The sequence below is a fragment of the Salmo trutta genome, chromosome 8, assembly GCF_901001165.1.
Source record: "Salmo trutta chromosome 8, fSalTru1.1, whole genome shotgun sequence".
Taxonomy (NCBI): domain Eukaryota; kingdom Metazoa; phylum Chordata; class Actinopteri; order Salmoniformes; family Salmonidae; genus Salmo; species Salmo trutta.
Genome location: NC_042964.1, coordinates 21767670 through 21839758, shown reverse-complemented (window position 1 = coordinate 21839758; position 72089 = coordinate 21767670). Strand labels below are relative to the sequence as shown.

General features: G+C 41.5%; 1 protein-coding gene, 2 long non-coding RNA genes and 1 pseudogene across 3 annotated transcripts; all 4 read left to right on the top strand.

Moving 5' to 3' along the window:
* The first annotated feature begins 16453 nt into the window (after positions 1-16453).
* Positions 16454-20135, top strand: LOC115198474 (Fc receptor-like protein 5). The gene is made up of 7 exons (XM_029760440.1): positions 16454-16905; positions 17219-17503; positions 17720-18040; positions 18136-18414; positions 18574-18822; positions 18943-19053; positions 19344-20135. Exons 1-7 carry the CDS (start codon positions 16611-16613, stop codon positions 19421-19423), a joined length of 1620 nt encoding a protein of 539 aa, XP_029616300.1. The 5' UTR covers positions 16454-16610; the 3' UTR covers positions 19424-20135.
* A 23909-nt stretch (positions 20136-44044) lies between these two features.
* On the top strand, positions 44045-44950 carry LOC115198502 (uncharacterized). The gene is made up of 3 exons (XR_003879240.1): positions 44045-44130; positions 44685-44801; positions 44925-44950. It is a non-coding gene; the product is annotated as an uncharacterized LOC115198502 (long non-coding RNA).
* A 652-nt stretch (positions 44951-45602) lies between these two features.
* Positions 45603-46133, top strand: LOC115198496 (uncharacterized). Its single transcript, XR_003879235.1, has 3 exons — positions 45603-45815; positions 45911-45973; positions 46093-46133. It is a non-coding gene; the product is annotated as an uncharacterized LOC115198496 (long non-coding RNA).
* Positions 46134-50710: 4577 nt separating this feature from the next.
* Positions 50711-62903, top strand: LOC115199252 (sialoadhesin-like; annotated as a pseudogene).
* Positions 62904-72089: the final 9186 nt, after the last annotated feature.

The window sequence follows — 72089 nt, the reverse complement described above, 5'->3', positions numbered from 1 at the left end:
TGCACCCCCTTAAAGACATTAAAAACCATTTAAAAAATGTGCTCCTGGTAACCCGTTCAGATTACCAGGTACATGGCTGTCCATTTGCAATGTCTTACAATGGGCATTTACCACCACGAATTGGACATGCTCTAATATACTGCAGAAATGCCCAATTGACTCTCCCATTAAACTCGGGATGGTCAAGCAGTGATAGTTGTTCCTCTCCATCGCTCATTGATGTTGATTTCAGCATGTCCATTTGGTGATGGTAAATCCCTAATTAAACACATTGGAAATGTACACTGTCCATTTGCAATGTCTTACAATGGGCATTTAGCAACACGAATTGGACCTGCTCTAATATACTGCAGAAATGCTCAATTGACTGGCTCGTTGAACTCAGAATGGCCGAGCAGTGATAGTGGTTCCTCTCCATCGCTCGTTGATGTTGATGTCCATTTGGTGATGATATATCCCTAATTAAATACATTGGAAATGTACACTGTCCATTTGCAATATGAAATGTACAATGCCAATATATTATACTGCCATCAAGTCAGCCATCAGTCAATAAGATATCATTCTGACACCAAACTGATACAGACTGACACCAAACATACTTTGTCCAACACATTTAGAAGCCAACTATCACATATTTCAGAGCAGGCCCAAAATTCACAGCGCCTTCTGTTTAACCTGTCTGGGCTAGGGGGCAGTATTGAGAATTTTGGAAAAAATATGTTCCCATTTTTAACTGCCTCCTACACCAACTCAGAAGCTAGAATATGCATATTATTGTTCAGGTTTGGATAGAAAACACTCTGAATTTTCTAAAACTGTTTGAATGGTGTCTGTGAGTATAACAGAACTCCTATGGCAGGCAAAAACCTGACAAGGTTTCAAGCAGGAAGTACCCTGTCTGACAAGGAGTCGTGCGTCTTGCATCTTTTTATTGAAAAGTAAGGATCTTAGCTGTAACGTGACAATTCCCAGGGCTCCAATAGGCTCTCAGAGCCCGCGAAAAACCTGAAGGTTTACGAGGGAGCCTCAGGCTGAAACAGATTATCGCCTTTTGTAAGTGGATGCTCCGAGGACCTTTGAATGATGCGCGTGCATGAGTCGCTTCTGAGGAGAAATTTTATTCGGCTGTTTAGGCTCAATGCATACTCCCGGTCGGAATATTATCACTAATCTACGAGTTGAATGGCATAAAAATTGGTTTTAAACAGCGGTTGACATGCTTCGAAGTACGGTAATGGAATATTTAGACATTTTTGACACGCCAATGCGCCACGCGCGGGACCGTGAAGAAGCATTCTGATAGTGTCTAGAACTCACGAACAAAACGTCGCTGTTGGAATATAACGATGGATTATTTGGGACCAAACCAACATTTGTTATTGAAGTAGAAGTCCTGGCAGTGTATTCTGATGAAGAACAAGCAAGGTAAGAACATTTTTCTTATAGGAAATGTGATTTTGGTGGAGGCTGACCTGGGTGGGTATCTAAATAGCTAGCCCTGTAATGCCGGGCTATGTACTTAGATTATTGCAAAATGTGCTTCATCCGAAAAGCTATTTTAAAATCGGACATATCGAGTGCATAGAGGAGTAATGTATCTATAATTCTTAAAATAATTGTTATGCTTTTTGTGAACGTTTATCGTGAGTAATTTAGCAAACGGTTAGTAAATTCCACGGAAGTTTGCGGTGGTTATGCTTTTTCTGAACGTCACATGCTAATGTAAAAAGCTGGTTTTTGATATAAATATGAACTTGATTGAACAGACATGCATGTATTGTATAACACAATGTCCTAGGTGTGTCATCTGATGAAGATCATCAAAGGTTAGTGCTGCATTTAGCTGTGGTTTGGGTTTATGTGACATGATATGCTAGCTTGAAAAATGGGTGTCAGAATTTTTCTGGCTGTGCACTCTGCTGACATAATCTAATGTTTTGCTTTCGTTGTAAAGCCTTTTTGAAATCGGACAGTGGGGTTAGATTAACGAGATTATTGTCTTTAAATAGCTGTAAAGTAGTCATATGTTTGAGAAATTGAAGTTATAGTATTTCTAACGATTCAAAAATCGCGCCACTGGAATTTCAGTAGCTGTTACGTAGGTGGGACGAAATCGTCCCACATACCCCAGAGAGGTTAAACCATATGAAAAACTTAAAACACATAGTTACCTTCTAGCTGAGGGTCCAGTTCTGACATTATGTGTAGGCCTAGCTGAGGCGACTCCGAATCCCGAGTTTCGGCTCGATAGGTCATTCGGAACCCGAGTAGCGACCTTAATGTGCTGAAAATTAACTTTTCCGGGCGTTGTTACGGGGTCCCTGAAAAGGCTATCGGACAGAAACTTGTGTACTCAGAGCATGTGTGGACCAGCTGGCAAGTGTCTTCGCTGACATTTTAAACCTCTCCCTGACCGAGTCTGTAATACCTATAGACCACCCTTAGTCCCTGTGCCCAAGAACGTGAAGGTAACCTGCCTAAATGACTACTGCCCGTAGCACTCACGTTGGTAGCCATGAAGTGCTTTGAAAGGCTGGTCATGGCTCACATCAACATCTTCATCCCGGAAACCCTAGACCCACTCCAATTCGCATACCACCCCAGCAGATCCACAGATGACTTAATCTCAATTGCATTCCACACTGTCCTTTCCCACCTGGACAAAAGGATCACCTATGTGAGAATACTGTTCATTGACTACAGCTCAGCGTTCCACACCATAGTGCCCACAAAGCTCATTACTAAGTTAAGGACCCTGGGACTAAACACCTCCCTCTGCAACTGTATCCTGGACTAACTGAGCCTTCCCCGTAGCTCAGTTGGTAGAGCATGGTGTTTGCAGCACCAGGGCTGTGGGTTCGATTCCCACGGGGGGCCAAGTACGAAGAAAAAAAAAAAATGTATGAAATGTATGCATTCACTACTGTAAGTCGCTCTGGATAAGAGCGTCTGCTAAATGACTAAAATGTAATGTAAAATGTCTGACGGGCCGCACCCAGGTGGTAAGGGTAGGCAACAACACATCTGGAAGCTGATCCTCAACACGGGTGCCCCTCAGGGGTGCATGCTTAGTCCTGTCCTGTACTCACTGTTCACCCATGACTGCATGGCCAAGCACAGCTCCAACACCATCATTAAGTTTGCTGACGACCAAACAGTGGTTGGCCTAATCACTGACAATGATGAGACAGCCTATAGGGAAGAGGTCAGAGACCTGGCAGTGTGATGCCTGGACAACAACCTCTCCCTCAATGTAAGTAAGACAAAGGAGCTGATGGTGGACAACAGGAAAAGGAGGGCGGGTCGAGCGGGTCGAGAGCTTCTAGTTTCTTGGTGTCCACCTCACCAACAAACTATTATGGTCCAAACACAGCAAGAAAGTCTGGAAGAGGGCCCGACAATGCCTATTCCCCCTCAGGAGACTGAAAATATTTGGCATGGGTCCCCAGATCCTCAAAAGGTTTTACAGCTGCACCATCGAGAGCATCCTGACCAGTTGCATCAATGCCTGGTATGGCAACTGATCGGCATCCGACCTTAAGTCACTACAGAGGGTAGTGCGTATGGCCCAGTACATCATTGGGGCCAAGCTTCCTCAAATCCAGGACCTCTATACTAGGCGGTGTCAGAGGAAGGCCCTAAAAATTGTGAAAGACTCCAGTCACCCAAGTCATTGACTGTTCTCTCGACTACCGCACGGCAAGCGATACCAGAGCGCCAAGTCTAGGTCCAAAAGTACTCCTTATCAGATTCTACCCCCAAGCCATAAGACTGCTTAACAATTAGTAAAATGGCCACCCAGACTATTTGCATTAACCCAACCCCCCCTTTGTTTTTACATTGCTACTACTTGCTGTTTATTATCTATGCATAGTCACTTTACCTCTACCAACATGTGCAAATTACCTAAATTACCTCGACTAACCTGTACCCCCGCACATTGAATCCATACCGGTACCCTCTGTATATAGCCTCGTTATTGTGTAACTTTTTTTATGTTTGTTTATTTAGTAAAGATTATTTAGTAAAACTCTATTTTCTTAAAATTGCATTGTTGGTTAAGGGTTTGTAAGTAAGCATTTCAAGGTAATGTTGTGTTTGATGCGGTTGACAAATACCATTTGATTTGATTTGATTTTAACTCTGCGTTTAATACACTTTATGTTGGTGTTTCTTTTATTTTGGCAGATACAGTACATGTACTGTATGTGTTTTTGATAGTTATTTCTTTTAGAAACTATTGATCCTCTTTGGCTAAATTATGCTCTCTGTTGTATTTTAAACATTGAGAGCGGGCTCCTGTGGTTGGATTAAAAAATAATAATAATTGTAAAAAGTATTTATTTTGTATTTGTTTTGCCCCTTGGGCCCCCTACGGGCTTGGTCCCAGCTCCTGAATCACACAATTTACTAGTCACATTTATTTATTATGCAGTTTATATATTTGTATTAATCAATAACCCAACTGGCCCCCCTACCTCCTCTCCTCCCCATCTGACAAATTACAAAGTGGCCGCAGCAGCAGGCCTCTACACTCATTGAGAGTGGGCTCCTGAATCCCCCTGTGGTTGGCGGTTGCAGTAAAAAATAAATATATACTACATACTGTCATCTCGTTTCACTATATATATATATATATATATATATATTATTTCTCCGGGTCCCAGGGGCAATAGCCCCGGTAAGCCAGCCCTTCCTATGTCAGAAAATAGCCAAGGCCTATTGACCTTATTTCTATGTGTTTCTGGATCAATCAATACAATTTCTGAATCCTTAAAATGTACTTTTTGGTGTCTTGAGGTTTCCTATGACCTATAGGCCTAGGCGAAATGCATTCATTTTGCAATGTATTAGCCTATTTCTTAGGTCTATAGAATATTTACTACACAACTGAAATATCAACATCAGTTATGGCGATTTTATAGGATTCCAGCGCCTTGACAGATGCACACACACACCACTGTGGTGACACGTCCCCTATATGACTATCTCTGTCCCCACGTTGTAATTCTCCCTCTCCCACTGCACTTTACCGCGCAGAGCCGAAGAGGGAAAATCACTTTTCATCTTGAGAATGAAAGACCGCTGTTCCTAAAAAAAAAAGGTGAGCAATATAATATTTTCAAGAAATGAAATGATATGAAAAGTTATTTTCATGCTGTAGTACAATTCCACCACCATAAATCCTTGTATTGGTTTATGAACTATGTTAGCTTAGTTAGTAGTTAGCTTGTTTGTTGCTAGTGCTAATGTTAGCTCACTAGCTAATGGATTAGTGAGCCAATGTTGTTGACATTTGGGCGGGTAGCTTGGTTAGCTAACATAAGTGTTGATAAAGAGACTGATATTTTATGGCAAGCTATTTCAGTCAATTCTATCAGTGTGGTTATAAGTAACATGTATAGACAGCTAAATGGGACACGTGTCCACATAGATAAACTTGAGTAGGTCAAAGGTAACAGTTTGATAACATTAGATGGTGCATTGTTAGTTTAGCTAGCTAAAGTTGGCTAGCTGGCAACCAGGTGTTGTGCACCCCACCTTGCATCTCATGTGGAAGTGGAAGAGGGAAAGTCAGATATTTCATTTTTTACTGCTTCTAACGTGCTTGTTTTGTAGTCATCTAACAAACATACATTATGTCTCTTATAAATTGTGGTTTAAGCCATGAATGTTGATTGCCTGACAGCGTTGGTATATTTAAGCAGTAAGGCACAAGGAACGGCTGAGGACTGTTCTTATGCAAGAGGCAATGCGGAGTGCCATAAACCACAAACCCCCGAGGTGCCTTATTGCTTAAATATACCACAGTTTCAGCCAATCAACATCCAGGACCCAAACTACCCAGTTTATAATGTCTGCTTTATTCCACAGATTAAGGATAGATTTGAGTTGGCCTGATGGAGAGATCTTCCAGACGGCTCCGGCCCATGGAGGATGCAGAGCATCACATAAGGTCAAACATTATGAGACCAATTGTTTTTGGAGAAGCTTGGCAAGTTGAATGGGGTGATCATGTGAGCGGAGTGGACCTCCAGACAGTGATTATTCTCTGTAATAATTGACAAGCACAATGCAATATCTCCTAATGTTTGTATTTTGTGTCTGCTAAGGACAAGGAGTTTTAGCCACTAAATTTATATCCAAAGGAGACTTTGTTGTGGAGTACCGAGGTGAACTGCTTACAAAACAGGCTGGCGAGGTTCAAGCTGATCAGTACAATGATTCTGCAAAGGTGTTTCTTTTCGATTTTCAATGGAAAGGAAGAACATGGTGGTAAGTAGGATTGATGAGAACAAAATAAACATATTACTACCTTCTGAGATCTTAAAAAAGCAACAACATTCAAATGGAGACAGACATTTTAATGGTTGGTGGCACAATATGCACTGTAGGCCTATCTCAGGCCCAGATCCTAATTTGAACTTGTCCCTGACCTAAACAGTGAGGAAAAATATTAGTCTTCAGACCAACTGGTTCGCTATCAGAGCATCTGCACTCCTTTTTTAAACAACGCGTTAGGGACTTTTCTGCCCCTTTTCTGAAATAGAAACCCTGTGCTGCAATATCTTCATTAAACTGTGACATGTTATGTTTCTATGCAGCACGAGATGCATCTGAAGAGGACTCCTCCCTTGGGAGACTCGTTAATGATGATCACAAAAGACACAATCTCAAAATGAAGGCCATACAAGCAAACGATGAGCCACACTTGTGCCTCTTCGCGACTCGAGATATTGTAGCTGGCGAAGAGTTGACTTATAGTTACGGTGATTCAGACTGACCATGGAGAACACAGGTGAGGAACTTTTTTTTTAAAGATGCTAGATGAGATTACCACCCATCTTGGAAGAGCCGGGATGATGAGCAATTCACTACCCTGTCATGCAATATGTTGTAATGCAGACAGTGTATCTTAACTACCAAGATGTAATTGATGTCTAATTGTTGTCTTGGTTCACTTATTTCAGGTCATCAAAGCTGATGTGTCGTCCAGCCCAAAACCTATGGTAAGAACTTTACTAAAGTCATAGATCAATATGAGTTTCTTTTTTCTATTTTCACATTTACTATTTCACTGGAATGCAGTGCACTTGTTGCATACATCAAAAGTTAACTAAATATACAATACATTCAAATATATTAAATAAAAACATCAGCAATAAGAACTCAGTAGTTAGGCTCTTGTGGGCTCATTTAGTAGCCCAACTAATGAGGGTATTGCGCTTCTCCTGTAAAGTTCAGTCCTGCATCTGAGCAGAATAGGATGTTCAAAACTAAACGTTACACATATGGCATTTCCTGTGTGCTTTCTTATACAGTAGGTCCCCAGATGTATACAATGCATTAGATCACATTTTTGGCCAAAACCTGAGTTGATTTGAGGTGATTTTTCAGTGTTTTAAAAATGTTGATTATGAGTCAGCATCCAGGGGGTGTGTCAGTTTCTACAAAAACAGTCTCTTAGTGCATAGATGTCTGTGACTATTTTGCCTGTTGGTCACAGGCTGGGAGCAGCACGGGGCTGTGGCAGAGCAGAGCACCTGGAGCACTTAGGGGTGAAGTCCCTTGCTCAAAGGAAAAACAGCAGTAGGTAGTACACAGGGATATTGAAGCCGGTAACCCACCGGGCTTCAATATCCCCGTATACTACCTATTGCCGTTGTGCCCATCAGCAAGGCACTTTACAACACACACATCACAGGCTGATAGCAGGACAGGGGCTCCATAAAGTGATTGTTCTCTGTAATAATTGACTAGCACAATGCAATAACTCCTAATGTTTGTATTTTTGTGTCTGCTAAGGACGACAAGTTTTTGCCAATGAATTCCTGTATACAGTAGGCCTCCAGATGTATACAATGCATTAGATCAGGGGTCGGCAACTCGGTTTGGCCTTGGGCCAATTTTCTTCTGAGCTAATAGTCGGCAGGCATAATTAGTATAATAACAGTCCCAATTCATAGACTTATACAACACTACAAATTATACACAATTTTTAACACCTGCTGGTTAGTATATTAATCAATTCGATGTCAATAACATAATTTCAATCTGATTACACTGATAAAATCACCAGTCTATTAAATTTGTATTTTTTAATTCTCTGTGCATTCTTCTCATATTTCTTGTTTCAACAAAACTGTTGCTGTTAGTAAATTATTCGATCTTAGACGTGCTTATGAATCAAAGCATGTTACTTTCAAAAGTTACCTTTCCACTCAGAGGCCCGACTGACACAGGAAAATGTATGCGTCAACTGCTGGCTACTCGTCCGTTGCTTAACCCAACAACGGAATGTCACAAGTTCTTCCCCAAAAGCTGTCAGGGTTTAAACATCTTATCTTTTCAGAAAGTGAATAGCAAATTCCATTTTATGTCTCCTCGAATATAGAAGGCTGCAGCTAAGCCTCATAGTCATAGAGACGATCCTTATGGCGGCAGAACGGCAAAGACCGGCCTTGGCTATAGGTCAGGCAGTATTAGTCACTATTCGGATGAGATTTGATTTACTGGGGGAGGTCGGGTAATGTAATTATGTGCACGAGCACGAAACACCATATCTGTAATTTTTGTCCTGTCTAAATCTGCCATGTCAGTCATTTTTAATTCCAACCAGAATAACCTAATGTTTTTTTGGTCTCCTGAAAGTACTAGTCCCGTGCGAATCGACATCACTATGTATTTGTCACATGCGCCGAATAAAACAGGTGCTTACTTACAAGCCCTTAACCAACAATGCAGTTCAAGAAATAGAGTTAAGAAAATATTTACTAAATAAAATACGTCAGATTTCACAAACACATCTCCCCCCGCATCAGTATAGAAAGGGTTCCTAACAAACTGCATCAAATTGCATTGGGGCGGCAGGTAGCCTAGTGGTTAGAGCGTTGAACTAGTAACTGAAAGGTTGCAAGATCGAATCCCCGAGCTGACAAGCTAAAAATCTGTTGTTCTGCCCCTGAACAAGGCAGTTAATCCACTGTCCAGGGCCTGTCATTGAAAATAAGAATTTGTTTATAACTGACTTGCCTAGTTGAATAAAGGTAAAACAAATTTTAAAAAATCACCTTTGTGGGAGACTAAACTCATCAAATCTTGTTGCAAAGTTCACTTTCAGTTTAACTGAAAACTCTGACAGCTTAGCCAACGTTTGTTTGCCATTTTTCTGCCTTGAATTCAGGAATTCATTGACAAAAAATTATCTTTAAAAAATGTATAAAACAACATCTCATGTCACATTAGGGACTATTGTCCAGCCTAGCCTTCAACAGTTACCCACTGTAGGGAAAAGGTTTTGGGGAGCTCATATCAGAGGAGAAAAGAAAAGCAGTCAATCTTTCAATCATGTCAATAACTGTTTTATCCCTCCCCTGTAGTCCCAAATGAAGTCCAAGTGATTGATGCCACTCAAAAAACAAACCTCAGCTACAAACTCCTCATCAAGCATTTACACTAGTATGTGTTGGGTTTGTTGTGGCGGCAATTGCAGAGAAATGCAATTATCTCCTCCCTAAACTCTCATACTCTCTTGAGAGCTTTAGGCCTACCCTTACTTAGCTACCTAACATAATTTTGTAAAAGTAGATCATGATGCTCAGCAGACCAAGAAACAAGCCATGTTGAAGGATAAATGTTGATTGGATAAAGTTTGATAGTCATAGCTGAGTCCGTTGTTTTTTAAGTCACAGTTTAGCCAAAGCATGTTCAGGCAGTGTGGTCTTTCCGTGGCGAAAGAGCCAATAGGTGGGCAGACAGACCCTTGTACTCCTGTTAGCAGCTCTGATTGGCAGTAACTGATATGTTACTGATATTGATTGACAGCACTTAATGGGCAGGACTATAGGAAAAGAGATTCTCCCATTGGATAATATTGAGCAAGGGCTCATTTTGTTACTAAATATCAGATTTATTTCTGCTGGGATTTAATGTAAGCTAAATTATCTTTAAAAAATGTATAAAATGGCACATTAGGGACTGTGAAATGACACACGCACACAGACACAGCCTATCACACTAACACACACAATCTACACCCACATTATTCTTTAGTTGTATTGTTTGTATAAGTCATTGTATTCTAACCCTAATGCTGATTCTAACCCTAAGCCCCATAGAAAAAGCCTTATTCCTTGTCTGGCCTTGCAAAATGTCCCCAGTTGGTCAAATTTTTGTTAGTTTGCTATTCTTGTGGGGACCAGAGTATAGTTAATCATGTCCACTCTCACACTCGAACACACACAATCTACACACACATTATTCTTTAGGTGTACTGTTTGTATACTGTTGTATTTAATATTTGTGTGAATGTTTTTGGCTATTAGTGTGTCTGCTTGGTTACTTATCATGTTTTATGGTCCTTTCTGTTATATTGTACCTTAACGTTAAAGGAACTAGTAGTATTTAAGTATTTCTGTGCCGCTTATGTTCTGATTGTTTTTATAATTTCAGCTCAACAAACAAATTCTTGGATATGATTCTGATGACTCAATCAGCAGCATAGAAATAACAGAAGAAGAATATGTGCCAGAAGCGGAAAGTGAGAGCAGTTTAGAGGACTTTAATGCATTGATGGACAAATGCCCCACTAAGCCAGATCTGCAACAGACGACGGTTTTGCAGGTAAGACATATGAGTAGACGGTTTAATAGATCCTGTATATGCAAACATCATAGGATACAAGAGGTGATACGGGAGGCCATGACAGGAAAATCAGATAAGGGACCTGCCCAGGTAAATCTTATTGATGTGTTTGTTCCTATCTCCACTTGCCGCCTCTTTGGTCTCATTTTGTAAGGAAAATTCACTGAGAAGATTTGGCCATTTTAACAATTTAACTTAGTCAAATGTAAATGGCAATATTATTGTCTCTGCTCCTTTTGGAATACTCCCTAACACAAAAGCATCATAACAAAGTACACAATGAAACAAAACAATGGGTAGGGAATGTAATAATCTCCATTCCCCGTAGAGATAGAACAGACACAAAGCAGGTGGGGGCGGCAGAACAAAAAGACCGGCAAGTAGCCTAGCGATTATAGCGTTGGGCCAGTAACCAGAAGGTTGCTAGTTCAAATCCGAGCCAACAAGGTGAAAAAATAGTCTGTGCTGTCTGCCTGATTTAACCCTAAGTGCTCCTGTAAGTCGCACTGGATAACAGTGTCTGCTAAATTACTAAAATAATAATGAGCATTTAGTATCCAGTTTGCATGCAGCAGTATAACACATGTATAGAATTGAAACACAGCATGGTATGGTGAGGCAGTAGCAGCAGAAAGGAAGTGCATGGTCAAGCAGCAGCTATTAAATGCCTCAGGAATAATGTTTCATTGTGTCCCAAGGTTCTAAGAAGAGGAAGTGGAGTGAGGAGGAGAAAGGGGCAGCGGGGATTTTTTTTAAAGCAATTCATCCACTCCAGAGATACTCCAGGGAAAGCAGACTGTCTTGCATGCATCAAGGCAGCGCCACAAGCTCTCAGAGCGGGACTGGTGGGCAGTGAAGTATTATGTCAAGAATAGAATTACAGGACGTGAGAGGGACTACCAGAAAATGATGTATTCATGTAATTTGAACTCGTTGATAAACGGCTAATGGCCAACAACTGCATCAACCATAAACTAAAAGTACAGCTATCATGCTTGTAAACAAATTATAGAGTTCAAAAACAGATTTTTATAAATACTGTTTTGTTGCATTTAACTGCCAAAAATGCTGTTATAGAAACCATTTCCTTAGTAGGTGACATCAGAGGTCACCATGTGGTAGAAGTGGGAGCTCAGGATGATGAGTTTCCCACTAGTAATTACCAGTTGGAGGGCCATTCAAGAGGATTCTTCCCAGTGTTATGTACTTGGTAACAAACGCACCATGATACTGCCTCCTTCAGTGCCTGATGCGTACTACTCCTTCAGTGCCTGATGCGTACTTCAGTGCCTGATGTGTACTACTCTCACACTCCGGGGTAATGTGAAAGCCTTGCCCCCACTAAGCCATGCCGCCTAAATAATTTCCCAGTGTGTCTTGACTTTTCTAGTGAATTGTAACGTTACCACTGTATTTGTATCTGACACGTTGTTGAATTCATTCATTTTCAGTCCTGTGGCCTTAACCAGGTGTATATTATCATCATAAAGTCTTTGACATTACGTATCTCTGAAGGTACTTTGTGTTTTTTAAATATTTTTGTACTATAGGGAACTATACTCTACCCTTATTTCTAAGTGTGTATACCTGCTTCCTGTCTGTCCCCCTGCCGGCCCATCTGTCTGTCCCCCTGCCGGCCCGTCTGTCTCTGTCCCTCCACCTCCCTGTTTGTTTGTAAATAAAAAAATCTGCCTGCCAAAAATCTGTCCTGCTCCTTCCCTGACTTTTCCTGAATGTTTGTATTTTACACTTGTCAGAATTTTGAAATCACAAAAGTATTCAGAGCCTTTGTACCCATTTTATTTCACACCTATTTCCTACTTAACCCGCCAAGACAATGTGCTGTAGGACGTTGGTACCCAGCCAGGTGCTAATGCATCTCTCTCTCCACTGAATGAATGACGAATGTGCGATAATTGTCCACCTTCACAATTTAATTTAAATTAGGCCTAACTGAGTGATGAGGAGGGTGAAGAGGTTGATTTTTAATTTAGAAAGTGTAAGGATGAGTTTATTATGCATATTTATCAGCAGCAAATAATTTGACCGCATGACTTGTGGGTTGATACCATAACTTTTACATTTTACTTAGTAAAAATCAGTTGTTATGGGACTGTTTTATTTACTTTAACTCTTTAATAATTATCACATTTATTGTAAGGGAAATAAAACATTCTAAATGTTGCACCAGGCCTTCTGAATAATGCATATTGAGTGGGAAACAAACAATGCCAGACAACCTTATTAGCCGGTGCATCGAAACTACACATAATTGGCCAATGCAGGGAAAGGAGCATCGCTTTATCAAATGGCTGATTATAGTATTATTATTATCTTTATAGTTTCTGTAAGAAGCTGTAACTGGAGTTTATTTTTTACATTTTAGTCATTTAGCAGACACTCTTATCCAGAGCGACATACATTTCATTTTCATTTCATACATTTTTGTTTTTCTCCGTACTGGCCGCCCGTGGGAATCGAACCCACAACCCTGGCGTTACAAACACCATGCGTTGCAAACACTATGCTCTACCAACTGAGCTACAAGGAAGGTTAGTTACTATAACTCTATTACTAATCAAACCTATTAATAAAGTTGATCAAATGGATTACACTGTAATGTTTTATTGTAATGGAAACAAAAATAGGCTATAGGCCTATGTGTTTCTAGGACTGTAGAATTATACAAAACATATCCTTGACTCTAAACAAATAACTATTGTTTTTTTTATTAATATATTCCCATTATTTCTTCATGCTGTTGTCATGACGTTGTCCTCTTTGGGTACAGGAAGGACAGTTGACCCCCTCCCCTTTGTACCATCACCCAACCGACCTTCCCCCCAACCCAGGGTTGTAAAAATTCCAAGAGGAGAATCTACTACCACATGTTTCATAGAGAGACAAAGGAAATTCTTCCAACTCATAGAATTGGAGAACCGAGCGACATGTGTGTTCTGGAGAAGATATGGAAGATTGATGAAGACTCCAGCTACGAACTGGTCCGCTTGGTACAATTTTGTGATACTCAGAAGAGACAATATAGCCATATTACCATAAAACTGTTTATATAATAGCCTCAGCGATGAGACTGGCATCATAATGGTTGTATAAAATGTATTAATAAGGATAAAGCTATTTGTAATACATTGAGATGCTATGTACTGATGTTAATGTGATAGAATTGTATTTCTGTAACCAAGTCTAACTCAGTCATAGGCACGCCCCCAGGGACACAGACAGGACCAGGCGTCATTTGACAAGCCTGTTCTATGGACACTATAAAACACCCCCTGATTTACATTTCTTGAGACCAGGCCTGCACTCCATGGCCATTAGGTTTTATCATCCAAGTACTCTACTGAAAGTGAACCATACCACGTGGTTAACTTTTAGACTATCGATATCAACAGAATAAGAACAAGTCTTTGATATTAATTATTAGTCTGCAGCTAAGTAAATTATATCATCGAACGCGAAGACCAACGAAACATCCATTCTATGACAACATTAATGAATGTCGCTCTGAAAGATCCATTCTAACCGAGAGAGAGAGAACGCGGACAAAACTCTCCATCAGAACATAACTCTTCAAAAGGGATCCCGACGACACATGAGCATAAATATATATTGATTGCAATTGTTCCCGAATGAGTGAGCCTTCAATTGTCAATTGTTAATATTAATGAACTCAGTGTAACTTTTCAGCTGACCGTTTATGACCCATTGTCTAACAGACCAGCCATGCTTGTTAGCCATTAGGGCACATTACTATACCAATCCTTTGTGACGATAATTACTGTTTGTATGTTTTCTGTTAATTACTTAGTGTAGTAAATAAATGATTTTAAGACAATTGATGTATGGATGATTTTAGTAAAGACTGGGTTCGTGCAGATACAACAATTTACGACGTTTGGAATGAGACTGGACGCGAGGTAAAATACGCCATTGAAACCAGAAGATAATCGGCCTATATTATAATATAGGAAAGTTAGGAAAATTATAACTTTGTAATGTGAATATTTTTCTTGGTGCCCCGATCTCCTAGTTAATTACAATTAAGCGATTAATCAGTTTAATCGCGTGATAATAATTACAGGGAGTTAATTGATAAACCTATCTTCAGTTTAATGGTACCCAAAGACACGACACTGTTAATCATTTACAATAGTTTATGCACTATTTATGAAGCATTTATATATCAAGCATATTTGCACACCTTGTAGGTTGATATGCATCTGATGCATATGCTAAAGAGAACACCTGGCAACATTCTCTAGTTGGTAGTGATATGCTGAAATTGCTAGTAATTCAAATTTAGCTAGATTAGAATCCATCCTCCCCTTCTGCCCTAAACAATAGTCTACACTATTGTCCCCAGATGGTACTAGTTGGTCGCAACTTGGTCCCCAGATGGGACTTCCTGTTGATGCCAAATAAGGAGTTTCCTCTTGTGTCCCCACATTGTTCACCTTCCCAGTCCCCACAATGTAATCTACCCTTATTTCAATTAATCAATTACATTTGAAGGGGTGTATTTATTATGGAATTTTTTTTCATAGATTTTTTGATGTTTTCATCTTGTCTCTAGGTTGTCAGAAATGTGGTGCCCCAGAATGTGGTGTGAGAACAGGTGTCCCCAGTAGGTGATATAAACATGTGTGTGTGTGTGTGTGTGAGTGGTGGCTGGAGATGTCCATTTCCATTGTGCCCAAATGGAGGTTAGCTGAGCAAAAGTTTCAGGGAAGGCCTACTCTATCTATTTTTACATTTTTCTAGAATACGTCTCTCTGTTTTTCTGTGTACGGTGAAGGGGTGTGATCATAGCGTGAAGTGGTGTGATCTAAGCAGACTGTCATCATATAGGAAGTAGAGGGGATGTTAGAAGGACTGTAGTTGTAGAGAAAGTCACTTGTCTGTGGGGACAGAATGGAGCACACCTTGCTCTGTTTGCTACTATGTAAGTACTGAGTTAGTGTGTTTGTTTATGAACACTAATTACCTCATTTACTAAGAATTTAAGGGAAAAAGGGAATAAGACAGTAATCGAAATGAAGACAGTTTCATGCTTTAGCTTTGTTTTTTGTGTTTTAGCCCTTATTGAGAAAATATTAGTAAATGTCACTCAAAGGAAATTGCCACAGACCTGGTTAGTGTGGTGGTGGGCATTTAACCAAGTCATTACTCAGGAACTAAAGAGTGGTGCTAACTCAGTGGTTGCAAAATGTGCTGTCAATGACAATGAATATAAAATGCAATATTTGTTGGATGTGTTGTATAATCAATTTGTGATTATTGTAAATGGTTGAGGGTTCCTTCACTACAGTTATAGTAAACTGTGTTAAGAGATTAATGAGTGGTGTTTTGGTGTTTTTGGTCTCTCTGTGTGCAGAACATGGGAAGTTAGCTGCCATTTAAAGCTGCAGTCCGAAATTTAAACTACAACAAAATGGCCACCCTGACACTTTTTGTGGTGTATGGCTGAGGGATGGGGCTAAGGAAATTCATTAATCTACATTGTTTACAATAATTGTCATAACATAACCATACATTTTGGTTTATGATGGGGAAAGACAGGTTTGAGGGAATTAAAAGTTGTACTCTTCAAGAATAAATGCCTATGATTAATTTAAAGATCCAACATGTATGTAGAAATCGTAGATTGCACCTTTAAAATAAAGTACAGGATGGATTTGGTAATCAGTAACATGAATATGGCGTGGTGTTATTTAGTTCTATCTAATATTGGAGCAATGTGACTTTCTTTGTTGTAGTGCTGAGTACACACATATACACTGGACACTCTGAAGATGATGATGGTAGATATTTGTACGCTTGATCAAGCCTTCATCTCTTAATGCTTCATCAAATGTTTTATTTGTAATTTTTAAAGCTGCTTTTGGATAGACATATTTTGTGTTTTGAGTGTCTCAAAATAACATGTGTGAAGTAATTGTTTCATGCTGGTTTTATGTTGTGTAGGACAGGCAAAGGCTTTTCTGACCATACACCCCAAATCCTCCCAGATATTCAGTGGAGAGTCTGTCACTTTCAGATGTAACATACAGAGGGGAAAAGTCACTGACTGGAAATATACATGGCGCAAGGATGATGTAGACTCAATCAGTAGGAAGCATGAATATGAGATCAGTGAGGTTAATATTTCAAACAGTGGTGACTACAGGTGTCTGGGTGAACATATTGATAATGGGACATATTCTCAGTGGAGTGATGCAGTCAGACTGACAGTGACAGGTAAGTCATCTAATCTCTCATTCACATCAGTGTCTCCATGCACATAACCACTTGACATAGGGCCCCATCTCTCTACATTAGTGTCACTGGTGAGCTCGCTATTAACCTTCAATCACTATCTGAACTTTCTGAATTTTGAGCCAATGAGGGAAAATGTAAATATACTGTATAGACTTTAAATTCTAACTGAATGGAGTCAACATACTCCTATTTAAAATAAACTTTAATAAAAACTTAACAGCAACAGCTAAATTATTCTAAATGACCAAGCATGTATCGAGATGTTTTGATATTCTGCTCTCTGTTTTCTTAGCTCTTCCTGAAACTTCAGTGACCGTGAATCCAAACCCTGCAGACACTGGAGAGACAGTAACTCTGACGTGTTCAGTGGGGTCTGACAGTGGGTGGAGCTATACATGGTACAAAGACAACACTAAGAACGTAGTGACCTTGTCTGACAGACACACTACAACAGGAGCCACATTCACCATCAGTAGAGCTGCTGAGTCTGACCAGGGTCTCTACTGGTGTCAGGGAGAGATCCAGTCCAGATCCATATCATCAATCATCAGTGATCCTGTCACTTTCACTGTGAATGGTGAGTAAGTGTGACTGTGTTGACCGTGTTAGGTAAGTCTGTTTTTATGGGATTGAAAGACAAAGACAGAAGGGATGAGGTCAAATAGAAGACAGTGAGATCAATGATGGAACAAAACTATAGTTTGATTTTGGGGAAATGTACAATACCATAATAACAAAATGGTAAACATTTTAAAGATTGAACATATGATTTGTGTCATTTCCTTCATAACAGATAGACCCCAAGCTGTCCTGAGTGTCTCTCCTCAGTGGCTGAACCCTGGAGACTCAGTGACTCTGAGCTGTGGGGTTAAAGAGTCATCTACAGGCTGGAGGTTCTTCTGGTACCAAACTGTTCCCTACACAGCTGGGTTACTCTCCCTATCAGACAGGTCCTACTCTGTAGAGCCTCTATCTGGCAATGGGACTACTGAAGACTCCTTCACTCTGATCCCTGCTGGTCCAAGTCACACAGGAGGATATGTGTGTAGAGCTGGGAGAGGAGACCCAGTCTATGACACATTCTACAGTGAACCTCAGTTTCTCTGGTCAGGAGGTAACTAACTGCATTGAAACTGCATTTAATCATATTTAAGTCACCCTCATGTGTATATATAACTATACGTTTTACTCTGTCACTCTTTGTTTCAGATCCGCAACCATCACTGTCTCTAAAAATAAGACCTAAGAGAACTCAACACTTTACATCAAAGTCTCTCTCACTAAGCTGTGAGGAGAAGAGGAACTCTACTGGATGGAGACTGAAGAGATACAGAGAGAAAGCAGTGGAGTCAGAGTGTGGCTCTAACTGGGGATCAATAGCAGGGTCCACATGTACCATCAGGTCCACATACACAGGGGACAGTGGAGTTTACTGGTGTGAGTCTGGATCAGGAGAGTACAGTAATGCTGTCAACATCACAGTGGATGGTATGTCTGTTGTACAACATTCATGAACCTTTTTTTTACCGTTCACGGTATGATAATGATGTTCAAGTCTGTAATTGAATGGTTGCATCTAATAAAATACAAGCTCATGTGAGTGATAACTCCAGATTTACAGTTATATTTATATATTATGTTACACAGTTGGTCCTCTGATCCTGGACAGCCCTCCCTATCCCGTGACTGAGGGAGACTCTGTGACTCTGAGCTGTACAAATAGAAATCAGGAAACAAACCTGATCCCCAAGGTTGATTTCTACAAAGATGGAGTACTCATCAGGAATGAGACCACAGGAGAGATGACCATCCCTGTAGTATCCAAGTCAGATGAAGGCTTCTATAAGTGTAAATCTAATGAAGGAGAATCACCAGATAGCTGGGTGACAGTGAGAGGTGAGAAGTGTGTATGTGTGTGTGTGTGTGTGTGTGTGTGTGTGTGTGTGTGTGTGTGTGTGTGTGTGTGTGTGTGTGTGTGTGTTCATGGTTAAACATGTGTTTTGCTCGTCCCTCCAGGTTCTGTTGTCTCCATCTCTCTGCTGCCCAGACTGCTGTGTAGTCTGCTGGTGGTGTCTCCCTTTCTACTGGTGTCTATTGTGCTGATGGTGAAATGCTGCAGGGCTCGAGGTGACCTCTTTATTTCAGTGTGTATCGACAATCAACTTATCCAGCTTGATATTCTCCTTCTTTATGTCATGCTCTTATATCACTCAAATGGTTCATGTCAAATGTAAATAGAAAAGTGCCCATGGTCAGCTATTTTTGTTAAATGTGTTCTATGGAACTGTTCTCCCCTCAAAAAAGGCAAACTAACCCTTTATTACTTTTGATGGATTACATTTTAGTGCTGAGCAGTTGAAAGAGCAGTTGAATCAGTTTAACTCCAATGCTACTCTCTGTCCGTTATATTCCCATAGGCCTGTGTTCAACAGCCAAATCTCTTCAATACGAGTTACGATCTGATGATGTCATTGAACAGACTGAATCATCCGTGTGATCATTACAGTAAGAACTGTAAACTGAACAACCATTTTGGGATTTTTATGTTTTTGCCATTGCCTTTACATTGATTTATGACAGTGTTTACTGAGTCAAATATCACTGAATGGAATTTTACAAATACTAAATGTTATGATTTAGCAAGTTGCCGTTTTCAGCTTTTGGGGGCTTGTATGCTTGGCTTTGTTTTCGTTAATTGTTGTTCATTTTCTTGAAATATTGCAGTTACCCATCTTTGACTTCAGTTTGTTGATTAAACAATAGTGTAGTGCCTGTTTTGTTTAAAAGCTGAATTTGCTTTTTTTTTTATATTTTGTGTTTTACATAATGTCAAGCTTTTTATATACATTTTCATAATTAAGAAAAAACCTAAAGGTGGGTTTATACTTGGTTGGCTGACCTGCTAATACAACTTTAACAGTTAAGTTGGCACATTTATTATTTGTTTTAATTCAATTAACGCTTATTTTTTGTATATATTGTACATCATTTTCACTTCTATGTCTCTATGTTTTTTGTAAAATTGTATTTTTACAGTAATTATAGGAGCCAGATTAGTATTCCACTATGGAACTTGAATGAAGAGAGTGTTTGTTGTCTTACATCAGATAGCGCAATGATTCCGCACGACGATCGCATAAGAGACAATGGAGGGTGTGTTGTATTTTGGATTTTAAATGTTGTATTAAATCTCATATGTCAAACAAAAAGTGATGATTCCCTACATCATTGTATTCCTTTGACAATATTGCTGTCAGTCTTCTGTAAAGCACATCCAGATTTGTCTTCTACTGATTGGAACCCATTGTGAAATGGTCCATGTCTGTACTAATATGATAACTATACATTTACGTCATTTAGCAGACGCTGTTATCTAGAGCGACTTATAGTAGTGAATTCATACATTTCATACATTTTTTCTCTCTACTGGTCCCCCATTGGAATCGAACCTGCAGACCTGGCATTGCAAACACCATGCTAGACTAACTGAGCCACACGGGACCATAGAGAGAGGAAGGAATAAGAGGGCAGACACAGTAGACTGAGGGGTTATGTTGTCGCTATGGACCAATGACTATATTAGTTTCTATATTGTGATCCACAAGAACGTAGAGTAGTTGCAGGCCTGTCCTGAAGGGGGCGATAAGAAACCCCAGATGTTTACCTTGTTTCTTCACACGGTGTCTCACAGTCTACGACAAACCACTTAGATATGTTTAGAGGTAAGTAGTTTAAAAATTGATTAATGAAGCAAAATTACACTTTAACCTGGAAATCCAGTTCCCCAGTTACAACTTTCAAACTCCCCCCATCTCTGGTCAGTGGTAAAACATTCCACACAGCTGCCTCTGATGAAAACTAGCATTCAAAAGTGTTGGCGTTACTTAACTGAGGGAGACTGTGACTCTACACTGTACAAATAGATATCAGCAAACAAACCCGATCCCCAAGGTTGATTTCTACAAATATGGAGTACTCATCAGGAATGAGACCACAGGGGAGATGACCATCCCTGTAGTATCCAAGTCAGATGAAGGCTTCTATAAGTGTAAATCTAATGAAGGAGAATCACCAGAGAGCTGGGTGACAGTGAGAGGTGAGAAAATGGTCATGGTCACATGACCTTTTCATAATATCAAATCAAATCAAAGTTTATTTGTCACGTGCGCCCCGAATACAACAGGTGTAGTAGACCTTACAGTGAAATGCTTACTTACAGGCTCTAACCAATAGTGCGAAAAAAAGGTATGTGTGTGTGAAGGTAAGTAAAGAAATAAAACAACAGTAAAAAGACATTTGAAAATAAGAGTTGCAAGGCTATATACAGACACTGGTTAGTCAGGCTGATTGAGGTAGTATGTATATGTAGGTATGGTTAAAGTGACTATGCATATATGATGAAGAGAGAGTAGCAGTAGTGTAAAAAGAGGTGAGACACAATGCATGAGGGTAATATCTGTGGGTATCTGTCATTTGTAGTGTTAAAAAGCATACTGTAGGTTTGGAGTTGCAAGCTCAGGCTGGTCATCTGATCTCAAGTCAGTTGTCAAATATATATTCACTTTGTCCACTACTTTATTTATTTTCTACAACTACCTCAGAACCTGATAGTGATTTGCTGTTCTCTCTCCAGGTGTAACTCCTGGACCCTCTACATCAGTCCTAGTAGGAGTGGTTGTGGGCCTGGTTGTTGCTGGTGTTCTACTGGCCATTCTCCTGGTACTGCTGTGTCGATATAAAAAAGCCAAAGGTGAGGCTTTTATAAATTCTCATTTAACTTTTTGGTTCATGTTTAGGAGAAAGACGTCTAATTACAAAAGTTTAAAACAGTAACGACTTGATACAGTATAATAGTATACATTTCTCATATCAGATTCCTGTTGCAACAGAATATTTTGGTGAGTACACCTGTCATTCAACCATGTTCCTTTTCATACAGTAAAATGTAATCTGTGTGTTTCATGAGTATCTCTCTCCCTGCAGATCCCCCAGCCCCAGAGGATCAACCTGGACCCCTTACAAGACCAATAATCTACCCAGGGCCAGGCTCCTGATGCTGGGTATAATAATCTGCAGCATGGTCAGTCTCTCATCCCAGACCACTGTCACTTTCCTCTCTCTGTAACTTCACATACTGACTTTTCACTATTCACTTTACATACATGTTACCGTACTCTATGTCCCTAAGCAAGCTGAGGGAAAACCAACCTATTAATCTTTCTCTCTCTTCTTTGACCAACAGGTGGCGCTAACATCTATGATACAATCACTCCCTCAGACAATAATGACAGTGGTACTGTACACTGTGTTAAGTTTAGCATGAATACAGTATAGAGTTGTTGTTGCTGTTGTTCTTCATGTGTTTAATATTACTAACATACTAACAGTAAGTAGAGATATTAGTGTACTACCTGTATATTTCAGATGCTGGTGCTGCTACTGCTGGATCAAGTGATGTGATGTACGCCAAAATTCAACTCAAAAAGTTGGACAAGAAAAAGAAACGTAACTCTCAACTGTCACATAAACTAATACAAAATGTAGCAGTGTTTTTTACTCATCAAATTTGAATAAAACAAACAAATTCTCTCCTCCTCAGAAATGAAAGCTGATCTAAAGGAAAATCCAGTCTATTCTGAGGTCAAGACAGGGAAGACCACAGGTGAAACCCATTCTACAGGTTGGCAGTCTATGAAATCTAAATGTGTGTTTTTGGAGTTTCAAAAAAGATGCTGAATTATCTAACTCCTTTATTTGTGACTGGAAATTTCAATTTTCAGAAGCAACTGGACCTGTTGATGTGACCTATGCTGAGGTTGACCTTAAACAGAAGGCCAAAGCCAAGAAGAAGAAAGGTAAGACTGGACATCCCTCCTTCCATATTCCCCCTTCCATATTACCTGTATCATAACCTCACACCTCTGACCCCATATCGACTAGCTGCATAATATTCTGTATATAACTGTTATTGTCACGTCCTGGCCAGTATATAAGGTTAATTGTTTGTAGTTTGGTCAGGGCGTGACAGAGGGTATTTGTTTTATGTGGTTCAGGGTGGTGTGTTTGGTTTAAGGGTGTTTGTTTTAGTAATTCCGGGTGTTGGTTTGTTTAGGTATTTCTATGTGGAGTCTAGTATGTCTGTTTCTATGTCTGGTGAATTGGTGTTGGGACTCTCAGTTGAAGGCAGGTGTTTTCTATCTGCCTTTGATTGAGAGTCTCATAAATGAGGGTGGGGAATTGTATTTTGCACTGTGTTTCGTTTCTCCTGTGGAACTGTCACCTTTGCGTGTTTATTTTGTTTTGTCGTTTCCATCAATAATAAATATGATGTGGAACAGTCAACCTGCTGCGTATTGGTCTACCTTTTCTGATGACGATTTCGTTATATCGTCAGAAGACGAAGACGACAACCGTGACAGAATCACCCACCACCAAAGGACCAAGCAGCAGAGGAAGGAGCAGACGGCATTCGAGTTGGACTGGCGGGAGAAGTGGACTTGGGAGGAAGTTCCGGACGGGGCCGGACCTTGGCATCAGGCTGGGGATTATCAGCGCCCGCAGTGGGAAATGGAAGCAGCCAAGGCAGAGAGGCGGTGGTACGAGGCCAGAGACGCGCTGAGGGAGAAGCACGAGAGGCACCCCCAAGAAATTTTTTTGGGGGGGCACACGGGTAGTTTGGCTAGGCGAGGGAAGAGCCGGAAGCCAGCTACCCGTGGTTATATGGAGGAGCGTATGAGGTGGGGAGCGCCATGTTTCACTGAGAAGCGCAATATCTCACCCATACGCACGCACAGTCCGGTGCGAGTTATTCCAGCCCCTCGCAGGTGCCGTGCTAGAGCGGGCATCCAGCCTGGTAGGAGGATGCCTGCGCAGCGCATCTGGTCGCCGGTACGCCTCCGAGGACCAGGCTACCCAACTCCCGCTCTACGCACGGCTACCATCAAGCCCCTGCACAGCCCAGTCTGCCCTGTACGAGCACTCCGCTCGTGCAGGGCTACTAGTTCCATTGAGCCAAGGCGGGTTGTGCAGGAGGTAAGATCTAGACCGGCTGTGCGCCTCCATAGCCCTGGGTTTCCAGCTCCTGTCTCTCGTGCGGACCCGGAAGTGCGTCCACCCAGTCCGACTCGTCCTGTTCCCGCTCCCCGCACTAAACGGCAAGTGCGTAAACCCAGCCTCGCCAGTCAACAGTCGTCGGAGCTGCCCGCCAGTCAACAGTCGTCGGAGCTGCCCGCCAGTCAACAGTCGTCGGAGCTGCCCGCCAGTCAACAGTCGTCGGAGCTGCCCGCCAGTCAACAGTCGTCGGAGCTGCCCGTCAGTCAACAGTCGTCGGAGCTGCCCGTCAGTCAACAGTCGTCGGAGCTGCCCGTCAGTCAACAGTCGTCGGAGCTGCCCGTCAGTCAACAGTCGTCGGAGCTGCCCGTCAGTCAACAGTCGTCGGAGCTGCCCGTCAGTCAACAGTCGTCGGAGCTGCCCGTCAGTCAACAGTCGTCGGAGCTGCCCGTCAGTCAACAGTCGTCGGAGCTGCCCGTCAGTCAACAGTCGCCGGAGTGGTCAGACTGCGCTGAACTGCCGGAGTGGCCAGACTGCCCTGAACTGCCGGAGTGGCCAGACTGCCCTGAACTGCCGGAGTGGCCAGACTGCCCTGAACTGCCGGAGTGGCCAGTCTGCCCTGAACTGCCGGAGTGGCCAGTCTGCCCTGAACTGCCGGAGTGGCCAGTCTGCCCTGAACTGCCGGAGCTGACAGACTGCCCTGACCTGCCGGAGCTGACAGACTGCCCTGACCTGCCGGAGCTGACAGACTGCCCTGACCTGCCGGAGCTGACAGACTGCCCTGACCTGCCGGAGCTGACAGACTGCCCTGACCTGCCGGAGCTGACAGACTGCCCTGACCTGCCGGAGCTGACAGACTGCCCTGACCTGCCGGAGCTGACAGACTGCCCTGACCTGCCGAGCTGACAGACTGCCCTGACCGCCCCGAGCTGACAGACTGCCCAGACCGCCCAGAGCTGATAGACTGCCCAGACCGCCCCGAGCTGACAGACTGCCCAGACTGCCCCGAACCGCCAGACTGCCCAGACTGCCTGGAACGGCCAGAACCTGAGCCGCCTCCAAGATAGGTGGGTTGGGGAGGGGGGGGTGTAGCACAGTGCCGTCGTTGACGGCAGCCACCCTTCCTTCCCTCCCTTAGTAAGGGGGAATTTTTCTTTTAGGTATTGTTTGGGGGTATTTTTTTTTTTTTTAAGGTGCTTCTGGGGTAGCACCTTTAAGGGGGGGGTACTGTCACGTCCTGGCCAGTATATAAGGTTAATTGTTTGTAGTTTGGTCAGGGCGTGACAGAGGGTATTTGTTTTATGTGGTTCAGGGTGGTGTGTTTGGTTTAAGGGTGTTTGTTTTAGTAATTCCGGGTGTTGGTTTGTTTAGGTATTTCTATGTGGAGTCTAGTATGTCTGTTTCTATGTCTGGTGAATTGGTGTTGGGACTCTCAGTTGAAGGCAGGTGTTTTCTATCTGCCTTTGATTGAGAGTCTCATAAATGAGGGTGTGTTTGTGTTTGTGTTTTGTGGGTGATTGTTCTGTGTTCAGCCCTAGGCTTTGCCAGACTGTTTTGTTGTTCGTTTGTTAGTTCTAGTAGTTTTGTTATTTTGTATTCAGTAGTTTTTTTGGAAGTTAATAAATCTAAATATGAGCATACACGTACCTGCTGCATTTTGGTCCTCATTCCCCGACGACAACCGTGACAGTTATATTATTCTGATGTTTTATCCTCACCCCTTACAGAAACAGCAACCCCACCTGAGGCAGATTCAGTCTATTCTCAAGTGAAGCCAGGTACATCCCCAGGTAAGACTAATAGCCATATGCCATTGATACTTAATATGATACTAATATAGGACTAATGCTCTGATATCAAAGTATAATGTATCTATTTAAAGTATGTCTCTTTGTTTAATTCTTAAGAGTTTATTTGACTGCATGTCCACAACAACTTTGTGCGGTGATATGTTGCAGGTCCTTGAGGGGGTCAGATATGGAGGGATGTGTCACGTCCTGGCCAGTATAAGGGTTAATTAGTATTGTAGTTTGGTCAGGACGTGGCAGAGGGTATTTGTTTTATGTGGTTCTGGGTGTTGTATGAGTTAGGAGGGCATTTGATTTAGTATTCCGGGGTTTTGGGCACTGGGTGAGTTTCATGAATTCTATGTTGAGTCTAGTGTGTCTGTTTCTATGTTTGGATTCATTGGGGCTGGGACTCTCAATTGAAGGCAGGTGTTGTCTATTTGCCTTTGATTGAGAGTCCCATATATGTGGGTGTGTTTGTGTTTGTCTTTGGTGGGTGATTGTTCTGTGTTTCGCCTTGTGCCTTACCAGACTGTTTTTGTTGATCGTTCGTGTTTTGTTATTTTTGTACGTTCATTTTTGAAAGTAATTAAACATCAAGATGAGCCTGCACATACCTGCTGCGTTTTGGTCCTCCTTAACCAACGACAACCGTGACAGAATCTCCCACCAAACCAGGACCAAGCAGCAGAAGAAGGAGCAGTGGGATTTTGAGTTGGACTATGGTGAGAGATGGACTTGGGAGGAGATCTTGAAGGGAGAAGGCTCCTACACTTGGGAGGAGATCCAAGCCAGAAAAGATCGCCTTCCATGGGGACAGGTGGTAAGAGAGAGAGAGGAAAGGCAAAAGGCTGGTATGGACCGGGAACGTTTCCGAGGTACACGACTAGCGTTGAAGCGCGAGAGGCACCCCCAATACATTTTTTTGGGGGGGGCACACGGGTAGTTTGGCTAGGCGTAGGAAGAGCCGGAAGCCAGCTACCCGTGGTTATATGGAGGAGCGTATGGGGTGGAGAGCGCTATGTTTCGCTGAGGAGCGCACTCTCACCCATACGTACGCACAGTCCGGTGCGAGTTATTCCAGCCCCTCGCAGGTGCCGTGCTAGAGCGGGCATCCAACCTGGTAGGAGGATGCCTGCGCAGCGCATCTGGTCGCCGGTACGCCTCCGAGGACCAGGCTACCCAACTCCCGCTCTACGCACGGCTACCATCAGGCCCCTGCACAGCCCAGTCTGCCGTGTACGAGCACCCTGCTCGTGCAGGGCTACTAGTTCCATCCAGCCAAGGCGGGTTGTGCAGGAGGTAAGATCTAGACCGGCTGTGCGCCTCCATAGCCCTGGGTTTCCAGCTCCTGTCTCTCGTGCGGACCCGGAAGTGCGTCAACCCAGTCCGACTCGTCCTGTACCCGCTCCCCGCACTAGCCTTCAAGTGCGTAAACCCAGCCCCGACAGTCAACAGTCGTCGGAGCTGCCCGCCAGTCAACAGTCGTCGGAGCTGCCCGCCAGTCAACAGTCGTCGGAGCTGCCCGCCAGTCAACAGTCGTCGGAGCTGCCCGCCAGTCAACAGTCGTCGGAGCGGCCAGACTGCGCTGAACTGCCGGAGCGGCCAGACTGCGCTGAACTGCCGGAGCGGCCAGACTGCGCTGAACTGCCGGAGCGGCCAGACTGCGCTGAACTGCCGGAGCGGCCAGACTGCGCTGAACTGCCGGAGCGGCCAGACTGCCCTGAACTGCCGGAGCGGCCAGACTGCCCTGAACTGCCGGAGCGGCCAGACTGCCCTGAACTGCCGGAGCGGCCAGACTGCCCTGAACTGCCGGAGCGGCCAGACTGCCCTGAACTGCCGGAGCGGCCAGACTGCCCTGAACGTCCCGAGTGGCCAGACTGCCCTGAACGTCCCGAGTGGCCAGACTGCCCAGACTGTCCCGAGCTGCCAGACTGCCCAGACTGTCCCGAGCTGCCAGACTGCCCAGACTGTCCCGAGCTGCCAGACTGCCCAGACTGTCCCGAGCTGCCAGACTGTCCCAGACTGTCCCGAGCTGCCAGACTGTCCCAGAATGTCCCGAGCTGCCAGACTGTCCCAGACTGTCCCGAGCTGCCAGACTGTCCCAGACTGTCCCGAGCTGCCAGACTGTCCCAGACTGTCCCGAGCTGCCAGACTGTCCCAGACTGTCCCGAGCTGCCAGACTGCCCAGACTGCCCCGAGCTGCCAGACTACACCGAGCTGCCAGACTGCCCGAGCGGCCAGACTGGCCAGACTGCCCCGAACTGCCAGAGTGGCCCGACTGCCTGGAACGGCCAGAACCGGAGCCACCTCCTGATATAGGTGGGTTGGGGAGGGGGGGTGTAGCACAGTGCCGTCGTTGACGGCAGCCACCCTCCTTTCCCTCCCTTTAGTAAGGGGGAATTTTTTTGTTGTTGTTGTTTGGGGTTGTTGTTTTTTTTGTTTTTTGTTTTTAAGGTGCTTCCGGGGTTAGCACCTTTAAGGGGGGGTACTGTCACGTCCTGGCCAGTATAAGGGTTAATTAGTATTGTAGTTTGGTCAGGACGTGGCAGAGGGTATTTGTTTTATGTGGTTCTGGGTGTTGTATGAGTTAGGAGGGCATTTGATTTAGTTTTCCGGGGTTTTGGGCCCTGGGTGAGTTTCATGAATTCTATGTTGAGTCTAGTGTGTCTGTTTCTATGTTTGGATTCATTGGGGCTGGGACTCTCAATTGAAGGCAGGTGTTGTCTATTTGCCTTTGATTGAGAGTCCCATATATGTGGGTGTGTTTGTGTTTGTCTTTGGTGGGTGATTGTTCTGTGTTTCGCCTTGTGCCTTACCAGACTGTTTTTGTTGATGGTTCGTGTTTTGTTATTTTTGTACGTTCATTTTTGAAAGTAAATAAACATCAAGATGAGCCTGCACATACCTGCTGCGTTTTGGTCCTCCTTAACCGACGACAACCGTGACAGGATGGAAGGATGGGGGGATAGAAGGTTGGAGTGATGAAGGGACGGAGGAATGGAAGGACACACCATCAGAGGAGCAGAAGGAACCCGGAACATGGATTTTGTACGCTCAATACGCACAAACACACATGCCAAAACAACTTGTACATTAAGGAGTTCTTACTTATTTTATTTACTTATTTTATTGTATTTAAGCATGGTTTAATTGTTTCACTGTAACAGCTTTTTTCTTTTCCTTATGGTGAAATTATGGTGCATCTTATCTGTAGCTACAGCATTTGTATCTGCTTTGTATTGTGATTTGAGTTTTATTGTTGATTTATTCAGATGATAGAATAACATATTTGTATATTATTCACATTTTCTTCTAATGGCCTCTACTTTTACAATGTCTTTGCATTGTGCTTTTTAATAAACTATTTTTTATCCACCAGATTGCATGAGTGTTTCTTACTGTACATGGATATTGTCATCGTCAACTTTTCCATAAAACCTAATTTGGTTAAAATTATTTTCATCCTAGTATAGATCTCAGGCTCCACAATGTGTGAGTTAAAAGGCAATCTGCTATTTCGGCATCCATTTTTGGACTTAATTATATCTACCCATTGAATCTTGAAGAATATAACATAAATGCCCCAAGAGCAAAGTTCAAAAGCTGCACCCCATCAGCTGAAGACCCTTAGAGATTTTTAGAATTGCTTCTTGGGGAAGAGTGTGCCTGAAAATAACAGTTCTTCTCAGTTTGATGATGTCATATACTCTGCAGGAGTTCTGAGAATCTAGTAACCTACATATGACTGACTGCCAGTTCTCCCATATTGCCTCCTCATCCTACAGACAGGTGTTAGGTTCTTATTTTTCAGAGTAAATCACTCACGGATACTAGAGAAGCTTTAACCAAGTTTAATTCTTCCCAAAGGTTCTGTACAGCTGTAATCAGACAGCAAAACATTTCTCTCCATCACAGTCATATACATCCTACTTAAGACACTCCCTCTCTCCAATCCTTACAGTTTATGCCCAACAGGAAGAAGGTAACCAGATACTACACCCTGATTACTCCCTTAAGGTGAACTGACCTCAACCCCTCACCTCCTGACCTCAACCCCTCCTTCACCTAATCCACACATATCCATCTGTCTTCCCTATATCAACACGTCACTCTGCTCTCCTCCACCCAACACATTTCAAAGCCTTCTGGCTTCCTACAGAGAACCCTTAACTTCTGACATAAAACCCATTCTCTACCACTCTTTCTATTCAAGGCTTCTTCTCTGTCATTTATTTAATATCTCAATGTCCAAAGTTTAGCCGACTCCAACACAGGTAAAACGATTAATGACATTAGTGGTGTATGACTCTGACTGCTATCTTCAGTGTCCTTGCATGGTCTGGAAGGTCACTGTTCCACTTAGGGGGTTTTTGTGTTTATGTGTTTATGTCTATGTGGTCAGACAGACAGCCCGCAGCCAGCCAGGTCATTGTCACTGCTCCTGAGAAACAGTCACAGGAAGTGGCATCACCACAAAATGTTACCTGAAACGTAGAAGGGGGGCCTCTATTAGTAACATGGGACCCACTACCTTCTGAAAAAGTTGGCAGGTGTTTCCTGTACCTCAGCCACACTGACCTATGAGCAGGCAGATGAAGTCATGCAAACACTTCTACAGGTATATGAAGCCTAGAGGAAACTGCACCGACACTGTTATGACATTTTTGCTCTCGTTCTCTCTAACCTCCCCACACACACTCTCTCTCCCCCTTGCACTTTGTCTTTCTTTCTCTCTGTCTCTGTCTCACTCTCAATCTCGCTCTCTGTCTTTCTCTCTCATCTCCCAAGCCTTCTATCTCCCTCCTTTCTCTTTCTCTGCAACATTGAGTTGTCCGCTCACAAAGTAACAAAGCTACTGGTATCTTTGAAACATCAGTACCATTTTTTTATTTTATTTCACCTTTATTTAACCAGGTAGGAAAGTTGAGAACAAGTTCTCATTTACAATTGCGACCTGGCCAAGATAAGGCAAAGCAGTTCGACACATAAAACAACACAGAGTTACACATGGAGTAAAACAAACATACAGTCAATAATACAGTAGAAAAATAAGGCTATATACAATGTGAGTAAATGAGGTGAGATAAGGGAGGTAAAGGCAAAAAAGGCCATGGTGGCAAAGTAAATACAATATAGCAAGTAAAACACTGGAATGGTAGATTTGTAGTGGAAGAAAGTGCAAAATAGAAAGAGAAATAATGGGGTGCCAAGGAGCAAAATAAATAAATAAATAAATACAGAAGGGGAAGAGGTAGTTGTTTTGGCTAAATTATAGATTGGCTATGTTCAGGTGCAGTGATCTGTGTGCTGCTCTGACAGCTGGTGCTTAAAGCTAGTGAGGGAGATAAGAGTTTCCAGTTTCAGAGATTTTTGTAGTTCATTCCAGTCAGTGGCAGCAGAGAACTGGAAGGAGAGATGGCCAAAGGAGCAATTGGTTTTGGGGGTGACCAGAGAGATATACCTGCTGGAGCGCGTGCTACAGGTGGGTGCTGCTATGGTGACCAGTGAGCGGAGATAAGTGGGGACTTTACCTAGCAGGGTCTTGTAGATGACCGGGAGCCAGTGGGTTTGGCGACGGGTATGAAGCGAGGGCCAGCCAACGAGAGCGTACAGGTCGCAGTGGTGGGTAGAATATGGGGCTTTGGTGACAAAACGATTAACCATTAACCACACAACCAGCAGCAGCTAGGAAACATAGGCTCCAAAACCACCACCATCAGACATCAACACAGTGACACACCGCAAACACACCCACGTCTCATCGTCTAACGCTCAAGCTGAGTGAAGGGTTATTTTCAGAGAGCAACTATAGAATGTGACTTCTTTTTCAGCTAGTATACAGGAATTATTTATAGAATAGCAGCCCTCATCAAAAGGAAGTCTCTGTCCTTTCTCCTCTCTACTCTTTCTTCTCTGTGTGTTTTGGTTAGTCAACTGCTAGCTACCAGTGACAGTGATAGATAAGGACATGTAGCCAGAGGAAACAGTCATACAACACCTTAAAGAGATGTCCGGTGGTCCTTTCTCCTGCTTCTCTAAATAGGGAATACTACTTATCCTACTCTCTACCTTCCAGTATGGTAAGTATTGTAACTATTTTTATATATTTAAACATTTTAAATACAAAATAAACGCGATGCAACCATCAACGAGAATGACACAAACAAGATTAAAAATCTATCCCCATTGCGATCCTCTTGAAAAAAATACAGAAGGCTTAGGTGGCTGCAGCATTCTGTAATGACCGATGCTGGAGTCGAGAAGCAGGTACGGGGAGTTCAACATTTAATGAAGAACAGACATGAAACAAGACAGGCACAGCATCAGCACACGGGAAAACAAGGACATGACAATCAATGCTGCAGCAGGGAATAGAGCGGGGAACCAGATAGATACAGGGGAGGTAATGACAGAAGTGATTGAGTCCAGCTGAGTCAAATAATGCGCGTGACGGGGGAAAGGCAGAGTGTGTAATGCTGGGGAGCCTGGCGCCTTTGAGCTCCAGGGAGGGAAAGAGGGAGCAGGCGTGACACCTATAGGGCATCTGTCTCATATTGGCAACTCTGGCTCTGGTGTGATGGCTATGAGAGTCTCTAATGAAATTGAAATAATTGGATTAATAATAAAAAACTTAAATGCCCTGCCCAACAGCTACACTGACTATGAAGCAAAATCCTGCAGCCAAATCTGAAGATGGAGAATCACCAGAAAGCTGGGTGACAGTGAGAGGTGCGAAGAGCTGTGTGTGTGTGTCTAGATGGTAAAACATGTGTTATGCTAGTCCCTCCAGGTTCTGTTGTCTCCATCTCTCTGCTGCCCAGGCTTCTGTGTGGTCTGCTGGCGGTGTCTCCCTTTCTACTGGTGTCCATCATGCTTATGGTGTAACGCTGCAGGGCTCGAGGTGACCACTTTCTTTCAGTGTGTATCTACAATCAACTTATCCAGCTTGATATTCTCCTTCTTTATGTCATTCTCTTATATCCTTGTCATCAAGTAAAATTGACTCAAATGGTTCGTTTCAAATGTAAATAGACAAAGTGCCCAGGGCCAACTTTTTCTGATACATTTCTTCTAAAGAAATCTTCAGCCCTCGAAAAGGCAAACAAACTTTCATTACTTCTGAGGCATTACATGTTAGGGCTGTGCAGTTGGACGAGCAGTTGAATCAGTTTAAGTCTAACGCTACTCTCCGTCCATTATATATTTCTAAAGGCATGTGTTCAACAGCCAAATCTGCTCAAGACGAGGATACAAAATATTACACATTACCTCTCTTTGATTTCAGTTTGTCAATTAAACAAGAGTGTATCATCTGTTATTGTTAAAAGGCCCATTTCAGTAAAACAATTGACATTGCTGTGTTTTATATACAGTACCAGTCAAAAGTTAGGACACACCTACTCATTCAAGGGTTTTTCTTTATTTTTTGCTATTATCTACGTTGTAGAATAATAGTTAAGACGTCCAAACTATGAAATAACGCATATGGAATTATGTAGTAACCACAAAAGTTTTAAACAAATCTAAATATATTTTATATTTGAGATGAAAGCATTGCACACTCTTGGCATTCTCTCAACCAGCTTCATGAAGTAGTCACTTAGAATGCATTTCAAGTAACAGGTGAGCATTGTTAAAAGTTATTTTGTAGAATTACTTTCCTTCTTAATGTGTTTGAGCCAATCTGTTGTGTTGTGATAAGGTAGGGGTGGTATACAGAAAATAGCCCTATTTGGTAAAAGACCAAGTCCATATTATGGCAAGAACAGCTCAAATAAGCAAAGAGAAACGACAGTCCATCAATACTTTAAGACATGAAGGTCAGTCAATCCAGAACATTTCAAGAAATGTAAACGTTTCTTCAAATGCAGTTGCAAAAGCCATCAAGCGCAATGACGAAACTGGCTCTCGTGAGGACCGCCAAAGGAAATGAAGACACAGAGTTACCTCTGCTGCAAATAAATGGTTCACAGAGTTCAATTTACAGACACATCTCAACATCAACTGTTCAGAGGAATCAGAGTGTATCAGGCCTTCATGGTCGAATTTCTACAAAGAAACCACTACGAAAGGACACCGATAAGAAGAAGAGACTTGCTTGGGCCAAGAAACAAGAGCAATGGACATTAGACCGGTGGAAATCAGTCCTTTGGTCTGAAATGTCTAAACTTGAGATTTTTGGTTCCAACCGCCGTGTCTTTTGTGAGACGCGGAATAGGTGAACGGATGATCTCCGCATGTGTGGTTCCCCCCGTGAAGCATGGAGGACGAGGTGTGGGGGTGATTTGCTGTTGACGCTGTCAGTGATTTATTTAGAATTCAAGGCACACTTGACCAGCACGGCGACCACAGCATTCTGCAGCGATACGCCATCCCATATGGTTTGCACTTAACGGGACAATGAGCCAAAACACTCCTTCAGGATGTGTAAGGACTATTTTACCAAGAAGGAGAGTGATGAAGTGCTGTGTCAGATGACCTTGCTTCCACAATCACCTGACCTCAACCCAGTAGAGATGATTTGGGATGAGTTGGACCGCAGAGTGAAGGAAAAGCAGCCAACAAGTGCTCTGCATGTGTTGGAACTCCTTCAAGACTGTTGGAAAAGCAATCCTCATGGAGCTTGTTGAGAGAATGCCAAGAGTGTGTAAAGCTGTCATCAAGGCAAAGGGTGGCTACTTTGAAGCATCTAAAATATAAAATATATTTTGATTTGTTTAACACTTTTTTTGGTTACTAGGTGATTCCATATGAGTTATTTCATAGTTCAGATGTCTTCACTATTATTCTATGTAGAAAATAGTAAAATTAAAACCCTGGAATGAGTAGATGTGTCCAAACCTTTGACTGGTACTGTATATGGGGGGCGTGTTGTATGTTGTATTAATTCTCATATGTCAAGTAAAAACTGATGATTCCCCACATCATTGTATATCTTTAAAATATAATTTCATTTAAGGACATATTCCTTTTACGGTCTGTATTACTGAGTTGAAACAATGCATTTACATCTTGAACATTCCTATACACTTGTTACTATGTTGTCACGTTCATTGAATAAATAATGGGACCAAGGCGCAACGTGAGTTGAGTTCCACATATTTATTAAAGTGAAACTTACAAAACAACAACAAAGATTTAACGAACGTGCCAATACGTAGTGCACATAGGCACTAACTATAAACAATATCCCACAACGCTGGTGGGAAAAGGGACACACTAAGTATGATCCCCAATTAGAGGCAACGATATTCAACTGCCTCCAATTGGGAACCATTCTCACACACCAACATAGAACTATAATAACTAGAAAACCCCCCTAGTCACGCTCTGAACTATTACACCATAGAGAACCCCGAGGGCTCTCTATGGTCAGGGCGTGACATGTGTAAAGCAACACTTTCTAACAAAATCTCTATGCACCATATTGCTGTCAGTCTTCTGTAAACCACATTTAGATTTGATTTCTACTGATATGAACCCATACAGAAGTGCTTCATGTCTGTACTAATATGATGACATAGAGAGAGGAAGGAATAAGAGGGCAGACACAGTAGACTGAGGGGTTATGTTGTTGCTATGTGACCAATGGCCCCTCCCAGTTGGGGGGAGTGCTGAGCTCTACAGCAGAGTCTCAAAACTCAATCGCTGGTTAAGTTTTGTTACTGAACTCTATGGAACATACTCAATCACTTTTTATAGGTACTGTTTTTACATTTGCAATCGCAACAAGTAATCTGCTCAGACCGCAACCAAGGATCATCAAAAGCCGTGCTATAAATTCTCTGACAACCACAAGATTCCGAAATGCCCTTCCAGACTCCCTCCACCTACCGAAGGAAGTTGGAATACAAAAATCGGTTAACCCCCTAACTGAGGATCTAAATTTAACCTTCCGTAATACCCTAGATGCAGTCGCACCCCTAAAAACAAAATCAACAATCCAAAATGTATTTTCAATACTATCGCAAAGCTAACTAAAAATCAGCATTCAACAAGAAAGGATAGTTTTCGCTTCAGCAGTGATGAATTCATTAACTTCTTAGATGAAAAGATGAAGATCATCAGAAAGCAAATTACGGACTCCTCTTTGAATCTGCGTATTTCTCCGTATCTCAGTTGTCCTAAGTCTGCACATAACTGCCAGGACCTAGGATCAATGGAGACAATCAAGTTTTTTAATCCTATCTCTTGACACATTTATGAAAATAGTAATGGCCTCTAAGCCCTCAAGATGCATAATGGACCCTATTCCAACTAAACTACTGAAAGAGCTACTTCCCGTGTTTGGCCCTCCTATGTTGAACATTATAAATGGCGCCCTATCCATCGGATGTGTTCCAAACTCACTAAAAGTGGCAGTAATAAAGCCTCTTTTGAAAAAGCCAAACCTTGACCCAGAATTTCTTTTAAAACTATCGGCCTATATCGAGTCTCCCATTCCACTCATACATTTTAGAGAAATCTGTTGCGCAGCAACTCGCTGCCTTCTTGAAGACAAATAATGTACACGAAATGCTTCAGTCTGATTTTAGACCCCATCATACTACTGAGACTGCACTCGTGAAGGTGCTAAATAACATTTGAATGGTGTCAGAACAAGGCTCTGCATCTGTCCTTGTGCTCCAAGACCTTAGTGCTGCTTTTGACATCATCGATCACCACATTCTTTTGGAGAGATTGGAAACCCTAATTGGTCTACACCAGTGGTTATCAAACCTTGTATAGTCACGTACCCCCTCTAGCACTAGGGTTAGCGCATTCTGAAATTTTGTTTTTTGTTTTTTGTAAGCCTGCCACACACACACACACACTGTACGATACATTTATTAAACATAAGAATGAGTGTGCATTTTTCTCACAACCCAGCTCGTAGGAAGTGACAAAGAGCTCTAAAAGGACCGGGACACAAATAATAATATAATAATAATCAATGATTTTGCTCTTTCTTTAACCATATAAACATATAAAACCTTATTTGTTCATCAAAAATTGTGAATAACTCATCACAGGTTAATGAGAAGGCTGTGCTTGAAAGGATAACTCTGCAATGTTGGGTTGCATTAAATCATTTCCCACACACAGTCTGTGCCTGTATTTAGTTTTCTTGCTAGTGAGGGCCGAGAATCCACTCTCACATAGGTGCGTGGTTGCAAATGGCATCAGTGTCTTAACAGCTTGATTTGGCAAGGGAGGATACTCTGAGCGCAGCCAAATCCAGAAATCTGGCAGGGGCTTCTGATTAAATACAATTTTCACAGTACCGCTTGTTGGAATTTCGATGAGTCTCTCTTGTTCAGATATCGGTAAGTGGACATGAAAGGGAGGGAGGGAGGGCATGAAAGGGCTAACGAATCCAACTGTGTGTGTCATCCGTTTAGGGAAAGTACCTGCATAATTGTACACCCAACTCACTCAGGTGCTTTGCTATATCACATTTGACATTGTCCATAAGCTTGAGTTCATTTGCACACAAAAAAATCATACAACGGTGGAAAGACCTGTGTGCTGTCCTTGTTAATGCAGACAGAGAAGAGCTCCAACTTCGGCTCATAGAATGTAATTGCTGAGAGCCTGTAATTCTAGATTCAGGCAAGAAAAAACCTCACCCAGATACGCTAGTCGTTTGAGAAACTCTTCATCATGCAAGCGGTCAGACAAGTGAAAATTACGATCAGTAATAAAAACTTTAAGCGCGTCTCTCAATTTAAAGAAATGTGTCAATACTTTGCCCCTTAATAACCAGCGCACTTCTCTATGTTGCAAAAGCGTTACATGGTCACTACCCATATCATTGCAAAATGCAGAAAATACACAAGAGTTCAGGGGCCTTGCTTTAACAAAGTTAACAATTTTCACTGTAGTGTCCAAAACGTCTTTCAAGGTGTCAGGCATTCCCTTGGCAGCAAGAGCCTCTCGGTGGATGCTGCAGTGTACGCAAGTGGCATCGGGAGCAACTGTTTTCACTCACGTTACCACTCCACTATGTCTCCCTGTCATGGCTTTTGCCCCATCAGTACAGATACCAACATATCTTGACCACCAAAGTCCATTTGATGTCACAAAGCTGTCCAGTACTTAAAAAAATGTATTGACCCCCCCATAGATGTAATGGACATATACCAGGAGCTGTGCCAGGCCCGCCACATCTGTTGACTCATCCAGCTGTAACGCATGGAATTCACTGGCTTGTATGCGAAGCTGTAATTGTTTCAAAACATCTCTTGCCATGTCACTGATACGGCGCGAAACAGTATTGTTTGATTAAGGCATTGCTGTAACGGTCGTCGTATGTAATGGACCAAGGCGCAGCGGGTTGATTGCTCATTTTAACTTTTATTTGAACACTGAAAAACAAAACAAAACAAGAAAACGAAGGAACGAACGAAGGAACGAACGAAGGAACGAACGAAGGAACGAACGAAGGAACGAACGAAGGAACGAACGAAGGAATGAAGGAAGGAACGAAGGAAGGAACGAAGGAAGGAGCGAAGGAAGGAAGGAAGGAACGAACGAAGGAACGAACAGTAATGCAGAATACACACAGCTATGCAAAAACAACTTCCCACAAAACCCATTACAAAAACACCCCTCTATATAGGACCGCAGTAGCTCTTCGGCTGCATCAGATTCACAACTGTCAGTATCCATGCTAGCTGGTCTAACAATAAATGTACAATTACTGATGCTAGCATTGGATGTGCTCGTGGAAGCAGAACAACTTGTGTCATTGGGATAATCGCACAATCTCGCCCATACGCACGCACAGTCCAGTGCGAGTTATTCCAGCCCCTCGCAGATGCCGTGCTAGAGTGGGCATCCAGCCTGGTAGGAGGATGCCTGCACAGCGTGTCTGGTCACCGGTGCACCTCCTAGGACCAGGCTACCCTACGCCCGCTCTACGCACGGCAACCAGCAGGCCCCAGCACAGCCCAATTCGCCGTGTGCTAGCACCCCGCTTGTACAGGACTACTAGTTCCATCCAGCCAGGACGGGTTGTGCAGGAGGTGAGATCAAGACCGCCTGTGCGCCTCCATGGCCCGGTGTTTCCAGTTCCTGTCTCTCGTGCGGACCCGGATGTGCGAAACCCCAGTCTGGTACGTCCAGTACCAGCACCACGCACCAGACTTCCAGTGCGTCAACCCAGTCCGACTCGGCCTGTTCCCGATCCCCGCACTAGCCCTGAGGTGCGTGTTCCCAGGCTGATACCTCCAGTACCAGCACCACGCATCAGGCTTCCAGTGCGTCAACCCAGTCCGACTCGGCCTGTTCCCGCTCCCCGCACTAGCCCTGAGGTGCGTGTCCCCAGACTGGCACATCCAGTACCAGTACCACGCATCAGGCTTCCAGTGCGTCAGCCCAGCCTCAAGAGTTCGGCAATAGTGTGCAGTCCAGAGTATCCGGCAACAGTATGCAGTCCAGAGTATCCGGCAACAGTGTGCAGTCCAGAGTATCCGGCAACGGTGTGCAGTCCAGAGTATCCGGCAACAGTGTGCAGTCCAGAGTATCCGGCAACAGTGTGCAGTCCAGAATATCCTGCAATGGTGTGCAGTCCAGAGTATCCGGCAACGGTGTGCAGTCCAGAGTATCCGGCAACGGTGTGCAGTCCAGAGTATCCGGCAACGGTGTGCAGTCCAGAGTATCCGGCAACAGTGTCTAGTCCAGAACCGAGGGAGACTGCCTGTGATCCAGAACCAAGGGAGTCTGCCTGCGACCCGGAACCGAGGGAGTCTGCCTGCGACCCGGAAACGAGCGAGTCTGCCTGCGACCCGGAAACGAGCGAGTCTGCCTGTGACCCGGAACCGAGGGGGTCTGCCTGCGACCCGGAACCAAAGGGATCTGCCTGTGACCCGGAACCAAAGGGGTCTGCCTGGGACCCGGAACTGGGTGAGTCTGCCTGGGACCCGGAACCGGGTGAGTCTGCCTGTGACCCGGAACCGGGTGAGTCTGCCTGTGACCCGGAACCGGGTGAGTCTGCCTATGACCCGGAACCGGGTGAGTCTGTCTATGACCCGGAACCAAGGAAGTCAATCAGCGACCCAGAACCGGGTGAGTCTGCCTATGACCCGGAACCAAAGGAGTCTATCAGCAACCCGGAACTAAGTAAGTCAGTTGAAGATCCGGAACTAAAAATGATTAACTATGTATTTAATGAGTCTGCCTACAGTGTGAAAAGGAAGAGGTCTGCCTACGATCCGGAACAAGGGGAGTCTGCCTACGGCCCGAAACTAATCAAGTCTGTCTGCATTCTGGAGGACAGTAGGCCGGAGCCAGAACCACCTCCTGTATAGGTGGGTTGGGGGGGGGGGGGTGTAGCACAAGTGCCGTCGGTGACTGCAGCCACCCTCCCTTCCCTCCCTTTAGTTTAGGGGGATTTTTTGTTGTTGTTGTTGTTTTTTTATATATATTATTTATGAGGTGCATCCGGGGTCTGCACCTTTAGGGGGGGGGGGGGTACTGTCACGTCCTGACCAGTATAAAGGTCATTTGTTATTGTAGTTTGGTCAGGACGTGGCAGAGGGTATTTGTTTTAGGTGGTTCGGGGTGGTGGTTTATTTAGTAGGGCGTTTGATTTATTATTTCCGGGTTTTGGTTTTGGTTTATGTTCTATGTTTTGTACTTCTATGTTCTTTCGGGGTTGGTGTATTTCTATGAGTAGGTTAATGGGGGGTTGGACTCTCAATTGGAGGCAGGTGCTTTCTCATTGCCTCTGATTGAGAGTCCTATATATGAGTCATTGTTTGGGTTAGTGTTTGTGGGAGATTGTTTCTTGTTTTGCCTGTGTGAGCCTTACAAGACTGTTTTGTTGTTCGTGAGTTCTTCGTTGTTTGTTATTTTGGTGTTCACTTTATTTAAAAATAAATCAAGATGAGCATCCACATTCCTGCTGCGTTTTGGTCCTCCATTCCAGACGACAACCGTTACATAATCTCCACCCGGCACAGCCAGAAGAGGTCTGGCCACACCTCAGAGCCTGGTTCCTCTCTAGAGTTTTTCCTAGCCACCGTGTTTCTACATCTGCATTGCTTGCTGTTTGGTGTTTTAGGCTGGGTTTCTGTGTAGCACTTGGTGACATCTGCTGATTTAAAAAGGGCTTTACAAATAAATTTGATTGATTAGTTTTGATATTGTGATCCACAAGACTGTGGAGTAGTTACAAGCCTGTCCATGAAGGGTGCGATAAGAAACCCCAGATGTTTACCATAGCATACCAACTAAAGGTGAAGTCTGTAACTGCTTTCCCCTGTAACCTTTCTCTTGGTTTCTTCACACATGTTGTATATGTGTCCCATACTCTACAACAAACCATTTAGATATTTTTAGAGGTAAATAGTTAAAGAAAATAGATTAATGTATTCAACATGTAATGATGTGAAGCTGAATGAAACTCTAGACTTTAACCTGGAAACCCAGTTCCCCAGTTACAGCTTTGAAACTCCTCCCATCTCTGGTCAGTGGTAATAAATAATGCAAATAAATCTAAAGTTATTTGTCACATGCGCCGAATACAACAGTGAAGTGCTTACTTACAAGCCCTTAACCAACAACAAGGTTTTAAGAAAATACACACAAAAAAATAAATATAATGTATATAAAAATATATTAATAAATAAGTAAAACAAATAATTTACAAAAAGAAAATCAAGTGAAAAAAGTAAAACAAATAATGACTAAAATAAACAATAGACAAACAAACAATATACACACACACAAACAAGCCACACAACACACACACACACAAACACCATCACTCACACAAACAACACACACATAATACAGTACATGAACAATAGACCTGATACACATCACATACTGTATACAGACAAATTGAAATACAACACAATAACAAACATATATATGTAGACAGTAGCTAACTAAATGTATTACTCATAACAGAACCATCTGAGGTGTGGTGTGTGTGTGTGTGTGTGTGTGTGTGTGTGTGTGTGTGTGTGTGTGTGTGTGTGTGTGTGTGTGGGTGGGTGTGTGTGTGTGAGAGAGAGAGAGAGAAGTGAGGGGTGGCTGGAGATGTCCATTTCCATTGTGCCCCAACAGAGATAAGCTGGCTTGGCTTGCCACCTGACAACTGAGCAAAGGTTTGAGGGAAGTCCTACACTTACGTATCGATCTATTTTTACATTTCTCAAGAATATTTCTCTGCTTTTCTGTGTACGGTGAAGTGGTGTGATCTAAGCAGACTGTCATCATTTAGGAAGTAGAGGGGTTTGTTAGAAGGACTGTAGTTGTAGAGAAAATCACTTGTCTGTGGGGACAGAATGGAGCACCCCTTGCTCTGTTTGCTACTATGTAAGTACTGAGTTAGTGTGTTTGTTTAGGAACACTAATTATCTCATTTACTAAGAATTTAGAAAAAAGGAATAACACATTAATCGAAATGAAGACAGTTTCATGCTTTAGCTTTGTTTATTTTAGCCCTTATTGGGAAAATATTAGTAAATGGCACTCAAAGGAAATATCAGCAAATATGGTGTAGATATGAAGAAAGAAAGTGACCACCCTACATTGATGTTGCATCACTGTGAGAACCTGAGCTTGTATAGCCGATGCCATGCAGACCTGGTTAGTGTGATGGTGTGCATTTAACCAGCTCATCACTCAGGAACTAAAGAGTGGTGCTAACTCAATGGTTGCAAAATGTGCTGTCAATGACAATGAATATAAAATGCAAAATTTGTTGGATGTGTTGTTGTATCAAGTTGTGATTATTGTAAATGGTTGAGGGTTCCTTCGCTACAGTTATAGTAAACTGTGTTAAGAGATTAACGAGTGGTGTTTTGGTGTTTTTGGTCTCTCTGTGTGCAGAACATAGGAAGTCAGCGGCCATTTAAAGCTGCAGTCCGTAATTCAAACTCCCACAAAATGGCCACCCTGACACTTTTTGTTGTATATGGCTGAGGGATGGGGCTAAGGAAATTCATTAATCTACATTGTTTATAATAATTGTCATAAAATAACCATATATTTTGGTATATGGTGGGATAAGACAGTTTTGAGGGAATAAAAATTTATACTCTTCGAGAATAAATGCCTAAGATTAATTTAAAAGTTAAAAAATGTGTGTAGAAATCATAGATTGCACCTTTAAAATAAAGCACAGGATCGATTTGGTAATCAGTAACATGCATATGGCGTGGTGTTATTTATTTCAAGCTAATATTGGAGCAATGTGACTTTCTTTGTTGTAGTGCTGAGTACACACATCTACTCTGGACACTCTGAAGATGATGGTAAATATTTGAACACTTGATCAAGCCTCCATCTCTTAATGCTTCATCAAATGTTTTATTTGTAATTTTTAAAGCTTCTTTTGACAAGACATATTTTGTGTTTTGAGTGTCGCAAAAAAACAATTGTATCATGCTGGTTATATTTTGTGCAGGAAGGGCAAAGGCTGTTATGACCATATACCCCACATCCTCCCAGGTATTCAGTGGAGAGTCTGTCACTCTCAGATGTAACATACAGAGGGGAGAAGTCACTGACTGGGAATACAAATGGCGCAAGGAATATGTAGAGAGGAGAGGAGACCCAGTCTATGGGAGAGGAGAGGAGACCCAGTCTATGACACATTCTACAGTGAACCTCAGTTTTTCTGGTCAGGAGGTAACTAACTGCATTGAAACTGCATTTAATCATATTTAAATCACCATCATGTGTATATATAACTACTGTATACCTTTGACTATGTCACTCTTTGTTTCAGATCCGCAACCTTCAGTGTCTCTCAAAATAAGACCTAACAGAACTCAACACTTTACATCAAAGTCTCTCTCACTAAGCTGTGAGGAGAAGAGGCACTCTACTGGATGGAGGCTGAAGAGATACAGAGAGAAAGCAGTGGAGTCAGAGTGTGGCTCTAACTGGGGATCAATAGCAGGGTACACATGTACCATCAGGTCCACACGTAAAAAGGACAGTGGAGTGTACTGGTGTGAGTCTGGATCAGGAGAGTACAGTAATGCTGTCAACATCACAGTGGATGGTACGTCTGTTGTACAACATCCATTAACCTTTTTTACATTACAATGTATGACAATGATGTCCAATTCTGCACTCCAGATTTACAGTTTTATTGATATGTTATGTTACACAGTTGGCCCTCTGATCTTGGAGAGCCCTCCCTATCCCGTACCTGAGGGAGACTCTGTGACTCTGAGCTGTTCAAATAGATATCAGGAAACAAACCCGGACCCCAAGGTTGGTTTCTACAAATATGGAGTACTCATCAGGAATGAGACCACAGGAGAGATGACCATCCCTGCAGTATCCAAGTCAGATGAAGGCTTCTATAAGTGTAAATCTAATGAAGGAGAGTCACCAGAGAGCTGGGTGACAGTGAGAGGTGAGAAAACGTTCAGGGTCACATGACCTTTTCAAAATATCAAATCAAATCAAAGTTTATTTGTCACGTGCGCCGAATTCAACAGGTGTAGTAGACCTTACAGTGAAATGCTTACTTCTAGGCTTTAACCAATAGTGCGAAAAAAGGTATGTGTGTGTGTGTGTGTGTATGTGTGTGTGTAGGTAAGTAAAGAAATAAAACAACAGTAAAAAGACATTTGAAAATATGAGTTGCAAGGCTATATACAGACACCGGTTAGTCAGGCTGATTGAGGTAGTATGTACATGTAGGTATGGTTAAAGTGACTATGCATATATGATGAACAGAGAGTATCAGTAGTGTAAAAAGAGGTGAGACACAATGCATGAGGGTAATATCTGTGGTTATCAGTCATTTGTAGTGTTAAAAAGCATTCTGTAGGTTTGGAGTTGCAAGCTCAGGCTGGTCATCTGATCTCAAGTCAGTTGTCAAATATATGTTCACTTTGTCCACTACTTTATTTATTTTCTACAACTACCTCAGAACCTGATAGTGATTTGCTGTTCTCTCTCCAGGTGTAACTCCTGGACCCTCTACATTTGTCCTAGTAGGAGTGGTTGTGGGCCTGGTTGTTGCTGGTGTTCTACTGGCCATTCTCCTGGTACTGCTGTGTCGATATAAAAAAGCCGAAGGTGAGACTTTTATCAATTCTCATTCAACTTTTTGGTTCATGTTTTGGAGAAAGACGTCAAATTACAAAAGTTTAAAACATTAACGACTTGATACAGTTTAATATTATACATTTCTCATTACAGGTTCCTGTTGCAACAGAATACTCTGGTGAGTACACCTGTCATTCAACTACGTTGCTTATCATACAGTCAAATATAATCTGTGTTTCATGAGTATCTCTCTCCCTGTAGGCCCCACCAGCCCCAGAGGACCAACTTGGACCCCCAACAGGACTAAAGATCTACCCAGGGCCAGGCTCCTGATGTTGGGTATAATAATCTGCAGCATGGTCAGTCTCTCATCCCAGACCACTGTCACTCTCCCCTCTCTGTAACTTCACATACTGACTCTTCACCATTCACTTTACATACATGTTACTGTACTCTATGTCCCTTATCAAGCTGAGGAAAACCAACCTATTAATCTTTCTCTCTCTTCTTTGACCAACAGGTGGCGCTAACATCTATGATACAATCACTCCCTCAGACAATGGTACTGGGAAAGGGAAAGGGGGATACCTAGTCAGTTGTACAACTGAATGCCTTCAAATGAAATGTGTCTTCCGCATTTAATCTAACCCCTCCGTTTCAGAGAGGTGCGGTTGGGCTGCCTTAATCGACATCCATGTCTTCGGCGCCTGGGGAACAGTGGGTTAACTGCTTTGCTCAGTTGCAGAACGGCAGATTTTTACCTTGTCTACTCAAGGTTTCGATCCAGCATCCGTTTGGTTACTGGCCCAGCAACCTTTTGGTTACTAACCACTAGGCTACCTGTATGTTAAATTTAGCATGAAAACAGTATAGAGTTGTTGTTGCTGTTGTTCTTCATATGTTTAATATTACTAGCATACTAACATTAAGTAGAGATATTAGTGTATTACCTGTATATTTCAGATGCTGGTGCTGCTACTGCTGGATCAAGTGATGTGATGTACGCACAGATTCAACTCAAAAAGTTGGACAAGAAAAAGAAAAGTAATTCTCAACTATCACATAAACGAATACAAATTGTGCCGGTGTTTTTTTCCTCATCAAATTTGATAAAAACGTACAAATTCTCTCCTCCTAAGAAATGACAGCTGATCCAAAAGAAAATCCAGTCTATTCTGAGGTCAAGACAGGGAAGACCACAGGTGAAACCCATTCTACAGGTTGGCAGTCAGTGAAATCTAAATGTGTGTTTTTGGAGTTTCAAAAAAGATGCAGAATAAGCTAATTCCTTAATTTGTTGACTGGAAATGTACATTTTCAGCAGCAACTGGACCTGTTGATGTGACCTATGCTGAGGTTGACTTTAAAGAAACAGCAACCCCATCTGAGGCAGATTCAGTCTATTCTCAAGTGAAGCCAGGTACAGCCCCAGGTTAGACTAATAGCCATATGCTATTAATACTTAATATGATACTAATATGGAACTAATGCTCTGATATCAAAGTATAATGTATCTATTTAAAGTATGTCTCTTTGACTGCATGTCCTAAACAACTTTGTGTGGTGATATGTTGCAGATACTTGAGGGATGGAGGGAAAGAGGGTTGGAGGGATGGAAGGATGGAAGGAAAGACCATCAGAGGAGCAGAAGGAACCCGGAACATGGATTTTGTACGCTCAACACACACAAGCAAACACACACATGCACAAACACATACGCAATAACACCTTGTACATTAAGGAGTTCTTATTTTATTGTATTTAAGCATGGTTTTACAGTGTTTCACTGTAAAAGCTTCTCTTTTTTTACTATATGGTGCAATGATGATGCATATTATCTGCAGCTACAGCAATTGTATCTGCTTTCTATTGAGTTTTATTGTTGATTTATTCAGATGATAGAATAACATATTTGTATATGAATTTCCCAAAAAGTATTATTCACGTTTTCTTCTAACGGCCTGTACTTTTACAATATCTTTGCATTGTGCTTCTTTAATAAACCATTTTTTATCCACCGGATGGCATGAGTGCTTTCTTACAGTAAATGGATATTGTCATCGTCATCAACTTTTCCATACAACCTAATTTGATCAAAACATCTTTCAGCCTAGTATAGATCTCAGGCTCCACAATGTGTGAGTTAAAGGGCGATCTGGTATTTCTGCATCCATTTTTGGACTTAATTATATCTACCCATTGAGTCTTGAAGAATATAACATAAAATGTGTAAGTTGCTCTGGATAAGAGTGTCTGCTAAATGACGTAAATGTAAATGTAAATGCCCCTTGAGCAAAGTTCAAATGTCGTACCCCATCAGCTGAAGCCCCACTGAGATTTTCAGAATGACTTTTTGGGGAAGAGTGTGCCTGAAAAGAACAGTTCTTCTCAGTTTTATGATGTCATATACTCTGCAGGAGTTCTGAGGATCTAGTAACCTACGAATGAATGACTACCAATTCTCACATATTGCCTCCTCATCCTACAGACAGGTCACGACGAATAATGAAATTAGTGATGTATGACTGACTGCTTTTTTGAGTGTCCCTGCATGGTCTGGAAGGTCACTGTTCCAGTTATGGGGTTTCTGTGTCTATGTGTTTATGTCTATGTGGTCAGACAGACAGCCGGCAGCCAGCCAGGTCATTGTCACTGCTCCTGAGAAACAGTCACAGGAAGTGACATCACCACAAGATGTTACCTTAAACGTAGAAGGGGGGCCTCTGTCAGTAACCTGGGACAAACCACCTTCCGAAAAAGTTGTCAGGTGTTTCATGTCCCTCAGTCACACTGACCTATGAGCAGGCAGAAGAAGTCATGCAAACACTTCTGCAGGCATATGAAGCCAAGATGAAACTGCACAGACACTGTTATGACATTTTTGCTCTCACTCTCTCTCTCTCTAACCCCCCCCCACACACTCTCTCCCCCCTCGCTCTTTGTCCTTCTTTCTCTCTGTCTCTGTCTCTCTATCAATCTCCCTACTTTCTCTTTCTCTGCAACATTGAGTGGTCTGCTTATAAAGTAACAAAGCTACCGGTATCTGTGAAACACCATGACCATTAACCACACAACCAGCAGCAGCTAGGAAACACATGCTCCTAAACCACCACCATCAGACTGATCAACAGAGTGACAGACCCCAAACCCACACACGTCTCATTGTCTAACGAGTGTGAAGGGTTATTTTCAGAGAGCAACTATAGAATGTGACTTCCTTTTCAGCTAACATTCAGGAATTGTATATAGAACAGCAGCCCTCATCAAAAGGAAGTCTCTGCTCCTTCTCCTCTTTCTTCTCTGTGTGTTTTGGTTAGTCAACCGCTAGCTATCAGTGACAGTGATAGATAAGGACATACAGCCAGAGGAAACAGTCAACACCTTAAAGAGATGTCTGGTGGTCCCTTCTCCTGCTTCTCCAAACAGGGAATACTACTTCTCCTACTCTCTAACCTCCACTATGGTAAGTTTTGTAACTACTTTTATTTATTTGAACATTTTAAACACAATAAAACCGCAACGAGGATGACACAAACAGGTTAAAAAACGTATCCCCATTGTGGTCCTCTTGAAAAAAAAAAAATACACAAGGTAACATGAAAACACAATATATCTCAAATATGTCTCATTAATAGGGAGGAAACCGTAAAAGCATTGAAACAATTATTCTTTCTTGCACAGTTTCTTAAGGTTAATCATAAAACTCCCTAGCTTATTCATGGTTTTAATATGGTTTGGTACACCATTCCACTGCACCAGTGTTAAGTAAATAGCTTCTTCCAGCCATGCTCCTATTGTAACGACGAGGCTGGAGTCGAGAAGCAGGTACGGGGAGTTGAACATTTAATTAACAGACATGAAACAAGACAGGCACAGCGTCAGCACACGGGAAAACAAGGACATGACAATCAATGCTGCAGCAGGGAATAGAGCGGGGAACCAGACAGATATAGGGGAGGTAATGACATAAATGATTGAGTCCAGCTGAGTCCAATAATCGCTGGATGAGGTTGAGTAATGATGGTGGCAGGAGTGCGTAATGCTGGGGAGAGGGAGCAGGCGTGACACCTATAGATCAGCGGTCTCATATTGGCAACACTGGCTCTGGTGTGATGGCTATGAGAGTCTCTAATGAAATTAAAATAACCAGACAGGTAATTGGGGGGTGGTCATGTATCACTTTAAAAACTATCAACAGTTTAATCTGCTCCACCATCAGATCAGCTGGAAGCCAGTTCAGTTCCCTGAAATGATTAGGACCAACGTGCGTCTCTATGGCTGAGCTTGAGTATAATTCTCATTAGTTTGTTTTGGGCCGTTTGAAGTTTGTCCTTCAGATTTGTTGTTATGTCACTGAAGCATGAGATACAAACACAGTCATAGTGGCACTGTATCAGAGATGTTGCCAGGGTCCTCATAGTCTCTCTATCCAGGAACTTGGCTACCCTTCCCAGGAACTTTGTCCTGGAGAGAACATTCCCAATGGCCTTCAGAGCCACAAGTTCGCATGTCATGTGTTGGTCTAGTTCACATCCCAATGTATGAAACAGTGAAGTTTTCCTTCATCGCCACACCATTAAACTTGACTGAGAAGTTGGAGAGTTTTTCACTTTGTGTTTGGAACCAAACAGGACCCATTCTGTCTTGCCTAAATGGATAACCACATACTGACTTTAGTCAGTTGGCTGCTTAGGGTCTTTTCAACGGTCTCCTAATTCTAATGTGAAAACAAGAGGTTAGAATCATCCCCAAACAGGATCTATTGCATGTGCTTGCTTGCATGATAAAGTAATGAAAACCGTCAGCTTTCTCTAACGTCATTGTTGGTCTTTACATGGTGTGTGTTGACTGTAGAATGCCTAGTCATCAGTGATTGGTTGGATATTTAGAATCTTTTTCTTTTTTACTGTTTGCTAACACCTACATAATACCTATATTCAGGAACATATCATGATGTATTTATTCTGCAGTTTTGAGTGAGTGCCAATGGTGTGGTTGGATCAGCAGCTGTTGCAGTACTTCTAGAACCCAACAGATCTTAAGACCTTGTGCCTAATGGCTGTCACTCATTAAACTTAATGCGATATGGGACTGTATCAAATTACTGTTTCTATTACATAATATGATACATTGCCAGAAAAGGATAACTGCAGTTAAGTCTTTAATACATCAATGAACTGTAACTTTATTTTTTTCTTAATTCATTGACATTTTTTGGTGTAAGGGTTTATAAAACATTACTTCAGACTGATATGTAATTATAATGTTGCCCATGCAGTATATGATGCATTTCTGGTGAATAATTACACAGTAAACACATTGGTATTTGTTCTTGTGAGCTGAGGAGAGGTTATCAGACCCACCTCCACTTCTCTTTTCCTGTCATCTCATCCTGTTCTACTGAATGTGGGGGAGGAGGGGACTTTAATGAAGTCAAAAATGACCCACACACTCAGATACGTAAAGATATAAGGTTAAAATATGTAAAGTGCCACATACAGCATAAATGAAACCTGGAAATGTGCTATATAAATCCAATCCATTATAATCTATTATTGATTAGGTAGGACTTTGCATTGCAGTTTATTATTGTGTAATTATTCATGTAGACACACTGTAACAAGTATTAGAGTGTAACAATGAGTAATTACAACACTTGCTACATCGTACTTATATGAATAATTACACAGTAATAAGATCATTGTAATATAGTGTGCAACCATTGATTGATGTCAGAATAACGTGTGTCTTTGTGTGTTTCAGGTGTAGGTGTTCCTCTGATCATCAACAAGAGAGTGGGGGACTCCGTGGAGCTGCTGGCAGGCTTAGAGAGGGGATATTTCAAATCCTTGGTGTGGAAGTATATGGGAAAAGATATTGCAGAATTCATCTCAGAAGTTGTATATTCACCTGGATCCCAGTTTGAGGGGAGACTAAAGATGATCACCAAAAACTTCAGTTTAACAGTCAGAGAACTGACACTGCAAGACTCAGGGGATTTTCTACTTACAGGAGAAGGGGACAAAGGTCAGATTGACAGTAAGACCATCACTCTGAAGGTCCACAGTTGGCTGTTATCACCATTTTTGCATCCTATTTTGACATCATTCTTATTTATATCCATAACCATGGCTGATGATCTTTACACTATAACACAGGTATTGTGGTATTATACTGACCTTACTCACCATGCTTTGTTAAATATCCATCACATTTTCAAGTCGTCTATCTCCTGGTGGTATGGCTATGGTAGGGTTCATTTATGGTAGGGTGGCAGGTAGCCTAGTGGTTAGAGTGTTGGACTAGTAACCGAAAGGTTGCAAGATTGAATCCCTGCGCTGACAAGGTAAAAATCTGAGAGCAGCCCAATCCAGAAATCTGGCAGTGGCTTCTGATTAAATAAAATTTTCACAGAACTGCTTGTTGGAATTACAATGAGGCTCTCCTGTTCAGATATCGGTAAGTGGACTGGAGGCAGGGCATGAAAGGGATAACGAATCCAGCTGTTTGTGTTATCTGTTTCAGGAAAGTACCTGCGTAATTGCGCACCCAAGTCACTCAGGTGCTTCGCTATATCACATTTGGCATTGTCCGTAAGCTTGAGTTTATTTGCACACAAAAAATCATACAATGATGAAAAGACCTGTGTATTGTCCTTGTTAATGCAGACAGAGAGGAGCTCCAACTTCTTAATCATAGGCTCAATTTTGTCCAGCACATTGAACATTTTTGCGGAGAGTCCCTGTAATCCTAGATTCAGATCATTCAGGCGAGAAAAATCATCACCCAGATAGGCCAGTCGTGTGAGAAACTCATCATCATGCAAGCGTTCAGACAAGTGAAAACTATGGTCAGTAAAGAAAACTTTAAGCTTGTCTCTCAATTTAAAAAAACGGGTCAATACTTTGCCCCTTGATAACTACCGCACTTCTATATGTTGTAAAAGCGTTACAAGTGGCGTCGGGAGCAACTGCTTGCACGCGTGTTACCACTCCACTATTGTCTCCCTGTCATGGATTTTGCCCCATCAGTACAGACACCAACACGTCTTGACCACCAAAGTCCATTTGATGTCACAAAGCTGTCCATTACTTTAAAAATATCCTCTCCTGTTGTCCTGGTTTCCAGTGGTTTGCAGAAGAGGATGTCTTCCTTAATTGACCATCCATCAACGTAACGGACATATACCAGGAGCTGTGCCAGGCCCGCCACGTTTGTTGACTCATCCAGCTGTAACGCATAGAATTCACTGGCTTGTATGCAAAGCAGTAATTGTTTCAAAGCATCTCTTGCCGTGTCACTGATGCGTCATGAAACAGTATTGTTTGATGAAGTCATTGTCTGTAAAGATTTTTGGGCCTTTTCCCCCAGCATTGTCCCAGCCATATCCGCAGCAGCAGGCAGAATTAAGTGCTCCACAATAGTATGGGGCTTGCTTGTCCTAGGCATTCGGTAGCTCAACATATAAGACGCTTCTAGATTGTGCGGCTATGGAACCCTGACCTGTTCACTACTTTGTCCCGGACCTGCTGTTTTTGACTCTCTCTCTACCGAACATGCTGTCTCTACCTCTGAGTGCTCGGCTATGAAAAGCCAACTGACATTTACTCCTGAGGTGCTGACATGTTGCACCCTCTACAACCACTGTCATTATTATTTGACCCTGCTGGTCATCTATGAACGTTTGAACATCTTGAAGAACAATCTGGCTTTAATGGCCATGTACTCATAAAATCTCCACCCGGCACAGCCAGAAGAGGACTGGCCTCCCCTCAGAGCCTGGTTCCTCTGTATAGTTTTTCCTAGTCATGTGCTTCTTCATCTGCATTGCTTGCTGTTTGGTGTTTTAGGCTGGGTTTCTGTATAGCACTTTGTGACATCTGCTGATGTATAAAGGGCTTTATAAATACATTTGATTGATTGATTGATTAGTTTCGATATTGTGATCCACAAGAATGTGGAGTAGTTACAGGCCTGTCCCTGAAGGGGGCGATAAGAAACCCCAGATGTTTACCATAGGATACCAACTAAAGGTGAAGTCTGTAACTGCTTTCCCCTGTAACCTTTCTCTCCCCATGTTGGTTTATTCACACATGTTGTACATGTGTCCCACATTCTACACTCTACACTTTACTTACAAGCCCTTAACCAACAATGCAGTTTTTAGAAAATACCGCCCAAAAAGTAAAAAAATCATGTATATAAAAATAAATAAGTAAATAAGTCAAAAAATAATTTACAAAAAGAAAAGCAAGTGAAAAAAGTAAAACATTATGAAAATAATAAATGATAGACAAACACAAACAATATATACACACACACACAATACAGTACATGAACAATAGCCCTGATACACGTCACATAAACAGACACATTTAAATACAACCATAAACAACACAATAACAAACATATCTATGTAGACAGTAGCTAAACGTATTACTCATTACAGAACCATCTGAGGTTGTGTGTGTGTGTGTGTGTGTGTGTGTGTGTGTGTGTGTGTGTGTGAGTGAGTGAGTGAGTGAGTGAGTGAGTGAGTGAGTGAGTGAGTGAGTGAGTGAGTGAGTGAGTGAGTGAGTGAGTGAGAAGTGCCTGGAGATGTCCATTTCCATTGTGAGGTTAGCTGGCTTGGCTTGCCACCTTACAACTGAGCAAAGGTTTGAGGGAAGGCGTACACTATCTATCTATTTTTACAATTCTCTAGAATATTTCTCTGCTTTTCTGTGTACGGTGAAGAGGTGTGATCTAAGCATGATGTGGTGGGATCTAAGCAGACTGTCATCATATAGGAAGTAGAGGGGTTTGTCAGAAGGACTGTAGTTGTAGAGAAAGTCACTTGTCTGTGGGGAAAGAATGGAGCACCCCTTGCTCTGTTTGCTACTATGTAAGTACTGAGTTGATTTGATTTTATTTTATTTGGATCTCTTTTAGTCCCCATTTGGACTAATCTTCCAAGAGTCCTTAAATATTAAAATACAATTTATATACGAACACATTTTCACATATAACACACTATTACAAACATACATAATATACTAACGTAATAAAAATAAATAATCAATCTAAAAAATATGAATTCTTCATCTACTGTAATCCCACAACATTTCTGTGTATTATATTTAAATTGTTTTAAAATAATGTTTAAATGTATATATTGAAAGGTTTCTGGTTTGCTCAGTTAATTTATTCAATTTCTTTATTGCTCTAAATCGAAATGTTCTTTTGCCTATTTCTCTTTTCTGTCTGGATAACGCATAGATGGTGGACAATCTATTCCTAGTATTTACGGAATGTCTGTCTCTTACCAACTGATTGCCGTTGTGAATTGTACTTGGCCGTTTTAAATGATGTATATTATGAAATAAAATAAGCATGTTTTTTTCAATTATCTTGTCGATTGATGACCAACCAAGAACATTGCGTATGACTGCAACAGAAAAACCATATCTCCACCGTAAAACAATCCTTGCTGCTTTGTTCTGTGCAATCTGCAGCCTCCTAACTTCACTTGATGATGCATTTCCCCAGACCACAGAACAGTAGTTCACTTGACTCTCAATTAAAGCTTGTGTTATTTGCTTAAGAATTTTTCCTGGTAAATATTTAGCTATCCTTCTGATTATGCATGCTGTTTTAATAATTTTTTTACATAGATTAGTTATTTGAGATGACCATGATAAGCAGTTGTCTAGCTGCACTCCTAATAGTTTGGTTTCTGCCACTTCTTCAATTTGTACTCCTCCCATACTTAATTGTATCCCATGCTGTTTTGGCCTTTTCCTAGTGGAACAGACCAACATAACTTTGGTTTTCTTGGTGTTTAAAACAAGTTTATTCTGGCAAACCCACTCCCTAATATTCTCCAAATCTACTTGTAAAGCTTGCTGTACCTGTTGAACCGATTGTCCTGCTGCATAAATTGTAGTATCATCTGCAAATACAGTAGCTTGAGTTTCAGCTAGGGCATAGGAAAGGTCGTTGGTATATATTAAATAAAGAAGTGGCCCAAGGCAGCTGCCCTGCGGTATTCCACAGTTTAAAGCATGAGGGGAAGAAAATGAACCATTGATATAGGTGGACTGTTTCCTGTCAGTTAGATATGACTGTACCCAATTCAATGCTACCCCCTTAAAACCATAATGCATTAATTTTGTCAAAATTATCTCATGATCCACTAAATCAAATGCTGCACTGAAATCTAAAAATAGTACCCCCACAAACTTGCCATTATCCATAGCATTGAGCCACTGGTCAGTCATGTCAACCAATGCAGTGGTAGTGGAATGATTTTTGCGATAAACATGCTGATTGGCTGTAATCAGATCATTATTTTCCATGTACTCCCATATTTGTCTACTCACAATACCCTCCAATATCTTACTGAGTGTAGGGAGTAGACTAATTGGTCGACTATTGGCAGGTGTAGCGGGTTCTTTGCAGTCTTTTGGAATAGGACAAAGTTTAGCATGCTTCCATACATTTGCAAACATCAGTTAGTGTGTTTGTTTATGAACGCTAATTACCTCATTTACTAAGAATTTAAGGGAAAAGGGAATAAGACAGAAATCGAAATGAAGACAGTTTCATGCTTTAGCTTTGTTTCTGGTGTTTTAGCACTTATTGAGAAAATATGAGTAAATGTCACTCAAAGGAAATTGCAGCAAATATGGTGTAGAAAGTGACCACCCTACATTGATGTTGCATCACTGTGAGAACCTGAGCTTGTATAGCCGATGCCATGCAGACCTGGTTAGTTTGGTGGTCTGCATTTAACCAGGTCATTACTCAGGAACTAAAGAGTGGTGCTAAGTCAGTGGTTGCAAAATGTGCTTTCAATGACAATGAATATAAAATGCAAAGTTTGTTGGATGTGTTGTAGTATCAAGAAGTGATTATTGTAAATGGTTGAGGGTTCCTTCACTACAGTTATAGTAAACTGTGTTAAGAGATTAATGAGTGGTGTTTTGGTGTTTTTGGTCTCTGTACACTCTCTGTGTGCAGAACATGGGAAGTCAGCGGCCATTTAAAGCTGCAGTCCGTAATTCAAACTGCCACAAAATGGCCACCCTGACACTTGTTGCGGTATATGGCTGAGGGAAGGGGCTAAGGAAATTCATTCATCTACATTGTTTACAGTAATTGTCATAAAATAACCATATTTTTTGGTTTATGATGGGATGAGACAGTTTTGAGGCAATTAAAAGTTATACTCTTCAAGAATAAATGCCTGTGATTAATTTAATGATAACAAATGTGTTTAGAAATCATAGCTGGCACCTTTAAAATAAAGTACAGGATGGATTTGGTCATCAGTAACATGAATATGGCGTGGTGTTATTTAGTTCTATCTAATATTGGAGCAATGTGACTTTCTTTGTTGTAGTGCTGAGTACACACATCTACTCTGGACACTCTGAAGATGATGATGGTAGATATTTGTACACTTGATCAAGCCTTCATCTCTTAATGCTTCATCAAATGTTTTATTTGTCATTTTTAAAGCTGCTTTTGGATAGACATATTTTGTGTTTTGAGTGTCTCAAAATAACATGTGTAAAGTAATTGTTTCATGCTGGTTTTATTTTTTGCAGGACAGGCAAAGGCTGTTATGACCATACACCCCAAAACCTCCCAGATATTCAGTGGAGAGTCTGTCACTTTCAGATGTAACATACAGAGGGGAGAAGTCACTGACTGGGAATACACATGGCGCAAGGATGATGTAGACTCAATCAGTAGGAAGCATGAATATGAGATGAGTGAGGTTAAGATTTCAGCCAATGGTGTCTACAGGTGTCTGGGTACACATATCGATAATGGGACGTATTCTCAGTGGAGTGATGCAGTCAGACTGACAGTGACAGGTAAGTCATGTTATCTCTCATTCACATCACTGCCTCCTTGTCCATCACCACTTGTCCATAACCACTTGTCCATAACCACTTGACATTAGGCCCATTTTAAGGACGCTATTTTGTCATTTTAAAAAGGTCTGTCTACTATTGCAGTTGAGATTCTTACTTTAATTAATTCTCCTTTCATGTAATAATTGAAGAAATATGGTGTATGGTACTAAGATCATACTTTTAACTGATTGATGACAAACTGTTTCCACAGCTCTGCCTACAGCCTCAGTGAAGATGGTCACTACCCAGGAGATACTGTATTCCGGAGACACAGTCAAGCTGCGGTGTGACATATCAAACTACAGAGACTGGACGTACCGCTGGTTAATAAATAAAGAACGGCTTTCCAGTCAAACCAGTGAAACAACTACTATCTCTCTCTCTGACCAGGCTGGTCAGTACCAGTGTCAGGGGACAAGGACAAAACAGCCCCAAAATTCATATCTCAGCTCATCTCTCCACATTAGTGTCACTGGTGAGCTCGCTATTAACCTTCAATCACTGTCTTGACTTTCTGAATTTTAAGCCAATGAGGGAAAATCTAAATATACTCTATAGACTGTAAATTTTAACTGAATGAAGTCAACATACCCCTATTTAAAATAAACTTTAATAAAAACTAAACAGCAACAGCTAAATTATTATAAATGACCAAGCATGAATCCAGATGTTTTGATGTTCTGCTCTCTGTTTTCTTAGCTCTTCCTGATACTTCACTGACAGTGAATCCAAACCCTGCATACACTGGAGAGACAGTAACTCTGACGTGTTCAGTGGGGTCTGACAGTGGTTGGAGCTATACATGGTACAAAGACAACACTAAGAAAGTAGTGACCTTGTTTGGCAGACACACTACAACAGGAGCCACCTTCACCATCAGTAGAGCTGCTGAGTCTGACCAGGGTCTCTACTGGTGTCAGGGAGAGATCCAGTCCAGATCCATATCATCAATCATCAGTGATCCTGTCACTATCACTGTGAAAGGTGAGTAATTGTGACTGTGTGTGTGTGCGTGTGTGTGCGTGTGTGCGTGTGTGTGTGTGTGTGTGTTGATGGTTAAACATGTGTTATGCTCTTCCCTCCAGGTTCTGTTGTCTCCATCTTTCTGCTGCCCAGACTGCTGTGTAGTCTGCTGGTGGTGTCTCCCTTTCTACTGGTGTCTATCGTGCTGATGGTGAAGTGCTGCAGGGCTCGAGGTGACCTCTTTTTTTCAGTGTGTATCGACAATCAACTTATCCAGCTTGATATTCTCCTTCTTTATGTCATGCTCTTATATCACTCAAATGGTTCATGTCAAATGTAAATAGAAAAGTGCCCATGGTCAGCTATTTTTGTTAAACGTGTTCTATGGAAATGTTCTCCCCTCAAAAAAGGCAAACTAACCTTTTTATTACTTTTGATGGATTACATTTTAGTGCTGAGCAGTTGAAAGAGCAGTTGAATCAGTTTCACTCCAATGCTACTCTCTGTCCGTTATTTTCCCATAGGCCTGTGTTCAACAGCCAAATCTCTTCAATACGAGTTACGATCTGATGATGTCATTGAACAGACTGAATCATCCATGTGATCATTACAGTAAGAACTGTAAACTGAACAACCATTTTGTGATTTTTATGTTTTTGCCATTGCCTTTACATTGATTTATGACTGTGTTTACTGAGTCAAATATCACTGAATGGAATTTTACAAATACTAAATATTATGATTTAGCAAGTTGCCGTTTTCAGCTTTTGGGGGCTTGTAAGCTTGGCTTTGTTTTAGTTAATTGTTGTTCATTTTCTTGAAATATTCCACTTACCCCTCTTTGACTTCAGTTTGTTGATTAAACAATAGTGTAGTGCCTGTTTTGTTTAAAAGCTGAATTTGCATTTTTTTTTATTTTGTGTTTTACATAATGTCAAGCTTTTTATATACATTTTCATAATAAAAAAAAAAAACTAAAGGTGGGTTTATACTTGGTTGGCCGACCTGCTAATACAACTTTAACAGTTAAGTTGGCACATTTATTATTTGTTTTAATTAAATTAACGCTTATTTTTTTTATATACATTGTACATCATTTTCACTTCTATGTCTCTATGTTTTTTGTAAAATGTATTTTTACAGTAATTATAGGAGCCAGATTAGTATTCCAATATGGAACTTGAATGAAGAGGGTGTTTGTTGTCTTACATCAGATAGCGCAATGATTCCGCACGACGATGATCGCATAAGAGTGACGCAAACCAACGTAAGACAATGGAGGGTGTGTTGTATTTTGGATTTTAAATGTTGTATTAAATCTCATATGTCAAACAAAAAGTGATGATTCCCTACATCATTGTATTCCTTTTAAAATATTGCTGTCAGTCTTCTGTAAAGCACATCCAGACTTGACTTCTACTGATTGGAACCCATTGTGAAGTGGTCCATGTCTGTACTAATATGATAACTATACATTTACATTTTAGTCATTTAGCAGACGCTGTTATCCAGAGCAACTTACAGTAGTGAATTCATACATTTCATACATTTTTTCTCTCTACTGGTCCCCCATTGGAATCGAACCTGCAGACCTGGCATTGCAAACACCATGCTAGACTAACTGAGCCACACGGGACCATAGAGAGAGGAAGGAATAAGAGGGCAGACTCAGTAGACTGAGGGGTTATGTTGTCGCTATGGACCAATGACTATATTAGTTTCTATATTGTGATCCACAAGAACGTAGAGTAGTTACAGGCCTGTCCTGAAGGGGGCGATTAGAAACCCCAGATGTTTACCTTGTTTCTTCACACGGTGTCTCACAGTCTACAACAAACCACTTAGATATGTTCAGAGGTAAATAGTTTAAAAATGGATTAATGTATTCAACATGTAATGATGTGAAGCAAAATTAAACTCTAAACTTTAACCTGGAAATCCAGTTCCCCAGTTACAACTTTCAAACTCCCCCCGTCTCTGGTCAGTGGTAAAACATTCCGCACAGCTGCCTCTGATGAACACTACCATTCAAAAGTGTTGGGGTTACTTAGAAATGTCCTTGTTTTTGAAAGAAAAGCACATTTTTCAGACATTGTTAATGTTGTAAATTACTATTGTTGTGTGTGTGTGTGTGTGTGTGTGTGTGTGTGCGGACATCACTGTATATGTATTCTGATAGATCTTGGTAAGTCAGACAGTTCAGACTGCATACTGTATGTTCAGAAATGACAACTTTTGATATGTTCATTTTGTGATAAATACTGATCCACATTATTTTACTTTCTAAGGTATGTGATAAAATTGTGCAAATGTTCATTCAGTTAGTTGTCTGTGTTGTGTCTGTCCAGACTGACTTGTGCCTGTTCTGACCATCCAACCCAGCTGGCCACAGACATTCAGTGGAGAGACTGTCGCTCTCAGATATGACATACAGGAGAGAAGAGATTGAGCATTATTTTTAATAACAGTGGGATGTTGGTCGTCTCCAATACAGAGCCTGAGTACAGAATCAGTCCTGCAAAGAACGGTCTATATACCTGTGAAGGTCTTCAGAAAAGAAATGGCTTAAAACACTCCCAGACAAGTAATGCTATACAATTGACCATGTTAGGTAAGTCTGTTTTTATGGGATTGAAAGAGAAAGACAGAAGGAATGAGGTCAAATAGCAGACAGTGAGATCAATGATGGAACAAAACTATAGTTAGATTTTGGGGTAATGTACTATCCCATAATAACAAAATGGGTAAACATTTTAAAGACTGAACATTTGATTTGTGTCATTTTCTTCATAACAGATAAACCCCAAGCTGCCCTAATTGTCTCTCCTCAGTGGCTGAACCCTGGAGACTGAGTTACTCTGAGCTGTGGGGTTAAAGAGTCATCTACAGGCTGGAGGTTCTTCTGGTACCAAACTGTTCCCTACACAGCTGGGTTACTCTCCCTATCAGGCAGGTCCTACTCTGTAGAGCCTCTATCTGGCAATGGTACTAGTGAAGACTCCTACACTCTGATCCCTGCTGGTCCAAGTCACACAGGAGGATATGTGTGTAGAGCTGGGAGAGGAGACCCAGTCTATGACACACTCTACAGTGAACCTCAGTTTTTCTGGTCAGTAGGTAACTAACTGCATTGAAACTGCATTTAATCATATTTAAATCACCATCATGTGTATATATAACTACTGTATACCTTTGACTATGTCACTCTTTGTTTCAGATCCGCAAACTTCAGTGTCTCTCAAAATAAGACCTAACAGAACTCAACACTTTACATCAAAGTCTCTCTCACTAAGCTGTGAGGAGAAGAGTAACTCTACTGGATGGAGACTGAAGAGATACAGAGAGAAAGCAGTGGAGTCAGAGTGTGGCTCTAACTGGGGATCAATAGCAGGGTCCACATGTACCATCAGGTCAACACGTAAAAAGGACAGTGGAGTGTACTGGTGTGAGTCTGGATCAGGAGAGTACAGTAATGCTGTCAACATCACAGTGGCTGGTACGTCTGTTGTACAACATTCATTAACCTTTTTTACATTACAATGTATGATAATGATGTTCAATTCTGTACTCCAGATTTACAGTTTTATTGATATGTTATGTTACACAGATGGCCCTCTGATCCTGCAGAGCCCTCCCTACCCCATAACTGAGGGAGACTCTGTGACTCTACACTGTACATATAGATATCAGCAAACAAACCCGATCCCCAAGGTTGATTTCTACAAAGATGGAGTACTCATCAGGAATGCGACCACAGGAGAGATGACCATCCCTGTAGTATCCAAGTCAGATGAAGGCTTCTATAAGTGTAAATCTAATGAAGGAGAATCACCAGAGAGCTGGGGGACAGTGAGAGGTGAGAAAATGGTCATGATCACATGACCTTTTCATAATATCAAATCAAATCAAAGTTTATTTGTCACGTGCGCCCTGAATACAACAGGTGTAGTAGACCTTACAGTGAAATGCTTACTTACAGGCTCTAACCAATAGGGCGAAAAAAAGGTATGTGTGTGTGAAGGTAAGTAAAGAAATAAAACAACAGTAAAAAGACATTTGAAAATAAGAGTTGCAAGGCTTTATACAGACACCGGTTAGTCAGGCTTATTGAGGTAGTATGTACATGTAGGTATGGTTAAAGTGACTATGCATATATGATGAACAGAGAGTAGCAGTAGTGTAAAAAGAGGGGTTGGCGGGTGGTGGGACACAATGCATGAGGATAATATCTGTGGTTATCAGTCATTTGTAGTGTGTTGCTGGTGTTCTACTGGCCATTCTCCTGGCACTGCTGTGTCGATATAAAAACACCAAAGGTGAGACTTTTATAAATTCTCATTAAACTTTTTGTTCATGTTTAGGAGAAAGACGTCTAATTACAAAAGTTTAAAACAGTAACGACTTGATACAGTATAATAGTATCCATTTCTCATTACAGATTCCTGTTGCAACAGAATATTCTCGTGAGTACACCTGTCATTAAACTATGTTCCTTTTCATACTGTAAAATACTATCAGTGTTTCATGACTCTCTCTCTCCCTGTAGGCCCAACCAGCCCCAGAGGACCAACCTGGACCCGCAACAGGACCAAGAATCTACCCAGGGCCAGGCTCCTGATAATCTGCAGCGTGGTCAGTCTCTCATCCCAGACCACTGTTACTCTCCTCTCTCTGTAACTACACATACTGACTTTTCACCATTCACTTTACCATACTCTATGTCTCTAGGCAAGCTGAGGGAAAACCAACCAATTAATCTTTCTCTCTCTTCGACCAACAGGTGGCACTAACATCTATGATACAATCACACCCTCAGACAGTAATGACAATGGTACTGGGAAAGGGGGATACCTAGTCAGTTGTACAACTGAATGCCTTCAAATGAAATGTGTCTTCCACATTAAACCAACCCCTCTGAATCAGAGAGGTGCAGGGGGGCTGCCTTAATCAACATCCACATCTTCGGCGTCTGGGGAACAGTGGGTTAACAGCCTTGCTCAGGGGCAGAACGACTGATTTTTACCTTGTCAGCTCGGGGATTCGATCCAGCAACCTTTGGGTTACTGGACCAGCAACCTAACCACTAGGCTACCTGTATGTTAAATTTAGCATGAATACAGTATAGAGGTGTTGTTGCTGTTGTTCTTCATATGTTTAACATGACTAGCATACTAATATTAAGTAGAGATATTAGTGTATTACCTGCATATTTCAGATGCTGGTGCTGCTACTGCTGGACCAAGTGATGTGTCGTACCCCATAGAGCGGGGAACCAGACAGATATAGGGTAGGTAATGACAGAGGTGATTGAGTCCTGCTGAGTCCAATAATGCGAGTGGCGGGGGAATGGCAGGTTGCGTAATGATGGTGGCAGGAGTGCGTAATGCTGGGGAGCCTGGCGCCTTCGTGCTCCAGGGAGGGGGAGCGGGAGCAGGCGTGATACCTATAGAGCATTGGTCTCATATTGGCAACACTGGCTCTGGTGTGATGCAGAGGTGGGACCAAGTCATTGTTTTACAAGTCACAAGTAAGTCTCAACTCTTAGCACTCAAGTCCCCAGTCAAGTCCCAAGTCAAGACAGGCTAGTACGAGTCAAGTCTCAAGTCCTAAACTTTGAGTATCGAGTCCTAAACAATTCATAATGTGCTCTTCACCAAATGTATTACCATTTCATATTTTTAACAAGAGTAATAGTTAATATATTACATTTACGCAAATCATGAATGCTTTTAAAAATATCTATATATTTATTACATTCCGAATAAACGTTATATTTCCATGGAAATACATGGGTAGCCATGAGAAAGACCCCCCCCCCAATAGTGATCGACTGTCGAAGATTGCTATGGGGCACAATCGGGCGATATTGTAGCTCAATCTTGGGTGCAATGATCACGTTCCATCACTGACTGACTGTGTGGCGGCTCATTGATTTAACGTTACGTTAGCCTTCATGCTACACTAGAAAAGTTGTAAATTATATAGCTGGCAGCTATTTTAGCCACGACTTAACGTTCTTTGTGCAGCTTCAAATGTCAAACAAAGTTGGAAATTGTTGCGCATCCGTCTGTAATTTTCTTCCCGCATGTTTTGCAAGTTGCAATCCATTTTTTGTTTATACAGCGTCGTCTTTATATCCGAAAATAATACTTTTGGGTATCATCTTTCCAAAGGCTCCATCTGAATTCATCCGCCGACGTTCCTCTGCACTGCCACGCTCAACTTTTTCTCAGCTGGCACAATTTGATTGGCTGTTGTCTGATTCAAACTGTAATCCGTTTAAACGAAAGAGTTGATGCGCTGCACACTTTTATTAACCTCTCTAGGGTATGTGGGACGAAATCGTCCCATCTACTCAACAGCCAGTGGAATCCCGTGGCGCGTTATTCAAATACCTTAGAAATGCTATTACTTCAATTTCTCAAACATATGACTATTTTACAGCTATTTAACCTGTTACATCTAGGGGGCAGTAATTTCACGGCTGGATAAAAAACGTACCCGATTTAATCTGATTATTAGTCCTGCCCAGAAACTGGAATATGCATATAATTATTAGCTTTGGAGAGAAAACACTCCAAAGTTTCTGAAACTGTTTGAATGGTGTCTGTGAGTATAACAGAACTCCTATGGCAGGCAAAAACCTGAGATGCTTCTGTTCAGGAAGTACCCTGTCTGAACATTTCTTGCCCTTCTTTATTATCTCTGTCGTTTACAAAGGATCTCTGCTCTTACGTGACACTTCTCACGTCAACAATGGAGTCTCACAGCCCGGGAAAAACAGGAATGATGTCATTCAAAGCCCTGGCTGAAGCACACGAGAGCAAATGCTGAGTGGTCAGTCAATGGACTAAGCCTTAGGCGCGTGACACGCCCCGCCCCCGGCTTTTGTTTTTTTCCTCAGTTTACAGACAGGCAGATTCCCGGTCGGAATATTATCGCTTCTCTACGAGATAAATTGCATAAATATTGGTTTTAAACAGCGGTTGACATGCTTCGAAGTACGGTAATGGAATATTTCGAAATTTTTTGTCATATTTTGCGTCATGCTCGTGGCCGAGATTTAGCGTTGGGATAGTGTCTAGAACGCACGAACAAAACGTCGCTGTTTGGATATAACGATGGATTATTTGGGACCAAACCTACATTTGTTATTGAAGTAGAAGTCCTGGCAGTGTATTCTGATGAAGAACAAGCAAGGTAAGAACATTTTTCTTATAGGAAATGTGATTTTGGTGAAGGCTACACTGGGTGGGTGTCTAAATAGCTAGCCCTGTAACGCCGGGCTATGTACTTACATTATTGCAAAATGTGCTTCATCCGAAAAGCTATTTTAAAATCGGACATATCGAGTGCATAGAGGAGTTCTGTATCTATAATTCTTAAAATAATTGTTATGCTTTTTGTGAACGTTTATCGTGAGTAATTTAGTAAAATCACCGGAAGTGTTCGGTGGGTATGCTAGTTCTGAACGTCACATGCTAATGTAAAAAGCTGGTTTTTGATATAAATATGAACTTGATTGAACAGACATGCATGTATTGTATAACACAATGTCCTAGGTGTGTCATCTGATGAAGATCATCAAAGGTTAGTGCTGCATTTAGATATGGTTTGGGTTTATGTGACATGATATGCTAGCTTGAAAAATGGCTGTGTGATTATTCCTGGCTGGGTACTCTGCTGACATAATCTAATGTTTTGCTTTCGCTGTAAAGCCTTTTTGAAATCGGACAGTTTGGTTAGATAAAGGAGAGTCTTGTCTTTAAATAGCTGTAACATAGTCATATGTTTGAAAAGTGTAAGTTTTCGGATTTAGAGGAGTTTGAATTTCGCGCCCCGCCCATCATTGGATATTGGAGCAGACGTTCCGCTAGCGGAACGTGTAGATGTAAGAAGTTAAAGACAAGACTCTCGTTAATCTAACCACACTGTCCGATTTCAAAAAGGCTTTACAACGAAAGCAAAACATTAGATTATGTCAGCAGAGTACCCAGCCAGAAATAATCAGACACCCATTTTTCAAGCTAGCATATAATGTCACAAAAACCCAAACCACAGCTAAATGCAGCACTAACCTTTGATGATCTTCATCAGATGACACACCTAGGACATTATGTTATACAATACATGCATGTCTGTTCAATCAAGTTCATATTTATATCAAAAAACAGCTTTTTACATTAGCATGTGACGTTCAGAAAAAGCATACCCCCCCTAACAATTTACTAAATTACTCACGATAAACGTTCACAAAAAGCATAACAATTATTTTAAGAATTATAGATACAGAACTCCTCTATGCACTCGATATGTCCGATTTTAAAATAGCTTTTCGGATGAAGCACATTTTGCAATATTCTAAGTACATAGCCCAGCCATCACGGGCTAGCTATTTAGACACCCGGCAAGTTTAGCCTTCATCAAAATCATATTTCCTATAAGAAAAATGGTCTTACCTTTCCTGTTCTTCGTCAGAATGCACTCCCAGGACTTCTACTTCAATAAAAAATGTAGGTTTGGTCCCAAATAATCCATCGTTATGTTCCATCAGCGATGTTTTGTTCGTGCGTTCTAGACATTATCAGAATGGTAAATCACGGTCGTGCGCATGGCGCATAACGTGACAAAAAAATTCGAAATATTCCATTACCGTACTTCGAAGCATGTCAACCGCTGTTTAAAATCAATTTTTATGCAATTTATCTCGTAGAAAAGCGATAATATTCCGACCGGGAATCTGCCTGTCTGTAAACAGAGGGAAAAACAAAAACACGGGGGCGGACAGTGCACGAGCATGAAGTCCTTTGTCCTCTGATAGACCACTTAGCAAAAGCGCTCCTGTGTTTCAGCCAGGGCTTTGAATTAAGTCATTCAGGTTTTTCCCGGGCTCTGAGACCCCATTGGAGACGTGGGAAGTGTCACGTAACAGCAGAGATCCTGAGTTTTTGGAAGAGATGTCAAAGAAAGCAAATAAATGGTCAAACAGGCCAGTTCCTGTAAAGGAATCTCTCAGGTTTTTGCCTGCCAAATGAGTTCTGTTATACTCACAGGCACCATTCAAACAGTTTTAGAAACTTTAGGGTGTTTTCTATCCATATATAATAAGTATATACATATTCTAGTTACTGGGTAGGATTAGTAACCAGATTAAATCGGGTACGTTTTTTATCCGGCCGTGTAAATACTGCCCCCTAGCCCCAACAGGTTATTAAGGACAACACAGGAATTAGAGATGTAAGTATGCATTGCCGTTATCATGTATCTGAATGTGTGGAAGTTGTATGTACTGTATTGTAATTGGCTGTATTTTGATTCCAGACAAGATCAAACAGTCATGTAAACCCAATATCCATCTATGAAACTGTCAATGATCTGGTTATCCCAAGATTGAACAAGGTAAGATATAAATGGTCATAATGGTAAAATGTCTGTGATTGAATGGAAGACTATGTAGTCTACTTTGAGAATAGTCACTACCTTTCTTGATGCTGAAACAGTTTCTTCTTGATTATCTGTCAGATGTAGCGACAGCCTCTACATGACAAGATCAAATTTGGACGCCCAGAATGAACCCTCCTCTCCCTGCCAGAAAGTAATGTGAGCTGAACAGGATGTGGTCATAAACTTGGCATTCCATAAATATAGGACCCTCTGCATCCTCTGCATCTTACACGTGTATATTCTGTAAATAGGCTGAGATGTTACTCTTTAATTTCATCACGAACTACACTATTTGCTTACTTTTACTTCCTTCTCCCTTTGTTGATTTTCGTATATACAGCATATCATCAGGCCGTATGCCTTTCTTTGAGGGCCTAGTTACAATTAGGAGATTCTGAAATGTGTAATAGGCAGTAGAAGGCGTGGTGATATAGACAAGCTCATATGTCGAATTTCTATTTTCTAGATGAAAGAAAATTGTGTTAGATACTAGTAAGACATTGATTAGTGAGGTTGATTTATGCCTGTGTACTCTTTTGCGTTAGGAGTATGTGCTCGCAGGCATCAATGAGGTTGTAATCAGGGAGTATATGCTGAGGAGCGTGTGAAATGTAGATGGTCTTATTTGATTTGTCTGCATTTCCAAAATGGCATTCATGTCTGTCCCAATAACCAGATGGAATTCAGTTCATTCTAAAAAAATATGCTGTTCAGTGAATTAAAAATAATTATACTTTATTAGCATACCTTGAGTGCCTTGCATTTAGAGTGAATTGCAATTACCACTCACGACTGTATTTGTTAGCGACAGAGACATGATTGTTGTATTGAATTGTTTTTCAGTACTGTAGCCTTCACCTAGTGAATGTCTAAGTGAATATGTTATCTTTAAAATTAAACTCATTATGACAACACATTACATATATCATAAAGCCCCTGAGGGCCTAGTTACACCCTAACACACTGGTCTGAAACTCCTGGTTTAGTCAAATTATGCCGGCTTGCAAAGTGATGTGTCATTTCTATTGGAATCCAGCTAAAGTTAGGATATCTGTCACATCCTGACCAGTAATAGGGGTTATTTGTTATTGGAGTTTGGTCAGGACGTGGCAGAGGGTTTTATGTGGTTCGGGGTGGTTGTGTGTTTAGTGGGGTGTTTGATTTATTATTCCGGGTTTTGGGCAATGTTCTATGTTTATGTATTTCTATGTTTAGTCTAGTCATTTGTATTTCTATGTTTAGGTAATTGGGGGTTGGACTCTCAATTGGAGGCAGGTGTTTTCTTGTTGCCTCTGATTGAGAGTCCTATAAATAGGTATGTGTTTGTTTTGGTATTTTGTGGGAGATTATGTGCTGTGTATAGCTTTGTGCCTTACCGGCCTGTTATTCGTCGTTGTGGATTTTTTGTGTACGTGTTTGTTTTGGTTTACCTTCTTTGTCCATTTAATAAAAAGAAGATGAGTGCACATATTCCCGCTGCGTCTTGGTCCACTTTACCCTACGACAACCGTGACAATATCCAACAATTGAAACTTTCAGTCACACGCAACCTGCATTCAGAATGACTGTTGGGGTAGGGAAGATTGATTATTGAGATTATCTAATTCATATAAACTGGAACAAACATATCAGTAATGGGTGAAATAAGTCCAACTACTAACAGATTGGATTAGTTTACAAAAATCTATGTTCTCTGTGTTTGTGTAGCATAAGATTAATCAACCAATCATAGTACATACAAATACACAGTTATTGAAACAAACCATTCTGAAAATCAACCTGCAAGAGATCATGCTGGAATAAAATAATGATGATGATTGGTGTCGTTTTGAGTTGTTTTGAGCAAACATTAATTTTGTATTTTACTCAACAAGCTTGTTCAAATACAACTGACTTCAAGCAGAGTTTGTTGATTAAAGACTCTAACACTTTGGCTTGAATTCTTGTCATTTTTAAGTCCACTCAACTTGCATAATAATGCTAAATAAGCAATTGGTTAAGTTTGACTTTTTCCAGTGCAAAGTGTATGAAATGAAAAGGCTGAGGAACTTCACATTAGGTCACTAGTTTGTCGTAGTTTAGCGGTCATGGTTTGCTCTCCAAATTTAGCAGTGTGGGTTTGTGAAGGAAGGCACTGTGTGAAGCTGTCTTTTCCCACCGTGGTCAGAGAGAGTCATATAGAGAATTGGTTGTAATCATACGCAAAAACCTGTGAAAACCTAGTTGCAGGGCTGATGAGTACACATGAAAAGTTGTGCAGAGATTTATGTCCATTTCAGAGAGAAGAATGACAATTGTTCTTGCAGCATACATTTTCTGTAGCTCACTTATTCATTTCTCTTTTACATTCAATCTATCACTGTGATCAGTACTTTCCTGGGTTATTACTTTGAACAGTTGACAGACTGTAACTCAAGAACATCTACATGCAGTTGTCCTCCAAATAGCTACAACATAAACCAAATGATAAACATGCCATGTCGTCAAACCTTTGACACCTCTCCTAGTGACATTAAAGATTGTACTGAACATGTGAACATGACCAGGTATGATAAATGCCATATATACTTCACTTTTTGTACAACTATGTTTTATCCACTAAGTTTCTTTCTCTGATATATACTATAGTTCTCTCTTCCTCGCACAGAAAGACCATAGTGCTGATGTTTCCATTTACTTTTACAGTAAGAGGAAGTTGTGTAGAGATGAACATGACATCAGATGCAATTTTTTCTATTTCTCTTTAAGCATCTGTACCTTTCTAATTCTGTCAAAGCCCCATTCGTGTCACAGCCACAGGAACTGTAGGGGTCCGGAAGACTTGCCAGAGGCTTAGAATGGAGTACACTTTATGTGCAACTCTGCAATGATGATGATTCATGTATTTCTCTGTATTTTGAATATTGTTAGCTAACTATTTCCTTTATTGGACAAGAAAATGTTTCATTCATAGAATATGAAGTATGTCATATATGCACAATAAATGTGGTAACTGATGATGACGTTGTTTGGTTACACTGTGTTTACCGACTGCAGAGTAATGGAGTTGTTGGTCACTACAGCGTTTAATCAGGTTGTAGCATGAGCCTGAGAAACATATAATATAAACTAATATGATGACATAGAGAGAGGAAGGAATAAGGGGACAGACCCAGTTGACTGAGGGGTTATGTTGTTGCTATGTGACCAATCACATCTTAGTTTCTATGTTGTGTTCCTCAAGAATGTGGAGTAGTTACAGGTCTGTCCTGAAGGGGGCGATAAGAAACCCCAGATGTTTACCTTGTTTCTTCACACAGCGTCTCAAACTCTACACACTACAAGGTAAATAGTAAAAAAAAAACTATGGATTCATGTCTTCAAAATGTAATGATGTGAAGCAAAATTAAACTACACTCTGTGTGTGTGGGGGGACAACTAAGGTTAGCTGTCTAGGCTTGCCACCTGACAACTTAGCAACGGTTTGAGGGGAGGCCAACACTATCTATCTATCTTTTATTTATTGAGGTTAGAAGCCCAAAATGGCTGATATGAAAAACACCACCACAAATATAAGTTAAAAAAAGTTTGTTCAATCAGTTAAACAAAGCATATTAATTACAAGTGTACATAATATATTCAGTAAACAAGAAAAAACATATTTGATTATATGTGTGTACATTTGTTTGTGTGTGTGAGTGAGAGTTAGGCAACATGAAGGGGATTATTGGGTAGTTTGGTTCATCAGGCTGACCCCCAGTCTTCGCTTGAAGTTATTGAGGGATGATGAGGTTTTGACAATGTGAAGATAAGAATTCCAGAATGGTACCTCTGTATCTGAAAGAAGCTGAATTGTGACAGACTTCACAGGCTGGACTTACCACTGGTTAATAAATAAAGAACAGGTGTCAGGTCAGACCAGTAAAACCATCACCATCTCTCTCTCTGACCAGGCTGGTCAGTACCAGTGCGAGGGGACAAGGACAAGACCGCCCCAAAATTCATATCTCAGTTTATCTCTCCACATCAACGTCACTGGTGAGTTCATTATTTATCTTCAATCACTATCTGGACTTTCTGAATTCTGAGCCAAGGTGGGTTAATGTAAATACCGTACTGTAAACACTGTACATTCTAACTGAATGGAGTCAACATATCCCTACAGTATGTAAACTCAACTTTCATCAAAACTTAAGTTAAGCATGAATACAGTATAGAGTTGTTGTTTTAGTTGTTCTTCATATGTTTAATATTACTAACATACTAACATTAAGTAGAGATATTAGTGTATTACCTGTATATTTCAGATGCTGGTGCTGCTCCTGCTGGATCAAGTGATGTGACACTCCCAGATTCTACTCAAAAAGTTGGACAAGAAAAAGAAAAGTAACTTTCACTTGTCACATAAATTAATACAAAATGTTGCAGTGTTTTTTAGTTGTCAAATTTGATAAAAACGTACAAATTCTCTCCTCCTCCTCCTAAGAAATGCCAGCTGATCCAAAAGAAAATGGTGTATGACTGAATGCTATTTTCAGTGTCCCTGCATGGTCTGGAAGGTCACTGTTCCAGTTAGGGTGTTTCCGTGTTTATGTCTATGTTGTCAGACAGACACCCAGCAGCCTGGTCATTGTCACTGCTTCTGAGAAACAGAAACAGGTCGCCACGGAGACCACAAGTCACAGGAAGTGACATCACCACAAGATGTTACCTGAAACGTAGAAGAGGGGACTTTTTCAGTAACCTGGGACCCACTACCTTCCAAGAAAGTTTGCAGGTGTTTCATGTCCCTCAGCCACACTGACCTATGAGCATGCAGAAGAAGTCATGCAATCACTTCTGCACATATATGAAGCCTAGATGAAAATGAACATACTGCCCAAAGTAAACTGCCTGTTACTCAGGCCCAGCCAGGATATGCATATAATTGGTAGCATTGGATAGAAACACTCTGAAGTTTCTAAAACTGTTAAAATAATGTCTGAGACTTTAACAGAATTGGTATGGCAGGCGAAAATCCGAAGAA

Excerpts from the sequence above, each read along its gene's own strand:
- LOC115198474 (XM_029760440.1), top strand. The coding sequence starts at position 16,611 with ATGCTGGTTTTATGTTGTGTAGGACAGGCAAAGGCTTTTCTGACCATA. Across the intron at positions 16,906-17,218 it reads AGTCAGACTGACAGTGACAG|CTCTTCCTGAAACTTCAGTG; the intron begins GTAAGTCATCTA and ends CTGTTTTCTTAG. Across the intron at positions 18,415-18,573 it reads TGTCAACATCACAGTGGATG|TTGGTCCTCTGATCCTGGAC; the intron begins GTATGTCTGTTG and ends TATGTTACACAG.